At 38.3% G+C, this 72,089-nt stretch overlaps 1 protein-coding gene and 2 long non-coding RNA genes across 4 annotated transcripts; 2 read left to right on the top strand and 1 right to left on the bottom strand.

The window, feature by feature from the left end:
* Positions 1-15,779: 15,779 nt before the first annotated feature.
* Positions 15,780-48,253, bottom strand: RAB11FIP2 (RAB11 family interacting protein 2). The gene is made up of 5 exons (XM_085064732.1): positions 47,645-48,253; positions 36,185-36,627; positions 35,047-35,506; positions 24,000-24,045; positions 15,780-20,387 (listed from the first exon to the last, which is right to left on the bottom strand). Exons 1-5 carry the CDS (start codon positions 47,995-47,997, stop codon positions 20,160-20,162), a joined length of 1,530 nt encoding a protein of 509 aa, XP_084920858.1. The 5' UTR covers positions 47,998-48,253; the 3' UTR covers positions 15,780-20,159.
* Positions 48,254-51,708: 3,455 nt separating this feature from the next.
* On the top strand, positions 51,709-57,891 carry LOC146435116 (uncharacterized). Its single transcript, XR_014853149.1, has 3 exons — positions 51,709-51,878; positions 53,843-53,974; positions 57,154-57,891. It is a non-coding gene; the product is annotated as an uncharacterized LOC146435116 (long non-coding RNA).
* A 2,326-nt stretch (positions 57,892-60,217) lies between these two features.
* Positions 60,218-70,130, top strand: LOC146435115 (uncharacterized). 2 transcript variants are annotated; one of them, XR_014853146.1, is made up of 3 exons: positions 60,218-61,082; positions 61,187-61,236; positions 70,025-70,130. It is a non-coding gene; the product is annotated as an uncharacterized LOC146435115 (long non-coding RNA). The 2 variants fall into 2 exon arrangements; XR_014853148.1 differs by lacking the exon at positions 70,025-70,130 and adding an exon at positions 62,412-62,983.
* Positions 70,131-72,089: the final 1,959 nt, after the last annotated feature.

The raw sequence follows: 72,089 nt of genomic DNA, 5'->3' as shown, positions 1-72,089 counted from the left end.
GTGCTGCCAACCAAAAATTACTCAACTCAGTCTCTATGCACAAAGATCTCCATCTAAAAATAAAGTTAGAAGCAAAGCATAGGCGAAAGAATCACATTTCATGTTATACCAGTGCATGGCATATTTATCATCCATGGCAGGTGTTAAAGCATGGCTGAAACAATAGTGTTGAAAATATATCCCAATAAATTATCTCTACTGCATCACCGAGACGGAAATGAAAACAATAAAAAAAAAGAGATACAAAATTAAAAAATTTGTCAGAAGCACATTAAAAATAAAATAAAAACGGTGCTCTGTTTAATGTTCTTGCCCTGAGAAAATCTCCCAGTGGAGTCAATGAGAGATTATCTTGGGCAGGGAGTACTGAGCTGGCCTTAACACATTAAAAGATAAATCATATATAGTTGATGCAAGTCGGGGGGGAAAAGAATGTTACGGGAAATGTTTATCTTTTCCAAATCTTTCTGGAGGGCAGTGTTAAAAAAACCTTGATGTGATTGAAGCATAATGTCATTACTTGCCAGGGGAAATACAGGATGTTAAGAGGATGATTAACCTGCCTTCACAGTGCAAGCATGTGGCCCTAAATTTGGATCACATTAACTTTTTTTTCTTCTGAAGTTCTCCCACTGCAAATTCTCAGGGAAACCCAAAAGGTGCAGGCAGAGGGTGAGATGGGAGCTTTGGACAGTGCAAAGGCAGAGCTCAGCTGAACTTTTTACAAATACAAGGAGGGTCAGCTGCAAGAATTTCATTCAGATCCATGTTTAGCTAAAGGAAACTGAGGGTAAATTCTGGCCCCTTCCATCAGAGGAACTTGAGAGCAATACTGCTTTTGTCAGAGTTGCTTGGGCTTGCACTGAACTTCTTGATGTGAGGAACAGAAGCTGACCTAAAACGTGCACATTTATAATCTGCACATTTATAATCTGTGTGTATAATTTTTTTATGCTCCAGGATACACCTACTGCTAAATAACCCTTCTTCTGCAGCCTCCCCCAGCTTTGTAACCGACACTTTTATTCAATTTACAGAACAAAGTTCTCACCCCTGGTTGTCAGGGCTTTCTATTTTGGGCTGGGGCAGCACTCCTGGAATGCAGCAGAGCACGACTGGGTGCTGCAGCTTCTCTCCAAGCAGGGAAGAGTTTCCCAGGAGCAGCACCAAAGGTTTGAGGAGAGCCTGACTGCTCCAGCATGAGCACTGGAGGCAAATATGTGCTTGCCAGCTCATGCCTCTTAAAACTGTAAGAACAGGCTGTTCCAGAGCACACATCGTGAGATTTTCAACCTTCTGACACCTCAGCGCCTGTTGGAACACCAGTGAACAGCATCATTACTCTTAAATTGGTTAATAAGGTCACTTACTCTCAAGTGAGTAAACGTTATAAGTTCTGCAAAGGTGTAAGCTTACCCACCTGCATCAAAGTGAGCTCATAACTTTTCCCAGTGCCACTAGAAAATAGCATTACGGCAAAATTATATCAAATTATTGATTAAGAAATGTTAAGAATAAAAGGCTATAAAGTCAAATGCTGCAAAGCTAAGAAATAACAGAATTAGCATTGTCTTATTCACATCTGATTGTTTCCACAGGATGCACTGTGAAATTAAGATCTGAAGTTACACCTCTTGTTCTTGCCCCTCCCCTCTCGGCTGGCAGGAGGAGATGAGCGTTAAAGACTCATTTCTCAGAGACATTTACAGGCTCTCAGCTGTCTCAGTGCTTCATCCTTGTAAACTAACTGTGTTACAACATCCACACGAGTGGAAAAGGTGCCTTTGCCTCAGCAGTTGATGTGGAAGCTCAGAGCCAGTTTGGAGCAATGGATGAAGGGAGAAGAGACTTTGCAGGGAAAGGAAAAATGTGTGACACATATTTGAAGACTTTCACACAGGGAGAGCATGGCTGTTGAGGCAGGTGACTCAGGCTGAGGAGGACATTAAAATTTTATTTTACTTCTCCCAGTCCACATGGCCATAAGCACTCCAAGGCAGCTGCCAGTGTCCCTAGAGGCTTTTCTGCCCTGTTGGATTTGCAGATTCTTACCACTCCTATTTGTAAACAGCGGCTTGGGATCACCAGTGGGTCCTAATTAAGCCTTTTAAATTTCTCCATTGCAGAGTCCCTGAGATCTGTCATGGAGAGGATATCTCACAAACAAAACTGATCCTCTTCTTGGGGATATCCAAAACAGAACAGCAGAGCCAGAGGATGATTGGCTAATTATGTCCCCAGCCTGAAAGATGGTGGCTTTGATTCAGTTTTCCTTCTTCATTACAGTTTTCTGCATGATGTGTGGCAAATCCCCAAAGCCATCACCTGCCAAAGGACACAAGTGCAAAAAGCAACAGAAGAACAGAATGTGGGCCCTGGGGTACAGAGGTGTGACAAAACTGGAGTGTCCTTGTGGCCAGGACTGGCAGCCACTGGCAGAAGCATATTCCTGGGAAGCAGATGGTTTGGACCCCAAAACAGTCGTGCAGAACAGGGCAGAGAACCTGAATTCCTTACAGCTTGGCCAAGGCCTCTAATCACTAATGTGCTTTTTATCCTCCTGGCATTTCCCCTTTCCCTTCATTAAAATTAAATTTTAGAAAGGCCAGTATAGCTTCTATTTTTAAAAGGAAATACAGAATTGTCTTAATTAGAGAAGTGTCTAGCTCCATTTTTATATGTTGTATTTGTGTAATCCTACACAAAACAGTAATACACACACACATTATTTTGGCCAAAGCAATCACAATAAAAATTTCAATATTTCCTACTGTCCTTAGATTAGTTTGCATCAATGAATAGTCTGCAGTGCATTGCAAAACTACTTTTTCACATGTGCCAGTGAAGGTAAGAAAAGTCAATAACCACAACCAAAGTGTGTGGCGCCAATCAACTATTTTTAAAGTGGATCTAGAGAAACAGAAGTGGTGTAATTTTCGTGCTACAGGGTGCATTTATGCCACTTGATTATCAAGCCCTTTATTCCATTTGCTGCAACAAAGGCTCCAGAATTGGAGTGCACCCATGGGAGCAGCATTTACAAGATTCATTTGGAGATGTATCAACAGTTCAGGTCCACGAGGTACAGGAGAACATTGTAGAACATTCACAGTTCATAAACCCTAATATAACAACTGCCAAGCCCTATAATATCTTACTTTCAGAAGAACAATTCACTCCTTTGTACATCAAACAGCAATTTTCCTAACTGTGGTAATTTTATATGTGATGATAAATTCAGGTAGAAATTAGCCCAATAGTTTCATAGGAAATGTAATGCAAAGAAACTCCCTCAACTTACTGCACCTTTTTCAATATTCATGTATTATTTAAATACTTAACTATAATTGCATTTCTTTGGAAAAACTGAGTACCTGTGCTCTTGACACTGGCACAGGTCTTTCTCTCCCAGGATTAGTCTCAGTGTGGTTTGCAGGATTTACCATGACTACTTATAATCACAGGTTGAAAAATTGACAGGCAGGGTATTTTTCCCAAGAAAAGTGCTTTGTAGGGCTTAAGAAATAGATATCTTGCTAATCGAATTCAGAAAGGGAATGCTCATACATGGAAAGAAAGGTCATTGTTGGCTGAAGTGTGACAGATCTAGCCTGTATTAATTTATGCTGGCTTCATGAAAATCCATGACTTCCCCAAATTTTGGACTGACTCCTGACAATTGCAGATCCCAGCCAAATATAACAAGCTTTTTACCACGGTGACTTTCAGCTCGACCCATTTGGGATAATAAGCTTCACAAAAACCTGAAGGGTAAAACTGAGGAGTTCTTCCTGAATCCAACAGCTCCAAGGAACAGGACTGGTTGCAATTTGAACTCTGGTTTGCATAAACCTTTGTGATATTTTGCAGTATCAAAATAAATCCTCAGTTTTTTAATTACTGTACCTTAAATGCCCCAAATCTTCCTTAGGGGAAAAAAAAAATATTAGTCCATCAACCCAAATTTAGATTAAGTCCATTTCAGAAGGAGCTGAATTTGCACTGGACTCTCATGATTAAGGAAGCCCCCAGGACCTGGGTTAGGTATCTTAAATTTCATATTCTTTGGGGTTTTTTTCCCCACTTATCCATTGGGATGAATAACAAAAATAATTTTAAAAGGCTAGACTTTAAAAAAATGTTTTTAAAATAGTTACATTTACTAGACACATAATTATTTAAATTTAAGAAATGTTCATACAAGTTTTCTTTAAACTTTGAAGAAAGTTGAGCTAGCAAATTATTTGAAGTCCTGGTTAAATATCTGTATCAGTTTGTCAAAGTCTAATCCACATTTTGACCACACTATTCTTTTTTATTGTATAAAAATACCTTCTTTTTGCCTCAGCTTATTCTAGTTCTGATTGGTAATTAGCTCATCCATAGCTGAGTAAAAAGTCAAACAAGAATTGAAAAATGGAAGAGATATTATTTTCTTCTTTCTGTGTATAACAATACAGTGTAAGAGGGAGAGATTTATCAACTTTACAATTATGACAGATAAGGATGAATGTAAGTAAATTGTTTCAATTTTCTAATTAAATACAATATTCCCTTTGTTTAATAATTGAATTTATATGAATTTATACTGTTTTCTTATATATCTAGCCTACTCAGGATAATTTATTTCAGTAGCATCAGGACTAATTCCTAGATTTTGTATCCACTGGAATTATAATTTATACACAAATGAGGATATAAACATAATCCAGCCCATAATAAATGTAAATAGAAACAAATCCATACAAGAGTCTACATAATAAATACAAGATAAAGTGTGCCCTATATGTAAAGACATTCTAGCAGCCCTAAAGGTGTTCTACTTGTTTATTGGTATTATTGAAATGACTTTTTTTACTATTTTGGTTTAAATCAACTCAGCATTGCTTGGTTTACCCTTGGTGCTCCCAGTGTGCTAAACTCACCATTTTGCTTCTCTTCCTGCTGCAGGATTTCCCATTTTTCCCTCCTTAACCTCACTATCTGTCATACCTTAACTCTGCCATTCACACTTAGCTAATGAGCATTTGTACATCAGATTTGGGGTTTGGTTCACAAGAGCACAAAAATAATATTTTCACATAAATTTTATATGACTATGATTTTTGCCAGTCCAAGGAATGCATTGCTTATCTTATACCACATCCAGAGTTCTATAGGAAGCCAGAATATGATTGTCCAACTTGCCTCTTGAATTCACTCATTCATTTGTGTTCAAACAGAATTTAGCTCTGACAGCCCAGCTGCCTCTATCTCCTCAGACTCCTCAGTAAACACCAATTTATTGGTAACCTCACAATATTTGAAATTATTTCCCAAAGTCTAGATTATTATAATTTTTAACTCTCTAATATCAATAGGTAAATGAATAAATTGAATTATTTCATGTTGTATTCTACTGCTGAATCTATTTATAGGCCCTAGGTGAGTTTTAATTTTTTTCTCCCTTATTGTCATTGAGAACTTTATTTGACAGTGTATTTAGATAAAGTTTTATCCTTTTTACAAGCCTTCCCTTTCTAATATGAACCTTGGAGAAGACAGAATCATACCATATATTATTTTTTATAAAGCTTTTTGTTGTCCTTATTGCCACAGTAATAATTTTGCTACTAATTTTGATTATTTTTGTCAGAATTAAAACATAAAACTCTAATATATTACCTGGTTTAGCGTCCCTATTAGCTTTTATTAAAGTTTTCTCTTAGATTTCTCAAAGTAGTAATCACTTTTAACCTCAGCATAGAGACAATACTTGCTTTTACACATCTCTGGGAAGTTCTGCAAAGTCAGTTTGAGTTGAGTTCATGATTGAGTTCATTGTTATCAGCTGACTAGGAGATGACCTAGCTCCATTCCCACTACTGACAAACATATTGCTGTTAACATAAATAGGTCATTGTAAAAGTATAATGGATTGCAAGGGTTTTTAGTGGCGTGGTTTCTTGGTTGGTTTTTGTTTTTTGGAGATTTTTGGTGGTTTTTTTTTTTTTTTGGTTGGTTGGTTGGGTTTTTTGGTTGGTTATTTGTTTTGGGGTTTTTTGTTTGTTTTGTTATTTTGGGGTTTTTTTTGGGGGGGTAGTTTTGGTTGGGTTTTTTTGTTTGTTTGTTTTTTGGCGTTTTGGGGGGTTTTTTTGTTGGTTTATTCATTTTTACATCTCAAAAGATATTACCCAGTGCAGTTCTGCATTCTGAGATACAAAAACATGAGAACTGGTTATGTTCCTGTGAAGAAACTGCTTAATTACCACAGATTTCCTGGAAAGGTGATTTTGCCTGAAGACATAGGAAGCTGGACCAGATGATCCAATCTAAAGTCCCTTCCAACCTGAATTATTCTACGATAGACATCCCATCCCAGTGACTCATTAGATATTTTTAAAACTGCCTGGGAATTTCTTTCCCCCAAGTGCTTTGGCAATGAAGAAATAATTCAGCTCCCTTGGTTGGAATTGCCTTATTGCACAAACTGTTTCTTCTAGAGTGGGCATGAAGAAGAGAGATGATTAAATTCAGCTTTTTCTCCTCTCCAGGGTGGGACATTATCTCCTCAGTGGCAGCTTTTCCCAGTGCCTCACCAGACAGTGACTCCACATGGAGACATGGAGAAGAGGAAAGGCTTTGACTTGGCAGATCCTGCAGGGGAAGGAAAAGCTGCAGGTGCAGGAATAGCTTCAACCAGCAGTCCACCTGCAAGGCAGAGGAGATGTCTTGGGGGCTAAACAACCTGCAAAGATGAGAGAAGATCCTGGAGGGTGACAGAAAGAGTCAGGGTTTGGATTTACTTCGTCAATGATTCAAAGGAATTTCAGTCATATTTACAAATGTGCTTTCCTTGCGTAAAAAAAAGGCATTTAGCTCAGTAGGACTCCTGCAGAATTAACTGGACAGCAAATTCTCATGCACTCAGCTGGTTACTCAGATGCACAGGGCTTTTCTTCCAGGTGCCTCAGCCCTGCTTAGTAGGAAGCATCACTGTCAAAACCACTTGAACAATTCCTGTAGCAAATTTGTCAGTTTTGAAACTCAGTTTCTGGGCTGTTTGAAAGAGAAATGCTCTGAAAAAGCAACATGTGGGGGTTTTTGCCTCATATTTAAGATATTTACAATAACTTACTATTTGTTTAAATGGCAAAAATCCCTTTTAATTACATATATTTTCCGAAAAACTTCAGAGCTACGCTAGTTTTTATGAGTCATTTGTTAGAAAAGATTGAGGTTTTTAAGAGGATCCAGCTGTAACTTGCCCTGAGCACTGTAGAAATTCTTCAGTAAGTACTTGTGTCTGAGTGATTGAAAAAAATACCCATTAGCTTTGTTTATCAATGCAAAAACTTGTTTAAACATATTCAGAACTGTGTTTCTGCTTTTATGGAACATAATCTCTCTGTTTCTCTTATTAAGGATGCTTTCATACAAATGATCAAAATGATGAAACCTTACACCTCAGATTCACAGAGAATTGAAAATGTAATGGTGGTAAATTTTGATGTTTTCTGAAGTAGGAAGACTACAACATCTCTAGAGTGTTTTGGCTTGGGGATAGGTACTTTAAAAGCATAGCACACTATGTTCTTTCACCCAGAAAAAAAAAGAAGTAAAATAGACTTTTTTTGGCAAAACAATAACTATCCTAACTTCCACACAAATCATCCAAGTAAACCGAGTCTGATCTCTTCATTCCCAGCCTTTCTGGGAATCACCACTTGGCACCACTCTGTGCTTGTGCTTTCCAATTATTTGAAGGAAAAGATAAATTAAAAATGAGGGAAAGCTAAGATCTTTTAAGATCTTCTAAACAAACACCTAGCTGTGATGGTGCTTGGTTTAAATATTAAGAACACGAACAGCAAAACCTGCTCTACTTTTGTGGGTCACTTGATGATTTATTTCTGGATCCAGAGGTGTTGTCTGAATGTTCTGCCTATGCAAAAAAAATAAAATAAAATGCAACAAGGTGCCAAATGCCTCCCCCAGCCTGGTGCTGGGTTTGCTGCCCTCACCGAAATGCACTTAATAAACATTTCTGGGATAACAGTTCTCCTTTGGAGTTACTCACCTCAAAAGGAAAATTCTTATTCCAGGTTGGATTGTTCTCTCTCGAGATAAAAGGGAGAAACAAAAGAGAACTTCTCCTGAAATTCCTCTGATATTTTCACCCAGGCAGCCTCCCAGGTCCCATTGGAGACTCGAGGCTGTAACTCAACACAGGATTTTGCATGACTGGACCCATCTTAAATTGCTGTCTCCTGGTGCTGCTAACCCTGGAGTCTGACCTTGGCTTTAATTTTTAAAAGTTTACTTTGCTGAGGCTTCTCCTTCTCAGCTTCAGGGATACTCAAAACAACGACAGAGCAGCTCATAACTACAAAGTGGGCAAACAACAGAGCAATCATCAAACTTTTTGTACTCAGATAGCATTTTAGACACACAGATATTAGGAACAGAGCAGGATTTAAATGTGCTTTGACATGGGAGATGATACCGGCGAAGATAAATGTTTTAAATCAAACTCTGTTTAAGATAAGCACAGCATACAAAGTAGCTACTTGACTCTTGATTTAAAAGTGCAGTTATTCAGATACATACTTAAATATACAGAACTGTATCTGGAAAATAATTCCAATGAGCTATTATATGAGTAATGAAAACACAACACGCTTGGGCTGAATGCTGTTTTATTTATTATTTTTCTTCAACTAGTTTTTACAACTTGCCCAAGTCATGCTCTGGACTTATCTGCAGCCAAATACAGGTACAGGTGCACCAACATGTAGAAGTATTATCAAATAGCTGAAGGAAAAGCTTATATTCACAACTGAAGCTATGGCAAATCAACATCTTTGACTGCTTAGCTCTGTGCCAGAAGACGAAAAAGACTCAGAGAGCAACAGACTGATGCTATTGCCAACTCACAAAAATCCTGGGCTGCAAACATGCTGTGTTTTTTGCAACTTTAATATCAGACAAGCCAAAATATTTCATTCCCAAGGAACAGGATTTATATTTGGCCCTAAATTTTCCTCTTCGTCAGCAAAGCTAATTGCTGCTTTGAAAATAGGTGGGATAAGGGTTCACTCCCCTGCATCTAATGTGATCATTAAAACAGGGACAAAGTGGGAATAACTGTTAATATTGGGATTTAGTAGCTTTTTAAGATCTTTTTGACCTGGTATAATGCCAAATTTGTGCACTAACGCCAAAGTTTGAAAAAAATAATTACTCTTATTAAGAATTCAACAACTTTATACTTAGTAAGGGTCTGGAGACAAAAAAAAAATCCCAAACCAGAAGTTTTGCACAGAACTGAGCCTCCTGAGTTTTGCTGCTCATGAGCAGTGGTCTGATAAAAAGAGATTCATGTTTTTTAGCAGATTTGCTGCCAGCTTTCCTCACAACAGCAACAGGCAGTGTAAACTCCAGGGTCACATCAAAACAAACAGATTTTATACCTATGGGAAGCAGGGAGGTTCAGTGTTCCAATAGCCTAAGTAATTAATATCCAGTAGTTGAGAGGGCTGACAGATTGGGTATTAGGAAGGAATTGTTCCCTGGGAGGGTGGGGAGAGCTTGGCACAGGTTGTCCAGAGAAGCTTGGAAGTGTCCAAGCTTGGAAGGGCTTGGAGCAGCCTGGGATAGTGGAAGGCTGGAAGCAGATGACCTTTGAGGTCTCCTCCAACCCAACCCATTCTGTGTTTCTGTACCACAAGCTGATTTAATGCACAGTGGTGCCATTGGGTCCTGTGGGAGGAGGAGAACAATAATCCAAGTGTCCTGCTGAGATCCTCTCCTGTGCAAACTGCAAGGGCTACAAACTAATTGCTCAAAGGTTTTCAGACACTGACTCTGCTGTCCAAGCACCAGACCTAGGTTAGCAACGAGAAAAAGATGAAATCCTGCATATTTTAGAATGTGATGATCTTATCCCCTCAGTAATTTTCAAAGTGGTCTAATGAGAAAGCATTGCCTTCTAAAATACTTCACAGGAAGCATCACTTTGTACCTGGGGCTGCAGTGAGTGGTTATTGCAGCTGCCCAGTATCATGCCAGAAACTTCCCAAGCTAGAATGTCAGCTGCTGTGTATGGAGATTTCTTGAGGGAAGGAGAATCCCAGGATATCACAAAGCACTCCTGCCAGAAGACCAATATTGAACTGAAGGATTTTAATTGTAATAATAACTCTGCTAACCTGAAATCTCCATTATAACTGCATCACTCTTTGCTTATATGTCAGTCTTTAAATAAAGCATAGATTCCATCACCCTTAAGTCAGACTAAAATCCACAATTTTTCTTTCCAAGACAAGCAAAAAGTGGAATCAAATATAGGAGATTTAAAGAACAGCTTTAATATTTTTTATATGTGCTATTGTCCTTTGGGTAACAAATAAATAAAATCAAGGGCTTGTACTTGAAACAATTTACTTTGGAGTACAGTATTTTTTTTTTCCTGGGCACTAGGAAAATCTGAGAAACCTGCAACTGTTTGTGTTCACAGCATCCATCGCTCTCCTGAAGAGTGATGTTACTGCAGCCAGCCAGTTATTGCCTCCTGGAAGGAAGCATTATTGCTTCTCATCCCTACCCTGGAAAACTCAACAAGCTCATTCTCCACCTGTTATATTCTGAGAGAGCTGCTGTTCCCTTCTACAGAGACCTTATATAATAGCATTTGATCAATCTTCAACACAGCAAATGTCCAAACCCCTCCTCTCCCTCTAAAATTAACATTTTTTTCAGCTCCCCATTGCTACACACCATCATTGCTGGATGGTTTCTTCCAGCTATTTCTAAACATCTTAAAGTCTTGTGACTTTTGAGAGAAGCCATGACTGTGAGGGAGGCTTAGGTTTCTCACAGAGCTCTCTCTTTTTTCCAATGCCAGCTCTTTTTAAGACACACACAACCACAAAGCACAGCCTTCCACTCAGTCACAGCAGCTGTTTTTCAAGTCTACATGTCTCTCTGAAGGATTCAGGGAAATCCTCTTTATTCAGGTCTCCTTTTTATTCAGATGAACTGCCTAAAACCAATGAATCAGAGCTGAATGTTCTCACAGTTCTAAGTGAGATGAGGAAGACACTGAGTGTATTTAACAGAACACGTCCTCAGTACTTGGCAACTTTTCAAACAAGTTAATGATGTCCCACATGACATGATCAGCAAATGTTACCTTTCATTCTGAATGCTCTCTGGCTAACACACTTCTGTGCAGTAAACCCAGACAGGAACTGCAAAGGTTTGTGGGCTTGCAAAGAACATCCTGAGCAACCCATCCTGACTGATATCTGAAATTCATCTAATTGGCTTCCTTTCCCCTAAGACTAAAGCAGCTTTCTGGTCTTAGGGGAACACACACCTTATTCAAGAAATCTGTTCTCACCTTGCCATTTCTTTCGCTGTGGTTTGCTCTATTTAGAATGTGGCTTTGAGTCATCCTTCCAAAGTTCAGGATAGTTTTCCAGTGAGCTCCTCAGAAAACGGCTTTGATCCGGGTTTTGGCAGTCAGCTCTCGTCACATATTTCATTTGTTACTTTAGACTAAGTCCCCATCCAAACCAGCCCAAGAGCAAAGGAGAGGAACAGCTCTCCTCCAAATATGGTCAGAGCTAAGCCAGTTTCTGGAGTAGTTTAACACATGGGCGTGCGTAAGAATGAAGAGAACTGGAACAAGTTTTAAATAATGCTCTAAATAGACTGTGGTGAAATGTTCAGCACTTAAAACTAAACAGAAAATCCTGAAACAGATAAAAGAATGACTATGAGCCTGTTAGCAAATATAACTGTGGTGATCAACTCCAGCAATAAAATGCTGCTTAAACCCTCTGAAATCATGTCCAATGAAACAAAGGTTAAACCCAAGTTCCTTATTGAGCATTTGGTTTATAAAGACCTAATAAAGTTTATACCATGAAACACAAAGGAGGAGGTTTTTTCCAAAGCAATTATACTGGACAGTTATAATAAAAATACTTACCAGAAAAAATACTCTTCAGTATTCACCAACTGAATCTTAATTCAGATCACATAACTCTTTTGCTTTTAATTAGGATTGTTTTATTTCTCCCCACTATTGATGGATGTTCCTTTCATCAGTCTCTCAACTTCAAATTCACACTATTTCACAGTACTCTGTGTGTGGATTATGAGGCCAATTACAAGAGGGTCTCAAACAGCAGTCACATTCATCAAATGTTCATGCATTGTAGCCAAATATAATCTGGCCACTAAGAATAAAAATTATAGAAGTTTTTAAATGTGAAAATATCAGCAAATGGGAAGTTTTCTATCTGATCCTGGAAACACACAAGCCTGGTATTCACATGCAATCTATTTCACAGAAACACCAGAAAGCCAAGACCACATCTCACAAAGCACTGACATTTTGTAACTTGCTCCTTACAAGAAGTACCCAGCACCTGCTGCAAACTGATTCCTATTCTCTTGTCATTGATTTATAAAGAAATAAAGCAAATTTGATGTTATCCTGTTGGATAAAGGAGCGCCTGAGGCTACATACCCAAATCGAGCTGCACTGTGGTTCAACACAAAGGCTTGTACAAATTTTTAGGAACACCTCACTTCTCCCAGAGCTCACTTTTGACTTTTACAAAACACAAAAGAGTCTATCAGATACTTTGGCTTTGTGTACTTTGGAAAAGAATAATTTGAAGTCTCACAATATATCCTTACAATTTAAAATATGTAACTGTGGCAGCTTTTGAATCGTAACTATAAAATACTGGAGCACATATCTATAAAGGAATAAAAACTATAAATTGCATGAACACTTCAAATTGTTTCTTGTTATAGAAGTTTAATTATTTAGTTTAAAATAGTATGTAAAAACTCCTTAAAAATAGCATATTTAAAATGCTTATCCAAATGCAATTGCTATGCAAAAGGCAAGACTTTTCTTAAAAAAAAAACCCTGACATTTTGTATTTTGTGCTTCAGTGTTCCTTAAAAATAAGCACTAAGTAATCTACAATTAGCAAAATATAAGCATATTTAAGCTATGAATTATAAGTTAATGAAATAAGCTGCTTCAATGGGAAAACATTTTATTAGGAAATGGAAAATACTCATAGCTGGAGAGTCAGCAGTTGCTTTTAAAGGATGTCATTAAGCTGCCATTATTTTGGCAAAGCTCTGGTCTCAGAGAGGCAGATTTTCCTACACCATTGTAGAAGTCCTTGGCAAATTACACAATATTCATTAAATTTAAATGGGAACCCTTGATGTCTCCTGTAAAGATGTCCCAGGGAGTCAATTTTCAAGGAATTCATAATGTGGGCAGCAAGTTACCGGAGAAGGAGACATTCAGCACCTGAGAATGAATGATTTAGAGAAGGAGGTGATCTGACACATTCTGGCTACTCCACAAGACCCTGAGCCAGACTCCCACCTCAAGTCACAGCACAGGCAGCCCAGCCAGCCACGTGCCACATACCCCAAATTTCCTCAGACACTTCCTAACCTCCCCAGGAATGTGGCTTGCTTAATTCCTGAAGTTAATATCATCAGGACTGAAAAAGCAGAAGTGACAGCTGTGCTTCAGCCCCACACCTGCGACTTTGGGAACTCATCCCCCTGTTAAACTCACACTTTCTGGGGGATTTTCACCCTGTCACTGATCTTGCTAGTAAGGGATGCTGTGTTACATCTTCCTGTTGCAAACAGAACCTGGCACATGCTGGGAGAAGAGATTCTTTAAAAATCAAGACTCCTAACCCTATCAAACTTCTTATTCTTGGGTTTTTTTGGATCCCAACAATGGAATCTCCCCAATGTTGCTTCTACTCATTCCCTGCATGTCACACAGCAGACACTGTTTAGGCTGAAACAAAAAAAAAAACCAAAAACATCCCACAAAGTTTCTCCCCTTTTTAGTATTCTGCTTCATTTAAATGTTGCATGGCCCTAAAACCTTTTTAAGCTGCTTAGTTTTAAAGTATAAACATGTCAATGTTTAGCCATGGAGGGTACTTTTCTGTCCTAAATCATCATCCATTTATCAAAGACCAATCTACATTACTAAATGCTGTAAAAACACATTATAAATACATTGCAATAATCCCCATGTAATAGCCACTGGCTTCCAGCACTGAATATACTTATATTTATATAAACATTACACAACCAGTGCCACACTATTTCCAGGTTGGGCTGCACTCAGTGTGGTAGCCTTCTATCATAATTATTCAATAAGTACAGAGAAGAGAAAACAGCTTCCTTTAGCAGACAGTCTTATTCCCATCTCTCATAAAATGGCACTATTACAAAACACTCCAACAAAATAATCCAACATTTAATTCATTAATCCAAAAAAAGAGATGGGATTTGTTTTTTATCGTCATTATTTATAACTTTACAAACACGCCCAGTGTTACACAAAAGGGCAATGTATCCCAAGTGAGCTGCAGCCAGAACTTGCACAACACTCCCATAAAAAAAATTAAAATGTGGAAATGAAATCCTGGTTTTTACTCTCCATGGCTCCATCAGAAAATAACTTTAATATGTACAACTGGGCTGTCCTCAATGATACTTCTAGTTTACATCTAATTTCAATAGTTAACTGCTAAACTACATTTAAAATGGGCTTGAAAACCTTTATTAAGGGGTTGAGATGGTTAATAATGAAAGCTCAAAAGGCAACTAAATGCTGGGGAAACAGGAAGCTGTTTAATCGAGTTGGGCTCTCATATCATCCATGGATTGCAGTTGGTATCAGCTAACAAACATTATGCCTCTGAGGGAGGGAAATTGTGTGGCTCCCTTTTCAGATGGGCACAGGGGCTGAGATTAGTTACCAGATGTGAATTACAGATGGAAACTGCTATTTAATAGGCAGCGTGGTGCTTTCTGAAACCTGCCTTCCTCCTGTCTTTATTCCTCACCTACTCACACACAGGGTAACTGCAAAATCCGTGAGCCACGGGGTGAAACTGATGGAAATCTGCAAAACAACACGAGGGGAAGTGCATGGAGAGCTCAGGAACTGGCTGTGATTCCCTGTAAGCACCACAGCTCATGGATACCTCTCAGAGGAGAGCTAAGCTGAGTCCATAGATGTACTGACAGAGGAGCTGCCCACAGAGCAGGTTAACTGTGAGGGAAGGAATCACATCCCTGTGGAATTGAAGGTTCCAAGAAATCTGAATGATTCACAAAATTCTTCTCCCAAGCCACGACAGTTCTGCACACCTTCTTACCATCCAGAAAACTTGCTGTTGTCAGAGGACAGACTTTGCTGCTTTGCTGCTTCATGGAAGAGGAGAAAAACTTGTGGGAGCATTATAAAAAATACTTATGGGCAATGCAGGGAGGATGCTCCAGTTTTCTGCCATTCTGGCTGGTTTTTACTCTGTCAAGTATTAAGAGAAATGTGTGTTGTGTTTTGCATATCCAAATTTGCATGTTTGTTCTCATGCTAAATGCTGTTCTGGCCTGCAGTGCCAAAGATCTCCTGGTGATATTTACACAGCAATGGCATCAGAGGAACAGTGCATTTAAAAGGGTTGCAGATACCACAGAAAAAAAGACATACAGATCAGTACATTTATGACAATGCCTTTTTTTTTTTTACTAATTCTAAGCTTTGGACACTATTGAAGTGATTTCCCTTAATGGCCATCCTGCAAACATCTGGGAGGTTCATTTAGAGCTGTCCCTAAGGAAATACCCCTCTCTGTGGTCTGAAAGAATTAACACCATGGAGTTTAGGAGTCACATGCTTTGCATAACACAGATTAATGTCACAATTCAAGAAATACTGCGGTAGTGCATTGTGGTGCTTTATTAGTGTTAGACATGCAATATTTATTTAATGAACAGAAATCAAAATATTAAGATAACATTTTAATCAAATTAAAGGGTCTGAAGTTGCAATAATGGAACAAAAATAAAGTTTTTCCATGCATTCTAAGTTTATAGTTCTCACAAGTGCATATAGTCATGATTCTGTACCATTATTAAATGTAGACAAACTACTATTGATTGCACGAGACAAAATAAAACCCCTAAGTTATAAGTAATGTTCCTATCTTTTACAGACTTCCTATATAACCTGGATCTTCAGCTTTTTATAATACATTGTAATACAAGACATCTGGAAGCTTCTAAGATGAATAGGAATGGCTCTACCACTTCTAACATACAGTGGCTTCTGCAACATAGTAATTATAAATGATAAAACAAATGCCCACCATGCTTTAGGAGACTCTGACCTTTTCAACAGAAACAAATCTCAAACGCCTTCATAAACAGATTAAAGTGCTACCTATTGCATATTAAATACTTCCAGTGACTGTATCAAAAATTTTAAGTTATAATAAATCCCTGAAAATAGGGTTTCATACTGAAAGTGCTGACAGACCCTTAAATCTAGCATCAGGAACACAGCAGTGCTACAATCCTTCAGCAAGTACTTCAAAGAAGGGGAAGTTAGTCAACATGCTCTAAATTCACCATTGTAAAAGCCCAGCTAACACCTCTATGGTATCTACAACAGCAATGGTACATAAAGAGCAGAAAAGCAAGAGCTTACTTTACATACTTGATGTGGGACAAGAATCTTCCTTTAAAGCTGGAAGTGTAAATAAACCCCCAGTGCAGCAGTAAACACATTAAGACAGCAGTTCTGTTTGTTTGAAGATGCATCCAAGAAAGGGCATCCTGTACAGAAAGAGATGCAGGCTAGTATCTAATGAGCATGATTTTCATCAGGTCCCCAAATCATGAAACCTTTCTAGATACAAGGCAACATTTCCACAGCTGGAAAATTACAAATAGTTCTTGACACAGAGCCAACAGCAATAAATGTAGTTATGTATAATCTAGGGAGAATGCTACATTCATTAGGAGGTGGAAAACCAAGCTAAATGTAAAATACAGCAGCAAGAGGTAATATATATAAATATTAAACATCCTTCTTGAATGGCAGAAAGTTTACATTTCTTACTTACAACATTAAAGTATGGCCTTCATATTTGTCCTTTTAAGTAAGCAAAACACATGGCTATGAGCAGAGCTGTTTCAAAGGATAATTTCAAAGTACAGTGCATGCATGGATGAACTCTTTTGCTAATTTATGAGACAAAATATCAAAATAATAGGGAGATGTTCAGAATTTTCATCCCTACATTTTAAAGGGCAAGAAAGACTGACTACAAGTGGTAAGTTTTTATGGGTTTAAAATGATCTGCAAGAAAGTCTACAATTTTATCCTTCAGGAAAAACAGAACTTTCTTTGTTTTCAACATACAAATTACTCTGTATAAAAAGTTTTTGTTTAAAAGCATGGTCCAAAAAATGCATGTGAGGGGAAGATGCTTTTCAAAAATAACCTCAAAATACAGGAAAATGCTAAAATTTTATTTCTAAGCAGGAAAAGGATGTGTATGTAATGTTTCAAGAATGCCTCCAAAAGCAGCCTGAATCTTTACCTATATACTCTCTAAAAATATCCTCATAGTTGTTAATGTCCCATTCTGCCTCTCTTAGTAACTTTACCTTTTCCTAAATTGCATTTGTTGCTCTCCTTTCTTGACAAACTGTTAGAAACAAAAGGTGCTTTTATTCACTTATAGATCAGATAAAGACTAGATAGCACATTCAAAGCTTCACTAAATTTCTTCCCTAATGCACAAAAATTGATCTTTTCGCTACCTTTAATCTGCTTATCGTTCTCGGTATGCAAATATGTCAAATGATCTGCTTTTAGTCAATTATGCAGTTTGATATTCTACATTTACATTCTAAAAGAAGTGATTTCAGAGGTGCTAAATATAGTAGAGTTGCATTTTAATAATTATAAGTTGGCTTGCATGTGAGAAGTCATCGGAGCACATTCTCTGGTTAGTGCAGTTGTTAATCCTCACTGGTGTGTATGATTTAAGCACTGTGGATACTAGAGATGGTCTCATACCAGTCAGTTGAAAATCAGTGTGGAATTCAAAACAATTGCAGAACATTTCCCCATCAACGACATGAGAAAACCGCTGGCTTCGGCCAAACATTTGAAAATGTTTAAGAGCTTTTATGGAAATACTGAGTAACTGAAATACATCTTGGTGTAATTAAAAAATGAAAATCTAATTGAGTGCAAAACCCAACTTCCAACAGCAAACGCACCATAACCCAATACATGACCTTTGGCACTTGGAATATATTACAACAAATTTACAGTCATTGAGATCTTAAGTGGGTCAAAAGGACATTCATGTGGTTTGTGAGGTACCAAACTTGATACATCCTTAGGCTGACAGAAGAGAGACTGCCTGGTGTGGGATGGATTTCTGCACTGCAAAGTACAAATGCAGAGCTCTACAGCTGGGCAGGGCTGGGATCACTCAGGATCCATCCAGGCACAGGGATCTACACCAAGGGTTGGGAACACTGGCTGCACACATTTTAGGGACAGTGCTAAATGGGGATGGGAGGTAGCTGCTAAATAAAAGGAGAAAATAAAAGAGCAAAAGCCAACAATAAGTAAATGAAATCTGAGAATATTTGTGCAAAGAAGTTTTTTTGTAACAATAATAATTCTGTGCTGTCCTACAACACTAATGATGTCAAAAGCAGTCAGATAGAACTTTTTCAACCTTTCCACATATTATTCTTCAATATAATAACAATTTCTGTGGTTTTAAAAGTTAAAATATATTTAAATCTTTTACAACAGGAAGAAAAAACTGGAATTTAATTTCAACCTTTTTTTGCCACCTCAGCAACAGCCATTTCACATTTAATTTCATTTCATTTTCTATTAAAAAACCCAACAGATCAGGTGCAGAAAGAGAGGAAAAGAAAGTTTTCTTAAATCCAAATCTAAAACATTCTTTGTATGTTTTTAAAATAACATTTTACTGTTTCACAGCAACAGAAAATCTAAGATTCTCATTAAGGATATTAAAATTAAAATATATTCATGTTAATATTCTGAGGGTTCTCCTACAGTATTATCCCATTATATGTTCATCACGATACTTTTCCAATTCACTGAGTAACAGATACCTTTTTAATACAGCATTTTACAAATAATTATTAAATTATCCAGAAGATATTTACTACATTCTTCTTTCATTTACCTCGATCAAAACTGACTTTTAGAACTATATACATGGAATACAGACATTTTTAATGAAAAGCCTAAGTACTCTATATATGTTTAAGCAACATGGCCTATTTCTAAAGGCATATACTTCGTTGTCATAAGACTTAAAAAGTTAAGACACATATATCATGTGAAACTCAACCTTAAATTGATTTTTCGTGTCTATTTAATTCAGCCTCTCCATTTCTGCTACATTTTCATCGCAGTAGACTTTGACTGAACAGAAGTATTCATTTCTTTATTCCATTCTGGAGTTCTCCAGCTGTACCTCTGACTCTGTGAACACTGTTCCAAGTACTTTAACACATAAAAAGGCATGCAGTAACTTCATACAAAAAGATCCTCAAAACAACCTTATGTCATGAGCTCACTACCAAAGTTACTCATTATACACAAAATTCAGCATTTAAGTGTAAAATAACTGGTTCCAGCATGTGCCATGACAGAAATGGCACTTTTTTTGTTACATTGTTATATAAAAAGCACATGGTATAGAATACAGCATTTACTCTGCAAGGATTGTGCATCACTGCTTTCCTCTAATGTGTGCAGAACTACATTCCATTGCAACAAACCACACTAAGGTTGAGTAGAGCACTACACTGGCTTGAAAACAGTGGTCTTGATGGCATGCTGTAAGAAAAGAATCAATATATTTGCCTAATATCAATAATCATTCAAGGAAACATTCATAACAGCACAGGCTTCCCAGCTGCCACGTGGTGAACACTAAGCTATGATATGAACTGCATGGACATATTTAATATGTATCATTAACTCTATTTTAAGTATTCTGTACCTAAAGGTGTTAAAAAAAAAAAAAAAAGTTACTTAGGCAATCTAACAGAATACTACTTTTGGCAGCCCCTGCTAGTGTCTGGAATTTAAAAAAAAAATGAAAAAAACCCACGCCATTGTCTCTCCTCCCCATTTTCCTGGAATTTCTTAGGAGAAAAGGAATGAAGAGAAGTCAAAACATGAAAGTGTGATTTCCTTCCACTAACGTATTCAGCAGAAAGTGCCCTCAAGTACTGCTATCTCAGCTCTTGGAAAATTTGCCAGCTTTCCGAGAAGGTTCATATGGCACTCTGAGAATACTGGGGGTTTCCTCCATCACTCGTACCAGAAGATTGTCAATGTAATCCTCGAGCTCACGAATGTGGGTGTCTTTCTTCTTGAGCTGCTCTTTGTGTTTCACCAGCTCCTGCAGAACCTCCTCATACGTGAGGTTTCGGTATCCTGCAGTGGCGTCGAAAGGATTTCCTTCCTGGTAATTTAGAAAAAAAAAAAAGGTAAATTTAGAAAAAACACCAGATTTTATTTCAGTTCATTGCTCTCAGCAAATTGATTGGTTATTGCTTTTAATGTTTCTCATGTGCATCTCTTGATAGAAGCGTTTTTTTTCAGGAAAATCTCTGTTTGCTGTAGCGCTTTTCCCTTCAATACCCCACTGGAGCAGAGAACTGGAAATGGCTACCCAGCTGGATGAATATTTCCCACACTGTCAGCTCAGAATAAAATCTCAGTGAGGTGGACACACAGTCAGTATGTCACAGGTAGTGACCACACGAGCAATAACCACAACAACAGCTGGCAGGTCCATTTTGGGAAACCAACCACCTTAACTGTAGAACAAGAGAAGAGCCCTGAGAATTCAACTCCTACTGTAACTTCTCCGAGTCTTCACCTTTGTAGAGAATCACAGCAAAGCATTTTCTCAGCTCTAAATGACATCAGCCCTCATCTGTCTTTCACATTCTATTTTTAGTCACCAGTGGTTCTCCAGGCCTTGGCTTCTGAATTACATTATAAAACTCTCAATTTTAAATCTCAGGTGAAGGTGAAAGGCTGCATCTTACTTGCACCAGAGCACTTAAGGGAGAAATGTGTGCTTATAGAAGACCTTGCTTGCTTTAAAGCAGGAGAGGCTCAGAATTAAGCAGTAGGGAAAACAGAATTGTTTCTGTCATGATTTCTGATGACTCAGTAAGTGCAGGTATTAGCAGGGATGGACCAATTAGTCACCTTAAAAAGGGCAACATCTGATCCAAAACACTATAAACTCAAATGTCTTATTTTGTGCTGGTTTATAAAAGTAACAGCACCATTAGACATGCTAAGCAGTATGTTTTATCCCATTCAGAAATGGAGACATTCAGAAAATATGGAACCTAAAAAATGCTGCACTTCTAACAGAGCTCACGAAACAGCTTTTCTTTACAGCAGAAACATGTCATTAAAAATTATAAAGCTTGCACAGCTACAAAGCACACCACATAATAGTCATACTCATTCCTTTTCCATGCCCCATTCCTCTTCTTTCCATGCAGCTCCATATTTGCACATTGGCACATGTCGACCCATTAAAACACGCAGCTGGCTAAAGTTTTCAAATGAACCTAATTAAAAGTGATGCTGCCCTGCAAACAGGCTGAAGTGTGACAGATCAGCCTCTCTCCATCAATTAAATTCTAATAGTAGCTCTCAAAAATAGGTGCTTTTAAGGGTTTCTCTCTCCATTTGAGACATTTAATGTCATATTTATGCAAGTATATTCAGTATTTATGACTTACCAAGGTAAGGGATTGTAAGTAATCAGTAACTCCCACTTTATTATAATAGCTAATCTGATGAAATTTATCAATTGATTAGCAACTTATTTTCAACAAGTACAGAAGAGAAAATAAGTTCACTTTGTGGTCATATTTTTAGCACATTTTCTTCTGCAAGAAGGAAGTAAATTTTTCTCTGTATGGTACTAAATTTTTGTACACACTGGAAAAGATATCATTAACATTTATATGTCTCAAATATAGTATGTGCCTAATTCTCTGATTTGGCTAAGGAGCATTGCATAAGATGCAATGATGACCTTAATCATGCTATCAAGTTTACTGGAAAATTGTGTGCAATATATATGCCTTAAAGATGTTTTATCATCCACATCCTCCATTTACATCTTTGGGGGGGAATAACCTATCACATTAATGATACAAGAAAATTCTTGTTACAGTATGCTAGTACTTAGAAATTAATATTAAAATTAAGAAGATTTTATATGTTCAGTTTGGACCAATAAGGTGGTATTTAAAAGCATAAGGAACACCTATATCTTTACAAAAATAGATACCACAATTCTAACGCATAACAATAATCTTTAAATGAATTATTAAGGAAAAAAATTATTCTAAACTACAAGGCATGCAAAGAATGGTTGTCTCAGCTACAAAACCCTACTGGGGTACACACTGCCAGCCAGAGGAAACAACATTAGCTAAAACGAAGGCCTGGCAATCCCTGATCATCTCTTCATTGTTCTAATGAGGAATTCTGCTCTGGGAATATCATCTAAGCTACTTTCACATCTTTTGTCCTACTTACTTCATCTTCCTTTCAGTTCTTAATTAGGCCTTAAAGAGCTCACGCTGCCCTTTCAACTGGCTACTGCTCCCATTTAAACACTGCTTTCAGAGACAGGTGTTGGCATCAGAGAAGGCATACAAACATAATTACTAAATAATATGCACAAGGAAGAAATATAATAACTTGGTGAGGGCTATTATTACGGAATCTAATAATAAATTACTTCGAACACCTTAGAAAGCAATCCTGAATATTTTAAAAAAAAGATTCGAATGGTTTCATTCAAAACTATGGTTGAGATACAGTTTCTTCCCCACCTAATTTGTATTTTGCATTAAATGAGCACCACCTCATAATCCTACAACTGACATTTAGGATAGTTGGTATTCCAAAAGAAAAAAATCATCAAGGATTTCTTTTATCACCTCTAAATCCTTTAAATAAAATAATTCACATCTTATTTCTTAAAAGAATTAAACCGATGCTTTTACCAGCAATAAATTACATGATTTGCAGTAGTACATATGCAAGCACATAGAAACTGTAATTATGGTTACTTTACAGACAATGGCTGCTAAGTTAAATCAATTTTTTGATGTCTCTTTTTGTCAGAGATTAAGTAACTGCCTGGTAGAATTCAGTTTACTATCTGATCAAAGGCAGCCTTCAAATACTCTGACATCTCCCACCAGCTACTTACATTATAAAAACTTGGGCATTTACAATAACATCAAATGCTATTACAAATCATTTGCATAAACCAGCAGAAAACAAACAGTACAAAGTCATATTTGCTTGTGAAACTTGTTTTCTATATATTTTCAAGACTGAAAACAAACCCACTTTTAAAGATGTCATCTATTCACAGAAGAGATTCTACTAAGACCACATTTTCCTTCAAACAAAGACACTGCCTAGGAAATCTCTGGATTCTTTTTTGTCTTTTCATAGTACACAATTTATTCTCAGTACTTTTAGAAACAAGAGCATTTTGAATAAAACCTTCTAGTATTTCTAATTTTTAGTGTTTTCAGCTGTTCATTTATTATGTGTATTATTAATCTTATATCAGTTCATAATTTCAATTCTGATCTGCCTTCTAAAGACTGTCCTCAAGTCTGGTTATAGTGATGGTAAACTCCTGTTTGGCCAATTAATACATCACTGCCTAACAGAGCTCCTCACCTGAACATTACTTCTCTAGAGTCATTTAAACCACTCCAAAAATCCAGGTTTCTGGGTTTGTCACTTTTTGTGCAAAGAACTATATAGCTCCTTCATCATCGTATGACAGGTGAACTCCACATTGAGTGCAAAACTGTTATTTATTTCTTAATTTATATTAAGCCTGTGCTTTTATATTCAGATTTTCTGGGTATGCAAAAAAAAAAAAAAAAAGAAGAAAACCCCAACATTTCCATACAATAGGTTAAAAAAGAACAAAATCTTATAAGCTTGTCCAAGTACCAATTAGTTGGCATTTACTTATGGTTTTCCATAATGTTTCATAACTCACCGTTTTTTTCCTGAGATCCTCAATGCCAGAAGGATTCACATTAAAACTGCAGAGAAAAAAACAGACCAAACAAATATTAGCAGTGCATGTTCACTTGACCAAAACATCTACTAGAAGAAAATACTGAATTAGGCATACAGCTACGAAGTATTTAATATGGTTTATTTTCTTGATTTTTTGAACTTAGGAAAAGAAAATATTAGAAATTAAAGGAAATTTTAATATATGCTGTGTTCCAAATTCTTTGTATTTTTCATATTCTTTTTGTCATAAAATTTGAATAACTAATTAAGAAATGCAAGAAAAGCTATTATGGATTGGGCTTCCTATCTCTTCTCTTATCTCTAGACTTAGCTTGAGCTTCTAAGCATGAAGTGATACTTTAAATGAAATATCCTAGAAAGAGGTCCCTGGGATGAGACTGATAAAAACCAACAACCAAACCCTACAGACTAACATGTATTCCCAGCTATCATGGCAGCTCCTAGAGGACAACGGTCCTGTAGGAATTCCAGTGAGATTCCAGTGAAATTGCCTTCAGTTAGGGCTAAAAAGCCATCTTCCATCAGCTACACTTATTTTGTACTTAAAATTGAGTAAATAATATATTATTTAATAAATCTAGTGGTTATTGTACACATCCAGAAAGCAAAGCTCTTTCATGGTGTTGTTGATACTGATAAAAACAGGCATTGTGTGAATGCCAGGCTTGAGAAACTGCCCACTGGTGTCTCAGTTTGGTGTAATTATTAGCAAGTATTTTCAAAAATCAGTGTTGCTGTGTTCTTATGTACTTGTTGCAGCAAACTTGGAGAGAAAACATTCTCTGAAAATGTGTTCAGAATCTGGATATGGCTCACAAATATTATTTACTTGGTAGCACCACAGCAGACACATTCTCTCACATCACAGAATCTACTGTTTTGTTAGACTGCATGTACTGGCTTTGGGGGTGATATTTGACTGAGAGGTACAGAAATATAGCTACACTTTTTTTTAATTGTAAGGACTTTTTAAAGTAGGGAACATGTATTTTGTGACTGTTCACCACTCTGTTATCTGAATTTATCAGCTGTATATTTCATGGTGCAAAAGTGGTCGGGGAAAAAAATTTGAACTTAAAATATGTAAAATAGAAACAATTATTTTTTTCCTGTAAAGAATTCTTTGTTTATGTTAAAATTTCTTTCTAATTTTTTTAAAATTTAATTTTTACTTAATTTTTTTATTCTGTACATGATTTTTAATTTCCAAACCAGGCCACCATTTGCTCACACAAAAGTCCTGCAAACCATTGGCGGGCTGAAGGAATCAGACAGAGACTGAATGACATAAACAGTCACAAGCAGCAATCCAGAGGTGTCTGAGGAATGGAGTTTGGCTAATTCCCATTCTACCTGTGTGTAACAGCGATCCCCAGCAGTGTGCCTCGTTTGCTGGAGCTCACTTTTGAATGAGGGGCCTCTTTCATGGGCTATTGTCTGCCAGGGCAAAGCAGAATCCCTCCCTCCCAGCCCTCCTTTCAGCCTCACACGGATGTGTCAAACACATGATGAACTCGCTCCATTCATGGCTGCCTTCCGTGATCCGAGGACAAAAAAAATGAGTTAACTGAACTGGATCGAATTAGCTTGGTGAAAACCAAGAATGTCTCTATTTAACGAAGTGTGGCGTTAATTTGGGATATCTTTCTTTTGGGACTGTTTCCTCATGTTAGACAAGATATAGAATAATACGGCCTGACTGCTCAACTGGGCGACTTTCTGAAAGGTTAAAAAAGCACGATCTTTAGCTGCCTTGAATGACTTTATAGTTTCTGTGAAATAAGTTCTGGGACTCTTTTCCACGGCAGCAGCTTAAAATGAAAGCTGCAGTTCTGACTGTGAGTCGCTGCGTTTGAAAATTAGAAGTATAAATCACTGGCAATATGGACTAGTTGTTTGGGGGGTTTTTAAGCAGTAAAAAACCTGCAGTCATTTCTGTAAAATTGTGGACATCATAACTGCAATTACAAAAGAGAACATCTGCGTATTCCACATGAAGAAATTTGAATACACTTGCAAAAAAAAATGAAAAGCTATTAAAATATTCCCCAATAAAAATCCAAACCCCATGAAGACGTAGTCATATTTTAAGGAGATATGTAGAAACTGTACTGCTTCTCGAGGAAGAAACAGGTGCTGAGATTGCACAGAATAACATTTTTCTAAATCAAAGTGTCTGCTAAGTAAGGTGGGAGCTTGTCAGCCTCGCTGAGCCCTGCAGGTTTTCCTGTCAGTGCTCCCAGCCCAAGGTGAGTGTGAGCAGATCCAGACTTCCACCACTGCAACCCTATTTCACTGTCTGAGGACCAGGCAACACCTCAAATGAAAATACTGTAAAATTATGAATGCATACAGTTGGTGGAGTTGTCTGTTTGGTGGATTGAAATTCATGAGAGCATTTGTTTTTTTGGTTTAAATTTCATCACAATCATACATCCCTAAAGTTATAATCTCACTTGATTACTGGCAATAATTACAAAAAACCTGAATCCAGGACTGCAGCCCACATGCTGTACAAGTATCACAAGCTTCCTTCGAGCAGCCATTCTCTTGACTGCCTAAAAGCATTCTGAAATCATTGATCTAAGCAATTGTTAAAAAAAAAAATTGTTTTTTCCTGTGTTACAGTCACAGTGATAGTATTAGTAATAATCCAGTCTCTAGGCTGGATAAACTGGCAGGGAACATCTACAGAAGAAGTTCACATGTTCACAACTTTGGAAAAAAGTATCTTTTTGGATTTTTGGGGTTTTTTGAGTGCAGCTTACAGCGAACAGCAATTTTGAAACACTGGCATTGTGGGATTCTATAATTATTTTTTGTCAATTATGCCCAAACTAAATGTGCTCAGTTTACAAGTAAAAAGATATTTCTTTTCTAACAAATGGACATTTTATGTGTTTCACGTGCCTTAAGGTGATGTCTCAGGACCCATACTGATTTTTAACAGTTTGTCCCTCACGAATAATAAACTTTCACTCACTCAGATCACCTTCAAGACTAAAAGGAGCTACTAAAAGGGAGGCAAACCACACCAGCACAGATTAAAAATCAGCTGCAGTAGGATCATGGAAGTGACACTGAGCCACCCAACTTGTACATCACCCCTACCCCTTTCTAGGTAGAACAGACTTCTCCAATCCAGCACAGCAATTAGTCCTGTCCACCATTTCACTCATCTGGGAATTCAGTTAGTGTCCTTGACACTTACTTTATTTATAGAACAGACATTTTTACCAGATGAAATCATATCCATTATTTTATAATTCCGTATTATTTCACTGCTTTGGATATAACTTTCTCTTTGCATTTTTCTTGAATAGTAAAGTTTGTTTGAATTTCTGGGGTTTTATTAGCTTGGATTTCAATTTTAGCTCATCTGAGACGAGAACCCTTTCTTATTGTCCTTTTCCTGAGGGGAGAAAGTGATGAAAAATAAAAATAGTATAAACTAATAAAGGAGACAGATATACTGCAATGCTGATTCTGTGGAGTGGTTTGGGTTACTGTTTCATAATCATAGCAAGCATATTATTTTGTACTTTACTGTTATTTTCTCTATTTAAAAACATTTCATTAGAACCACATGAAACTTTTTTTTCTAAATAACACCTATTTTTTATGGTAGTTAAATACTTCCATTGCATGTTGAGAATTTACAGTTTGTTTAGAAAGAATACAGTGGAGTTGAGTTCAGGATGTGTCACAAGCTCAAGCTTATGACTGCAACTTATAATTTTGTCTCTTGAAGTTTAATGGTAGTTAAAAATTCAAACATTAGGTCTAGTGGCTGCTTAAATATTTAGCTTCTGAATGCCTAGAGATTAAAACAATCTTTATCAAATCTTTCCTATAACTGATTTAAACATTTTAGTGCCATTTACTCTGACAACATAATGAATGGGAATCAGACTCCTAAATTATGCTCCATGGAAAGAGTATTTTTTTAAGGAGCAAAAGCTTTTTTTACTTATCTTTTGCTATTCATATTAGTTGCATGATAGTAGTGTATACTATTAGAAATTAAAATTAGGATATTTACATTAATCATTACTATTCAAAGTATTAAAATTTATGTTAACATTCTGTAAAATATCCATTATACCAATGAGCTAAGCGTGAGCTTTCAGTTTCTTTCCTTTAATATGAAATGTCTCCACACAGGTAATTAGCAAAGCTCTACCATATTTATTTTCCATTAGAGTTGAAATTCCTATTTCTATTCCTTCTTCTCTGGCTTTGGACTGATTGTTGCTACAGTGTTTATGCATTTTTCTTTGGATTCTTACAACACATATCCAAATCTTGAAATATTAAGAAGCTATTTAGGTTATTACCAATGCGCTAGAAAAAACCAAAAGTAATGAATAAAATCAGATACAGTTAATGAAATTCAGAAACTTCGCCTTCCATAGAATATTGTCAGCCTGCTGTGCCTGGCAATGCAGAGCTCACTCAATATTCTGAGAAGGAATGACTGTCTTGTCTGGCAGCTAAACAAGTACAGAATAAGCATACTACCATTTATTTTGCAATTAGATTCTGGGGAACATCATTTAAGACACTTCACTGTATAAATTGCTCTGCTGTCAAGCCATGTTCCATGGCCTCTGGAGCTTGGGTAACCCCAGAAGGACACAAAAAGAGTATCAGGTTTTGTGGCTATCACTCCCTTTTCTTGGTTAGTTAGTATTTTTCAGTATATAAATATTCTTCTTTTTACTAGTTGTGCTATAGCAAAAGAGTTTTGTTCTCAAGAGACCACTAAAGAACTGTTAGACTAAAAGTTGTTCCAGCATCTCTGCTAGAAGACCCTATTAGTAGAAATCTCTACGTCAACAGAACAAACAAAAAAAAAACCAAACAACCCTAAAGTAAAATTTTACACGGAGACTTCCAAATCCATTTTTGAATGATTAAAAAACCAGAACTAATTCTTAGTTCTTATAATGAAACAGAAAAAAACTCCCACTGTTCATTGCTTTTACATAGTTTCTGCATTTATTAATAAAGAAACAATATAACTAATTATTCTTTTTAAAAATAAAATAGAACAGGCAGTGTATTTTCCCTTGGGAAAGATAATATGCCTCATGCATCCTCTCAAAAAAGATTTCACATGCCCTAATGGGCACCAAGAGACAGTGAAAGCTTGAAAATACATTGTCATGCAGCCAGCAGGATGAACTTTCCTAACAGTATTCCTAAAACAGTTAATTAATTAGGCATGACTGATTGCTGGTGAGGAGTCTGCAAAAATCAAGATTAATATTAAGTATTTCTACACTATCCCTCTAAGAACTGATTGCTCCAGCCCATCTTTGTCACATCCCAAATGCTGTGACCACTGCTTTGTAGGAGCTTTGCAAAAGATTTCATTATTCTCTTATCACATCCAGTGATCTTTCTAAATCAGATGGTAACAGTCCTGGCAGGACAGACTAAGAATCTCTGCACGACTTCCATTTGGTTTGTAATTTCTCTTTACCTCTCATGTGCCTCAGCAGTGTAGTTCTTTTGTTGAAATAATGCTCCACTGACAGCTTTACCAAACTGAATTAATAAATACTAACAGTCCAGAGTACAATTAAAGTACTGTCATAGTCCATCAATATTCTACCTAGACTGTAGATCACAGTTGACTAAAGTCTAGTCAAATTTCAGTAGAGAACTGAAAAAAAACTATTAATTTCAAGAACAGCAATGCAGAAGTACTTTGCTCTTAAAATAAGACATGCTAACACTGACAGAGGAAACAAAGCTCTGAAAATAGCATAGTTCACCTGATGTCATTTTTTGACTAACAGAGAAATAAATATGTTAAAATGTCATAACCGATTTCTTACTTCAGCAAGCACAGTAACATATAGAGATTTCTGATAAAGGCTTGTGAAAATTAGAAATAATGAATTGATTTCTACACTGGATGTCCTATTTGGCAAAGAAACACACAGCCACGACAGCCCTTTGGTCTCATCAGGCAACTTTTGGGGTTCATTCCAATGGAGCTGCTGCCAGTAGCTCTGCAAGACTGAAACCATTTAACAGTGACTTTGATTATGTTGAAGTTATTACACTAATAACTCACCCTCAGTGCGGTTTGGGATAACAGGGTTTACTTTAGAACTGCAGCTGACTCGAGACAGGCACCTGCAATACTGTCACAGCTGAAGTGACAAGCAGTAACTCAGACAGAGGAACACCAGGATGTTGCAAAAGCTTCTTTAGCTACCTGCCCATCACACATTCAAAACATTCATGTTTGCTGAAATGCAGCAGATATCAGCAGTTCTTTACATTTAACAATTTAGTATGATCCAAACCCATCGCTGTTATCAAGAGCCTCCTGTTTTCATGGCACCTCACTCATTTTTTAACAAATCTAATAATGACCATATCAAAAATGCAGACATTGCTTCTTTCAATCTTGCCTCCATTGGGAAAAATCAAACTGCAGTCACTGATTTATTTGGAACATGTGACATTGGAGAGACAGGCAGCTCTAAAAGCCTCATGTGATGAAGGGGGGAGAGAGGCTGAAGAAAACAACCACATTCAGAAACTACAAAGCAGAAAGATGTAAAAGTTTAAGGATTGGGTTGGTGTTTTTTTCTTTTTGAGTTGCAAACTTGAAAAACTGCTGAAGCAGTCAGAGAAATACAGAAAAAAAGTTAAGTAATATCTTCATAGTTTATGCCCAAGTTATCAGTGAATAATATTATAAATATGAGCATTATTCTTAATTGTTACAGTGAATCCTAGCAAAACACAAGTTTCTTTCTCTTGCACTATTCCATCCTCCACATTGCTTAAAATGTAACATACTTACTGCTACAACTTCAGATCAAGTGTAATCAGCATGGAGGCACAAGCTTTATCTTCTTTTCTCTGAAGTACAACAACAGTTAGGTCAAGGAAATGCTACTTTAGAAGGCTTTTTTAAATGCCTCTCTATCCATGTATGCATATATGCGTAAATACAGACACACACACTTTTTATGTGTGTGTATTTTATATATATATAATGTTTAATAGAAAGCTCCCAAACAGCTATCAATCCAGTCTCCCAGATCTGGAATTTGATCCGACTAGTAACAACCTGTCAGCTTTAAATATTGGACTATTTGTCTCCCTGTGTCCAGTGCCTAAGATCTTGTTAATTACCTAAACTCCCTTTCTGTAGGTCTTGTTAATTACCCGTCTCCTGTCTCAGAGGACCTTGTTAATAACTTGTACAATCTCTCTAAAAAGGTCCTAATAACACATTAAAATTAAAGATGCTTTTCTTTTAGCACTTGTCAAGTGGTGTAAATTGAGAAATTTTCACATCAGTTTATTAGCCTGTAGTGTGGTGTCATGTATTTTCCTAAACAAAAACAATTTCAGAAAAACGATGCACAAGCTTTGGTTGTGGCACAAAACAATCTTTGTTTTCCAGGAGCACCCTCAGTTTCTTTAACTGTGTTCAACACAAAAGCCACGTGGCTTCTGACTGCAAATTAACCTCCTGAGAGCCATGACAATAGCAGTAATTGTAAGAACGACTGCAATTTAAGGCAATATTAGGTAAAAGTTTCCTAACAGTGCATTAATAAGCACAAAGACAAAATTATTATTGGTAAATGCTGGCTAAGAGCATTAGACATTGTTTGCTTAAAAATTCCTCATTGGCTGTATGATACAAAACCTCTGAAACGAATAGATTTTGTAGTATTTGCAAAACCAGCATTTTTTGTTTCACTATGAGACTTCTGCATTTTTAAATTGTCAAGGAACCAGCTCACAAATGTCTCTGTTATGCCTACAACAGACAATAGAACCCCCCCAATCTTAACACTTACATAACACTGCCATGTCGTATCTATAGGAACATTTAAAAATACACATTTATCCACTCAGCATTTGCAGGGGGTAACAAAGTATCATCCCCATTTTACAGATTCAGCCAAACCCAAGAAACAAGCCTTTGCCACACCAGAGATTAACAGAAATTAGGGTCCATATTTTGTGATTTCCTGTCAATAAGTACTGTACACAAACCAAGCCGGTTTTATTTGGCTTTTCCAAAATATCTCTAAAATCTTCTTGAAACGGCAATAATAAATAATAGCAAAAAAAAAAAATAATTTTCAAATAATCCTGGGATACTTGCTTTTAGAAAAAAATCCTACAGCTCATCCAGACAGCAGTCGATGTTATGAGCTGCTGTTCCCATCATTGTTACTGGTCAGTCAACATTACCAACCACAATTAATTAGGATGGACTTAAGTCTGACCCAAAGTTCACCAAAGTCACTGAAAAGGGTCCCACTAAGGTTACAGATGTGGTTTCACCAGCGCTGAGAACTTGACATTCACTCTATAAATATCAAGGAGTTGTGTTTGGTCAATTTTTTTTGAGCGTTGTGTAACAGGGTTGCTATGAGTTGAGTTTTTTGCCTTCCACTTTGCTCTGTCTGCAGCCTGGCCCCACAGAATGATGTTTTGTGGCTACAATGTGCTCCTGGAACACATCCTCCAGTTGAATTTCATCAGACAGGAATCCAGGTCAGGATGTTCCACCATCCAAACCAAGGCTTAGCTAAGTGGGTTTAATCGGGAGATCCACTTGCAAAGCAAACACCTGATCCACAGCAGAACACTGATTTTGGGAAGCCCTCAATAAAAAATATACTATACAATTAAAAAATATGCAGAAATGGTATCCATCCAAAAGAGCTTAATGGCAAATTGAGTAAATAAGAAACAACTCAAAGTTTAAATTCCCCGTCTGTGCTTTCTGCATACTGAATTTGTTACCCAACTTCATTTATCTTGTGTCCACATATTCATACAATTCTTTCCTCAGTATCACTAGCTCAAAAAACTAAAAATGGAATTCCATTCGAGAAATCCTCCACAGATAAAAGGTAAACTGAAACTGTAAACTTATCAAATATGCACATTTTGTATTAGTTTCTCCTTCAAAGAAAGTAACTGTGCAACATACATTTGAAAGAAAATAAACTAAGTCTAAAAGGTTCACACAGAACATCATAATGGAACATATAAAAATCAAGAGCTTCTAACTTAACTTATTGGATGCTAGATATTATGCCATAATAGCTGTCTCATAAAAAAGGTCAGAATGTTTATTATTTTTGGCTTTTTGAAAATAAAATAATATCTATTTGTCTTATCAAAAGTTTATGTTTACATAAAAGTCAAGAACTAGTAAAAGAGACTCTCACACAAAGAGGGAAACAAATGACTAGAGTCTTTCTGAATGGGCACTGTGATGAGCTTTTTAATTACAAAACAAAGAAAAAAAAGTCCATCATGATTACCATTAAAGATTTATATTTATCAAGATCTGTTGCATTCAAGAACTTCAAAAGATTTCACTACTTATATCTAGCATCTGCCTGAATACAGTGTTTAATTAAAAAAAAACAAATGCTATGTAATTTTAATTAAATTATTTAAATTATTTCTCTTTAAAGGAGCACATTTAGATGGAAGTTTAGCTTCTGACAAACCAAGCTGCAACCTAACCTTAGGCTGTTCTAGAGAAATCCTTCATTGAATAAAAAATATTCTCAGGTTGTCTGTAAACATGTTGTTTAAGACACTAGGAACTGACTTGACTCACAGAAGGCACTAAAAAGACAATTTACTGAGGTCTGGATGAGCTTCTAGCAATAAAATCTTTTCTTCAGCAGTTTCATTTCATTTCATTTATCTACTTCACATCCATGATTAGTGCTGTTAAGAAAATGATTCTAAGTTTAAATCAGGAGTGCATGCATTCTAATGTATGAAAAAAACTTAGCTGGGACACAGTAAGATCCCTCTGTTCTAAAAGAACAAGATAGTAAGAAACATTTTTTCCTAAAAGAAATTACTCCTGTGTCATTAATTAAGGAATTAATATACAGGAAAGGGTGAATTTGTTAGAACCATGTTTTCCATTTAAAATGGTGATTGATTTTACAACCTTTCGATTCCAGTCTGAAGCATTTTAATTTTAAATGCATTTTCTACCAAATTTAAGTCATTAAACAGAAATGAATCATTACCTTGAAAAAACAAGGACTGTTAATTTCTGGCATTTATACACAAAAAAAAGTAAAAAAGAGAATGCAAACTAATGAAAGTTAATTACCTTCTTGAACATTTATCTATTGTGAACAGTAATGTAGGTGGGAGTGTACATAAATATACATATATATATTTATATATATAAAGAGAGACAGTGCATCTTTCTCACTAGCAAACAAAACCCAGAAAGGAAACTAACTGTGGGTTACACTTTCTTTTCTTAAGGAGAACAAGTAAAGCATTGATAGACAAACAAAGATTAAATTGGTTTATTTAAATCAAAGTTTCTTATCAGCCCTTGTAACTTAATTCATTCTGCTCAGCACATAAACTGCTGCCTCGTGCAACGATTTCAATACTCAGAACTCAGCAAAGCTGCAGTGAGCCAAATGAATTCAAGAGAGGTAAGTGCTCATGTGGGTCCTCCCATTTAGAAACTGAATCTTCTTTAATTCTTGTACTTTAACATATAGAACATAAATACTCTTTTTTTCCCCAAACAGTGACATCCACAGGACTTCTTTCTACTACTCACATTATCACCACTCTTTTAAATTTATTCCATTTCCCCTTTCCCTCAAACTTGAAACCTTTCCCTCTCAAAACCTGACTTGGGACAAGGTAACAATTAGCAAGGAATGCTCAGTTAAAGCAGAGACTTGCAGGGAGAGTCCCTCCTGAAGCACAAAGAAGGTCTTCCACAAACACAGCAACATTCACAGCACATATTAGCAATAAAAAAGTAGCTTCAAAACAAAGCAGGAAACGATCACATCATATAAAAACTTCCTAACTTTTACTTAGAAACAGACAAGCACCGATATAAGCGTATATAAAGCACAAAGATTGCGTTCCTCAACACTTCACATTTTCATTTATATAACATGTTCAAGATATCAGATTGAAATACAGCAAAAACCTACCTTGAAGATGGCAACATGCTCGTAGGCTTGAAGTTTGCCATAAACGGATTAGTCGACTCATAATCAAAACTCTCCTGATGAGCTTCCCCAAACGCACTCGGTGATTTCAAGTCAGTGGAACTCTCTGATCCCCCATTGCTAAGTTTATCTGACCTCTTGCTATCTTTTTTTCCAGTCACTCTTTCAAAAAGACTAACTTTCTCTTTTTTCTCTTTTTTAATTTCTTTTCTGATCTCGACAGGTTTGGAAAACAGACTTATGTTTTGATCCCATGTTGCTGGGCTTTCTTCAAATGGATTCTTCTGTCTTGGCAGTGTAGCAAATTTTTGGGGTAACGAAGCACTCACATTAAATGGGTCATTTTGTGCTTCAAGTGCAGTTTCATCAACTGTGCTGTCAAGTTGGTTCATTTTAGAAGTATCAACACTTAATGTCCTTCTGTGTGGAGATTTTAGACTCCCTGCAAACAATCTGTCATTAGTATATTATCCATGAGACACTATATCACAGTTTATGACATGCAGAAAACCCATTTTAGCTTAGATCTAGAAGCTTTGCAATTGAGTCTCAGTTCAAAACACTGATGAGTAACGAAGCTATTAAAAAAATAACAGCTGTGGCCTTGATTCATGTTTCAGAAATGTTTGTGGATAGGCAGCACAGGAAATTTTTGTTTCCTGCATGAAAACTAAATTCTACAGGGAAGACAGCAATGACTGGTGTGCCATTCCAGAATGAGACAATAGTATGTTGCTGCATAATAACTCTGAAGAAGGCAAAATATTTTCAGTTCTTTGAATAACTCAGGTTTAAAATTTGGCGATAGTTTTTAACTTCTTAACTAGACATTTCTCACAAGATGTTATTTTGCCTAGTCCCCTCTAGAATGCAATGTACTCTCGAATGAGGACGTAATAAGAGAAAATGTTAAATTATCATACATTATGAGCAATATAAGTTATTTCTTGAGCTCAGCAACAGCAATTACGAGTTACCAGCAACAAAAGCAGTGTAAAAAATAGGCCAGCAGTATCTCTTAACGTTTTGGCCTTTTAAGTGCTTCACAAACTGCAGTTACAGATTCTGAATGCTCTAAGAGCAGTGAGCTGAAATTGCAGTGGTCACAAGTTTTACTTACCACCTTCATCAACTGAACCAAAGGACTCCAGCTGACGCCTGAAGAGATGAGAGTAGCCAACAGTGCTGGATTTCATTTTCTCTGAGGAGACATGTGGTCCTGTTAGATCTGACATGGAGTGAGCTGAGGACAGCCGCTGAGGTCCCAAGAGGAAAGGTTTTTTTGGTTTTGATTTCATTTGCACTTCACCACTACACACCTCTAGATTTGCACCAGGTATGTGAGTACTTGGGATGATTGCAGAGGATGTATCTGAAAACGTCCCATCGTTTTTCCGACCCTTCATTTTGTCTTTTAGTTTAGCAAATGGGGATTTGGTTTTGTCCTTCATTGACAAATCAAACATACTTGCTGTCATGTTATTCCTCATAAACTGAATATTGACGTTTATTTCTCCTCTGTCTTTTGTTCTCTTCCCTTGTCTGGATTCTAGAGGAAACCACCTTAAAGGACAAAGAGAGCAAATTCAGTTGTGTTTTCTGGAGGTTACTCATTACACTCTGGTTAGTTGGTTAAATGCATCTGGTTAGAACGATTTAAAATAGGAAACCCCAAATCCAGTATCAAAGATGCAACCATTCCTGTACTGAAAAACTCCTTTGTTTATGTTTGCTTTTGAAGAGAAAATTTAATAACTAAGCCATACAAAGCTCTTTACAGTGTCCACCCATTTAAAAAACCAAAATCAACTCTGGAAGCTGACTGAACTTCATCAAAGCTAATGAGCTTGCATGAATGAGAATTTGTATTTAATATTAATTATAAATACAGACACATTTTATTTTAATATTTAAAAGAACACTTGATAGTTTTCAAGCGTCCTTTATTTAGCAGTGATGATAGTATTCAAGTGTCCTATATTTAGTAGTGATGTACAATATTGTATTCTATGTGGCAACTGCTTCGTCTAGTAACACTTCCTCCTTTGATTTTGCTCAGGTTTATACACTAGCAAACATTTTCCCTTCATTCCTTCCTTCCAAGCACTGGTTAAGATTTATGTCAATTGCAGCAGCACTGGCTAAGAAATATCTGAGAGCCCTGAACATTCAACTACCATCTCAATTCTGCACTGCCTCCCCTCTGGATGCTGACAGCAACTCCACAAGTACAACTGTGAGCATGTAGGTGTATCCAAGAGCATCCTCTCTTTTGCAGGTCACCAGCAGGATTAACTTGAGAAATATTTCCTTTGGAACCATGATGTAAATCCCCACTCCTTGAAAAGAGATCAAAGGTGTGATCATCTGTTTCAAAAAGCCAAGTGTGTTTCTTTGCCAGGTCCAGCAAAAGCTTTATCATTATCCAAGTGTCTTATTCATTCCCTATTGTGCTCCATTGTCCCAGGGAAGGATCTGCAGAATTCTGGCTCAATCGTCCCTCCACAGCTTCACCTAAATGAATGACCAACACCCAATCCCTTCCCCACAGCCATCACCAACAGCCTGTCCCTACTTCAAAAGGGCACAAGGGCATATTTCAGATCCACCAGCTCCAAAGAAGTGCTCTAAACCCACTGTCAGGAGAAACCCATGCACACAAACTAACATAACAGCACTTTACCATGAGTAATTTTTACCTTGGAGATTGAGAAATTAAATTGCTTATTGGCACAGATGCGAAAATGATTATACAGTTATGCATACATTATTCAATTCTGCCAAATATAGAAAAAAAGTCAGGAAAGGAGAAAAATAACCCTCCACTTACTTTCATGAATATATTTTAAAGGTGACAACTGAAATAAAATTTTTAGGCAGAGACTATGTTTTTTGAGTTGAGAAAATACTTCCAAAAGTGACACACTGAAGAAATAACAAAATAATAAAGAGTATTATACCTTCTCTTTTGTTGTTGCTTTGTGATGTTCACAAGATTTTGTGTTTAATACTAAAGCAGAATAACTAAGAAACATCAGTGCTCCTGTTTTCTGGCACTGAAAAACATGAGTCCAGACCAGTAGACCCAGAAGTTCAAATCAGTAGAAGCATAATTAAATCTTTAGGAAAAAAGCTTTTCTTCTGTTGGGAGGTAACTTCATTTATATATTTTAAATGAAACGCAAAACCTGAAATATGTGTCTGAAGAAGACGGATCGTTTTTCCTTTTAGTTAATAACGTTTCACTTCTCTGGTAACTGATTCCAGAAACACTTTAAGTCATCTATAGAGTTGTTAGAGAAAACACACAACAGAACCAAAAGTCAATTTCCTTTGTGCTACATAATATTGAAAAAACTGGAAGACAAGATAGCCTACTTTCTTTAAAACTCTTCTTTAAAAGAAAATATGTTCACATATTCCCTTAAAAAATACAAATACACAGCCATAATGAGCAAGCCTTACTCAGACAGATCCAGTCTGTGCAGATAAAAAACCCCAAACAAAAACCATCCTGAGGCTGAGAAAGTCTACCCATGGCTCCTCAGCCACACACTAAACATATACATAAGTAAAAATAAGGCTCATGAGTGTTTTAAGAGACGTAAATAGCCAGAAAGGACTTCACTTTTTGACATTCAAATTTAATGGCTCAGCCTACACTGTAACAAAACATCCCCCTTTTCCCTCTCCTCACAGATTTCAAACATTAATACTCTATCTCTGATAAAACTGGTGAATTTTTCTATGTTTCTGCCTAGGAATTACCAAAACTTTAAACTGATCCATGACACTTTGTATCTTGTTTTAGAACAACATCAAGACATAAATTCTTAAGCTTTTGTTTTGCTATGGGGAAGAACTTCACTTATTTTAAAAATTTATTTACCTCAGTTATTGGCATTCTTCTCACCAAGCAACAATGTTGTGTCATTACCATCACTCACCTGCAAATGGCAAACCCCCACATACTATCTGGACATTTACCTCTTCTTAAAGAGAAGCACACAACTACCTTGCCTTCACAGTTTCTACATTTCTTTTCAAAGTAGACCTCGAAGAACTTGACATTAGGAGAAAGTTCAGCTGGGAAAACAAAGAAACTCTCCTTTCCCCAGGAAGACAAAAGAAGGTCTTGCTGGAACCAGGTTTGACACTGCTACTGATTCCAACAGAATCATAATCATAAGAGAGTTTAATCATAAACTCTTTTACTCCAGCAAAATTCCACTGGACTTCAGTGGAATTTCTATTTGAATAATGACTGCTGGATCAAATCTTTGTATGAAAGACAGGTATTTAATTTTCATAGGCATTTCAAGAAGGTTTCTTTGTTACCTTGGAGAGTTTATCTTGTTTTAGTTATAATGAAGGTTCCATATGCTTCAGCTCATAACAAGACAATATGAGAAGCAGACTGAAATCATGATTTTCTTCAAATTCAAAGGCAACTAATTACTTTTTTAAACAGATGAGAGCAAACGCAGGCAATGCATTTATGTGGAGCTGCACGTGAACGAGCAACGAAGTCAGTAAATGTTTCTTATTAGAATCTGTTTCGACAACACATGGGCGTGAGCAGCAAATAGGAAAAACAGCACTACACAGGAGAGAAAAAAGAATCGGAAAATGAAGTCCGCTGTTTTCAGATAACAACATTTGGGTCCTAAAACACTAAATTCCACTATACCACTGCCAATTTAAAAAATTGAAATGTATTATAAAAGCTAATAAAACTTGCTATTTTGGTTTTGTTTACAGTACTTTTAGCCACATAAATGCTCCATTTGTCAGGCTGCCATGAGCTTATTCTATAGAAAGCCTGTACAAAGTAGGAAAATAGCCAATAACATACATGAACAAAACAGGGTGGCTTTTATGAGAGCAGATGCCCTTTTACTTAATAACCAAATATTACATCCAGTCTTGCAGACAGTCTTTATTTAAACAGACCTTGTACAAAGTCTGGCAAATTTTCCCAACTTCAAAGGAAGCCCTATTGCCTTCGGAATCACATTCATACTTCTTGCTCTCACCTTCAAATGTTCTGTAGGGCAATGTCCTCCATACACCCTCTAATTTCAACTTTTCCCCTACAGCTTCTATAAGAACAACCCTTGCTTCCTTCTCTCATCTGTTTTTCAGTGTGCTAATGGGCTTTGCCTGTCTTGCACAGGTTTCTGATAATTTTTGCTTTTAAGTATTCTATAAATTGCCACTCTGCATGCTGACAATTTTTTTGAACACGCAAAGAGAAGATCAACGTACAAGCCAAAATAGGAAAATCCTGCTGACCAGGCAGCCCTGAAAAACTAAACTGCTATCTGAAGCAGCACGGCTACTTTCTAACCATGACAAAATTACTTGATTACTTGGCCACACCTACAATTAGGGGTGGAAAAAGCAAACTCTACTAACTTGTGCAGTATTACCAGTAACGAAGCTTCACCTTAGGAAAGACTGAGAGGAAGGGTGAAGGAGAAAACTGAAATAAGCTACTATAAATGAGCAAGTTACAAAACCCAGGCCTGCCTATTCCACTAAAATAGCTAGTGATCTACAAACAGACTTTCAACTGTTTTTTCCTCCCCTCTTCTCATTTGTCCTCCCAATCTACCACGGAATTTGACATTTCCAACTCATCCCTCTCTCTCTCCTTTGAAGAAGCATCACTCCGCCTGTTCTGCTTACCGTGTAACAGCGGGCAGGATGGGCTGACAGCACGGGTAAGAAAAATCACTACCTCATTTCAATTACATTTTCATTACATACTTTAGCAGCCTCCAAAACCACTGGGTAACTTGTCTACCAATTTAAACAGCAATCAAGTGTTCCAGACAGCACATTCAACCTGTGGATGACAGATGATATCCCGACTCTGTCTTCCTGCCAGTGCCAAAGTAGGAAAGTATTGAAGGAATTTTCCCATTTTCCTGCTTCTCAAACACACCACTGCCTTCATTCTACCAGCAATCATCTGTTGAGCCAATCTAGTTTTGCTCTGCTGAAAGCATTAGATTGCACCCAAAGAATTTTGCAAAATCTTTATTTTAATTCACAAATTACGAAGAAATTCTGCAAAAAGAATTGTTGTGATCATCACAGCATCCACCAAAACTTCAGACTTTGATTTTACAGGCAAGAATCAGCATCCTTATCTACACAAGTAATGAGAATTTTCTTTACATGCAGATACTTCTACACTTACCCCTATAAGACCATCAGAATCTCAATGACAGAACATGTCCATGAGCTGTCACAGGAACAAAGCAGATGACTAATGCCAAACTAGATACACTGAAAAACTTGCTTCACAAAACCCCACTAACATAAGTGTCCACAGCTAATTGATAAAAGACAATATCCAAAGCCCAGAACTGTCTGACATTTTCATTTAGCAGCATATGTAATTTGAAAAATGCAGAAGTATGTTTTGTAATAAATCATTCTGATACCATACTGAGACATTGCCCCAAAAGTCAGCAAGAAGGAAAATTTAGACAAGAGGCTAAGCACAGACTACATTGTGTATGAGGGGAATTAAGAAGAAAACAGATTATTTATTAAAATAAGTGATGACACTCACAAAGATGAATACTCTTACTTTCTGGAAGCCAAGTGAAATGAGATATTCAAAGCAGTTTAAAATAAATACTACAGAGTGACATTGTAACACCACAAAACATATGGGAACTGACAGCTATCACAACACCCTCACTACAGGGTTTGCTAACATCAACTGGAATCAATGTCATTAAAGTGGTCTTAGTTTACTTATTATTTTGGCTAAAGACTATGTGTGAATACTTTTATTTTCGAAAAAAAATAACTGAAGGTATGAGAATTAAGCCAGTTCTTTGAGTTGAGTGTGTGTGCGAGCATGTGTGTGTGTGCACAGAAAATGCAGAACCATTTCAATCCAGATGGCACTTAGACTCTGACTCAGAATTATGACTTACTGAGAGGATGTGCATGGATTTGCTGTCAAAATGTAAATGCTGGGAATATTACTAAAGAATTCAAAATATCACTGTAATTCCACAGAGCTACAACTGGCTAAAACTTTGTTTTCTCCCATAACCATCCTTCTCTTCTGTTCCTCACTACTAATATCTCTTCATTTTTTTCTATTTAATGAGTGGTACCACAAAACAACCTGTGTGGAATCTCCAGGCTGCACTTTATTTCTGTGTCTTTAACCATTTTCTCAGTTACTTCTCTTCCTACTTTTGACTTTAGTGGAACTAGGTTTTTCTCTTGCTTTAACCACAATAAAGACATTTTCTGTTACACCCTGCCATTTCCACTACTATTGAAGTTCATCACTTAAAATGCATTTTGCTAGTTTAAACTAAATTTAAGACTAAAAATTAGTAAATGATAGTGTGTTATGTTTTGTAGAAATATTGTTAAAATGGTTCCCACTCATTAACAGGTATTGAGCCCATATATTATCTGTTTACTAGTTGTTTGCTTGTTCATAATTCCACATGCATTTGAAGCCACCTACTCAAGTGCCTCCCTCTTGCTTATGCTGCTACAGATGACAGGACAGAGCAGAGGCAGTTGAAGAGGATGTTCATATCCAAGACAGAGGCTGCCAAGAAGGAATTCACATTAATTTGGAAAAAGCCATACTATTTGCATCTCTTTCAGGAAACTCAGCAGCACTAAAGTGCCTACAACACAGGGATATGGGTCATGGTCAACCATTAGTTCTTTTTGTTTGCTTGCTGAGAAGCTGGTTTTGACTTTTTTATTATCAATATAAGTGGAGAAGTATCTTTAGAAAAGGCCAAGACTCCTTCACTGTATTATGCTCAAGCAAGCATTTTTTTTTAACAAGTGCTGCAATTTGTGTGTGTGTGGAGGGGAGTGTTGTTGAGGTATTATAGACTCCAGGGAGAAGAGGAACTAAATCACAAATAAAAGATGTCTCCTCCAACATTTCCATAAGAAATAATAACTCTACATCACCTGCCTCCTCAAATTTATAGCATTCCAAACAAGTGTTGCATCTTAAATCAGCTGAACATAAAATAAAATAGCCATCCAGGAAAGCTCGTAAAGGAATGGACAATAAATAGAGTGGAATTAGAGAGTAACCAGGATGAAGCAAAAGCTGAGGAAATAAGTAACATCGGGAAAGTTAACAGCAGTTTGTTATTCTAGTGCTGTGGTCATTTAGTCCACAGGTGGAAAAAAATCTAAACACAGTCATTGTGAAAAACAACTGAAAAATACTTCAGCAAACAGGGACATGTCAGCAAATGAGTATTTTTTTTTTATTCCATAGTAATTAAAAAATGTGTTTTGATGCTATGCAATCAGATTATCAGCAGCATTTAGGCAACTAACGATGAACTATAACTGAATTGAAATTATTATTAAAAAGCATATATGCTTTAAAACAGTACATTCATTGATCATAATTTACATTTCAAATGGAAGAGTAGAAGAGGTCTATTTATTTTGCAAGAGCAGACGGAAAAAACTGTCATGTATTTCTCAGTATGAATTTAAAAACCCACGCGATGTTACTACAAAAAGCAAAAGCCATGACAGAAATGTAACGTCTGAAAAATTATGCTAAATACATCTTCATTAAAGCAGTTTTTCCAAAGCTTTTTGAACTGGTAAAAAACCTCAGTAAAATCTTTCAGCATGTGGAGTCCCATTTTCAGTTCTGGAAAAAAGAGCAGAAGTAAAAAGGCCCTGTCCATTTACAGCAGAGATGTCAGACACACAAATTTATGAACTTTCACAGTACAATGGGCATTTTTGCACTAAAGCAGAAAGAAAATGAACTGGGATCCTGCAGATGCTTTGGATGAAGTCTCTGGAAGAGATCTAGTGAGGGACCATCTGAGCCACATCTGGATCTAACCGCTCCAGGAATTTTTACTTTTAAGAATTTGAAAAATCGTCAGTTTCAGAAAGGAAAAGGACATTGCATGATGGTGTGTACAAAATTTTCACTATCAAGTTATAGTTAATAGGCTACTTTGTTTCAGTAAGTCTTGAGCCAGAGCAAGTTTCTTAGAACACAAGACAAATTCTATCATGAGGCCTCTGCCTAAAAACTTTACTGCAGGGAGTATTTGTCTTAAGATGTGACAAGTAACAAAAAAGCTACACAGAAAAAAAAGGATTATTTTTCCCTAGCATAATGTTCCTGAGTCTGCAATGACTTTTGAAATTTATTTCTTCCAAATTACAAAATATTAAATTAAAAAAATATATAAAAAGCCAAATGTCACACATCCCACGGTCTTCCTAGGAATTCAGAATCAGCTGGTAGCCTTCACTTCTCATACCTCCTTACTAAAAAAGCACTAGGGAATTGCTGACAGGGTTCAGCATTGTGCAGAATATTAAATATCTTTTTTGCAATACCCTGGTGACTCTTGAGTCTGTCTCTTACAGCACCATATGTACAGCTGTGTTGGAAAGAGGAAGCTATTAAATATATTAAAAAGTAGAAATATTACCAATAGACACTTCATCAAATAACTGGATCTCATTCATCCCCAAACAAAGCAAGAAATGTTAAGGTTACATCAACATAAGAAAATAACTCTGGATTTAATAACAGCACAAGCCTGTTGAACATATTTGAAAGTAAAAACATTGCTTAATAAAACAGATTAGTGTTTCTGAAACAATGAATGTAGCTTTCAACCATCAGAATGCTTTGGTAACAAAGACATTGGACTTGGTTTTGAAAGGTGCTGGGTGCCTCAGTTCCCACACCACAGTCACGGTTAGAAGGTCTTCGGGTCCAAATATATTACCCTTAGTTTACTGCCAACACAGGACTAGGAATATTTTGTATCAAAAAGGATTTAATAAAGGGAAAAAAAAAGAAAAAGAAGGGCATTTTGTTTGAGATCGAATTCATAAATCTATTCTTGAAAGTTTGCCCTCCTGCACACACGTACAAATATTGCATCTCCAACTAATACTTAAAGGAGACAGCAACAACACACCTGCGTGGAACAAGCGCACACAACCACACAACCACGAAAACTTCTCAAAAACATCTCAACTTAAGAACTCAGAGCTACTTTTTTTTGAAAATGAGTTTTAGGGCGTTTTCGAGGCCTCTAAGCATCTAAAGCCACCAACAGGAAAAGTGGACTTTCAGTGGCTCCTTCACCGTAAGAATTTAAATCGACATTAAGCGAAAACTCACTGCCAAAAATCCCACTTCCCGCCCCGCCGCACTTTTACACTTACATAAGACTTTTACAAGTACGGCTGTTCGGCTCTAGAAGCCTAACACCCATCAACTTTTAATAAGATTTGCAATCTTAAATGCTCAAGTAACTTCTGAAGAAAGGACTTAGGCTGTTGGTAAAAATTTCCCCAAAGGCCCCCATCTTGTGCAGCAGAGCTCGCAGGCAGCGCGCGGCGTTCCCGGGGAGCCGCGGTGATTTCAGCGGTGGTCTGGGAGGAACTGCTTCACGTCTACATAGCAGGAGTTCCTCTCTCACACTTCAGAGGAAGAAATGAGAAAATAAAGAACACTTATGGAGCCCTGCTAAGCATAACTTCCTATAAAAGTACTGCAGATCGGAATGTTTATTTAACTATCACAAGGACGGTGTTACTTAGCCCACTTAAAAATTTCTGGAATAATTTTTGCAAGACTCCAGAACTGCTTTTGCTATAACTGGGGTAAGAGCTTATTTTTTTATCTTCTAGGGAAAAGAGGTTTTGTTACTTACAGTAATACAGGAATAATTTACATATTTTCCTCCGGTTTCTAAATATATATTTCTACAGAGATTTACAGCGTTTACATATGGTAGCATTCCTCCCTCATTCATTCACCTTGTTTTTCACCTTGTTGCTAGGTGTTGCAACTAAGGCAGTTGCCTACTGACTTGCAAGATAATTACAATTAATGATTCAAGAATTTTTAACATGCATGTCTAAAGAGCAGTGGAACTTCTTGAATCAAGTGTTAACAGAAATTAAGACCCTAAGGCTACAGGCAGTACTATGTATTGCATCAAGATAACTGGTTTGTCCCTAAAAAGATAAGCAATTAAAAAGCGTAATACTCCAGACAGATGTGAACCCACAAGAGATTCTGTACAGACTTCTTTCCTATTATATGGCTTGTGAACATAGTGTTTTGCAAAAAATTTAGTTTACAAAAACAAACAAACATCATGGCAAAGAGAGCTTTGACTTGTCTTTGATGCTCTTCAACCTCAGCCACTGCACTTAAGCAGGACCAGGTTTTGAGGTGGTTTCTGCAGAAACCACTGTCTGACCAAGAAGCCCTGCCTGGCACTGCCATATGGATTTCCACCTCCAATTGCCAACGCTGCTGGAGGTTCAGCCCTGCCACAGTCAGAGACAGACAAGCAATGCCAGTCTTTTAGTGGCTTGGATGCCAAGTCCAGCACTTTACCACAGACCCACCATCACTATGGATACCAGACTGTAATTTTAAGAGCTGGGATTTGGGCACTGTAGCCTTTGTACTCTACTGAAGAGACTCTAGAGGAGGAAAGGCACCTGGAGCAGGAACTTCTTAACTGCTGAAGAAAGATCAGTCAGCATTCATAGGCCAACACAGAGCTCGCTTGGAGGTTTCCATGCTGTTCTTAACTCCTGTGGGACAAGCATACCTAAACCAAACGCAAAGCATGGAGTCTTAGGCATGTCTGCAGTACTCCCATACCTACAGTTTAAGTTATACATACACTTTGAGGATAAATTACACTGGTACAAAACACAACACCTTTGTGCAACCATGTCCTGTCTAGGAATTAGAACAACTTTACTAATTTAGTTGAAAAACCCAGAGAATTAGGTAAGTTCAACTTAATAAACTGCTATGATGCCTTTTTTTTTTAATTCCTTTTTTTGCATTCTGGTGCCTGAACTTGCTGGCAAACAGCAATTTTATTTGACAAAGGCTTATGTAGGTACTGATGGAAGCTACCACAAGAGCTGAAATTTCTCTTCAGTCTTCTCAGTCGAGGCCTGCTGTATAGTGCAGCCTGCAGGATCATGACCTAAGATTAATCAGGACCGGCAAAGCACTGTGCTGTTGTGGTAAGCCTTCATTTAGTCACAGTTCATTGACCACTAAAACATAAATATAAAATATTTAAAGACACGTGGTTGCAGCAACTGAAGGAAAACAATTTTAAAGAGAACCACACCAGGTTTCTGGGTATCTGAGTGTCACACATGGTTCAAACTGAGGTAGGGGTTGAATGGGGTATGGCCCTGTGCAGAACAAAGCAAAATGCTTAGAATAACAGACTGTAATGAGTTCATGTTACACACAAGAGTTTGTCCAAAAAGTTAATGTTATTGACAGTCCTTCCCTTTGCAAGGTGACCACTTTGATTACAGTAAACTTCTCTGGAAGAGGTCAGGCTGCAATGACATAACTGTATGGGTTAAGAGATTTGAACACAGAAACTACAAGAGAAACACACCAATGTCATTTCAAAGTATGCACGTTCATAATACAGCTATTATTTCCCACCCTCCCCAAGCACAACTGTCCAAGGATTACAAATTACAACGAAAAAACCCAACCATCACTTACTCTGTTTTCCGCCTTTGCTTGTCTTCAAATATATCGTTCAGACTGATGGCCACCTGTCCCAAAAACCTGTCCAGCCCCACCAGCGACCTGTGCATGACAATCAGGTACAGGATGTATTTCTCTGGATTCTCCTGCATGAGTAACCCAGGCAGCTCGAAGGAGGCCTCTTCTTTCCAGATGGGATCCAGGGTCTTCTCAGCCACCGAGGTGGAGTACTTCTCCTTGCCCAGCTGGATGATGGTGTAGGCATCGTTGCTGCCATTTTTACCTTTTGGCTTCAGACCTTTGGCTTGAAGGACCGTAACTTGCACGTGAGTTGGGAACCACTTCTGGGCTTGCTCTGCCAGCATCATCTTTGAAGACCGCAGCAGCAGCAGCAGCAGCAATAACAAACGCAAAGTCTGTCAGTCCTCGAGTGACTGCGTAAGGGCACTTACGGCGGAGACACCTGTCAGGGGCTCGGCTGGTCCTTCCTCTAGCTCTCCCGGCCGCGGGTGGCCCTCAGGGGCCCGCGGATCCCCCCCTGCAAGGGCAGCCCCACCTGCGGCTCCATGGCCGGGGGCTGCAGCTCCCGCCGCAGGTCCCGCCGCAGCCCCGGCCCCGCCGCCCTCCCGCGCCCGGCCTGGCCCTGCCCGCCGCTGCCGCTGCCGCCGGCCCGGCCCCGCGCCGCCCCCAGGGCATCCCCCGGGCAGGGCCGCTCCGCCGCGGGGCCCCGCAGGCCGGCGGCGGCCTCCCCCTGCTCGTCCCGGCTCGCTGCCGGCGGGGGGCTCGCTGCCGGGCTGCCCTCCCTGCCTCCGTCAGCCCGCCCGTCCCTGCCGCGGCCGCCTCAGCCTCTCGCCGCGCTGCCCCCCCGCCGCCGCCCGGCCTGACGGGCCGGCTCCGCCGCTTCCGCCTTCCCCATGCTGCGGGCGGCGGCGGCGGTCAGAGGGCAGAGGGCAGGGTTCGCCCCCTCCCTCTCGGCGCTCCGCCGCCGTTCCCCGGCCGGCCGGACCGGCGCTGCCCAGCGCACCGAGCGCTCGGCTGCCCGCGGGCAGGGCCGGAGAGGCCGCGGCTCCCCGGGCGTGACGGAGCGCAGGGCTCCCGGGGCCCCCTCCCGGCTGAGATCCCCGGCCCGTTAATTAATGCAGCGCTATTTTTATTTCTAGAGCGGGCAGGGAGCTCTGCGGGAGCTGCGGAGAGGAGGGAGCTGGGATAAATGCGCCTGTTGTTATTATTGTTCAATATGAGGGGCTCGGGGAGCCAGCCGGGATGGTGCTGCTCTGAACCCATCCTGCTGCGAGCCGCCCAGGGAACTTCTTCATTCTCTGTCCCTTCCACCCGACCTGCCAAATCTGCTGGCTTTAAATGGGAGAGTGAAAATTACAAAATGCAAAAACATTAGTGAAAATTAAATTATAAAAGATGCTTTGAGGACACATAATTTTGTTGATGGTGCACTTGGAGACATGCACACCTGTTAAGCAGAGTCACAGGTATTAACGTCGTTTCTACAAAATAAAATAAAGAATTAGGGTTGCAAGGCTGCATATCCATCCTCTGCAAACCATAAAAAGTAGGGAAAGTGGCAGCCAGGTGAGATAATACTTCACCCACCATCATCCCTCACTCATAAGCTCCCAGTCCATCGCTCACAAGTTAGCAACAAACACCTTGGGAGACATTCTTATGCAGCTGAGACCCACAGGAAATTAAAAATTTCATGCTGAAGGCTGTTAGGGAGACTAAAGTATGATGCTGCCCACAATAACTAAGCGAGTTACTGTCGAGAGTCAGAACAAGTTGGGGATCACCAGTCTACACACAGTCATTAGCCTGAGTCCCAGCTCAGGTTATCTCTGTGAACAATTTTAATAAATGCTTCATTGATCAACAGTTTTTGGCTGGCAATGTTAGCTGTCTGCACACTGTGATAGTTAACACAGAGCTGGTGCTTTACTCTTCCACATTGTATCTGATTTTTGTTGATATTGGAAAATAGATGGTCCAGTTGGAAATGGTAATTTTAATAGATGTCCTGGGATAATACTTAGGCAAAAACATGTAAATGGATTATCTAGAGTAGTAATTTTTGAAAGAATTACAAATGGTATGGTTGTCTGCCTTGGTTTGTGATGCTGAGATACTAATGGTCAGTTAAGGCTGCAGGTAAACTCTGGGATAAATCACCATCCCTCTCACCTGAAAACCCCTTCCCCTTCTCTGCAGCTGTCATTCTTCCACATCCTCAGGTGTCTTCCCAAATGTTTCACAGTGAAGCTCCCAGGATGAGCTGCTATGCTTGGGGAAAGAGTAGCAGTATTTTGGGCTGGAAGAGCCCAAAGAATTTGTCAAAGATAGAGAAGGGATTAGGGTGCCACTGTTCTGCAGGAGACTTAGGGCATGGGGGAAAGCCACGGGGTTCTTGTTGGAAAGCAGAAAGACTTCTGTACATCAGAATATTCTGAAATTTATTTTACCGCATATAAATTCTGTTTTAGTAGAATAGTCTTCATTGCACTAAATAGAAACCAAAGCATGATGAATGCATCAAATCAAAACAAGAAATTAATTTTAGGTAGGCAGAATGCATTTATTTAAGAGAAATGTAAGTCCAACATCATGTCTTGCATGCTGTGTCTTAAGAAAAGTTTTGCAGCTTTTTACAACGGGCAGGTTTTGTCCTTTTTCCTTGCATTTTATTGGTATTCTCTAATTTCTTATTTTTGTCACTTTGTAAACAGGAGCTGACTGGAATACATGTGCACACAGCCGAGCAGGAGAAGGTGGAAGAACTTTTATATTGCTGCAGACCATATATCAAGGCAATACCCAATCTGCCTTTCCTGCTTTCAAAATTAAACAGATTATTAGTCCTCTACTCCTTATGTGCAATCTGGCATGTGAGGAGTGTGGAACCTTTCTCCTTTCTCATGTTTCTCCTCTCTGCTCAGCTGGTGGAGCAGGCACTGGGGAGGTGCTCTCTCCACTCCTTCACCCCTGTGCTTGAAGAGAATTCTGCTCAAAGGTGCACCAGATATATTTTATTCCTTCTTATACCCCTCTAGGGTCAAGCTGAAAGCTGGCCTTTTGATTTTGTCCTCTTTGGAGTAGGGTAATTGTCATCTTCTGGAATGTAACGTGGGATGTAAATGACAAAATATCTCAGAGAAATAATGATATCTCCAGCAACACAGTGTCCCCTGGCACTGTGTTAGAGCATTAATCCAGAAATGACTCAGATTTTCATTCACTAAGCCACCGCCACTGCTCAGTGCCTGTATGCACTGTAGGTTTTGCTCATTGCTGTCCATGATTCAGTGATTATTACATTAAAAAATCCATTTTATTTCCTATGCACCATTTTGGTTACAGGACTGTACCATTCCTACAGTACACCATAGATATCCACTGTTGGTATGTAATAAAAATCTTTTAAACTCACTCTTACTGCTGTATTGTGTTTTCTGTTCAAGTCCACTCACTCTGAGGCTGTCCTATCACAAATTTTCTAGCCCTTGGTTTCTTTTAGAGGATTTTGAACTCAAAACATTACATTTGGAGTTTGCATTTAAATGTTACTCCCTTAAATTGTGGTAAAGAGGATTTCTCCCTGTGGATGGTTGGTAGCTGCTGTAGTGTTCTCTACCTTGTCCCTTTTCCCTGTTCTGCCACTGCCTATGTAGCAGTGGAGAAAGCTGAACAAAGCAAGTCCAGAACTCTTGCTGATGAAAAAAAAGCCATCAAAGCTGCAATATCCAGCCTCAGAAAATGGTTTCCATATTTCTGACTTGCAATAGCTGTCTTGTGTTCCTGATGGCTACTCTAACACCCTATCTTCTTGTAGACAGTGATGAGAGTGAGTTTAATAAACAGTTGTTTATCACATAACAACAGTGGATATCTATGGTATATTTAATACAGAACCTTAAAGGTCATGTGTGCCAACTGTTACATGTTCTTCCAGTCATTTCTGACTCAGGAGATTGAGGCTGTTTTTTTTTAAAGAGGGATTTCCAAGAATTATGGTGGATTTTTTTTTCAATTTCAGTAATTTGTAATTCCCTCTCAATTCTCCCTCCTGAGCCTACATTACATCTGATTAAACATGAGCCTTGATATTCTGGCTGCCCTTTCAAATGAAAATGCAAGAAAACCTTTTTGCTGAGACAGTTCCACATTCTGCCTCTCATTTCCAGTTGTGTACTTGCTAAAGAGGATCAGAGCACTTGTGTGTACACTGGTGAAACTGTAGCAGGTAATTTGGTGATTTAATTCCTCTCTGGTTTCTGTTTATAAAGTAGGAAACATTTTGTTGTTTTTTTAGTCAAATGCTATCTCCTCGTTGAAATTATTTGCTGAATAATTCTTAGTTGGCAGATCACAGGCAATGTGTTTGCTCTGAATGTTTCATTGCTGTGAGGAGCAGGCTGGTTTTGTCTAGACATGTGACAAGCTTCTGCCTTCTGCCTTCTGCCTTCCTGACTTTCAGTAGCTGTTGCAATGTCCAGACTGTTTTCTGGAAATACTGTGCAATTCTTAAGACTGAACATCATTGCCTGTTAGCTTTATCTTAGCTGTCAGTGTTTTTTCAATTAGTGACTTCTTCAGGAATTCACTAGAATTAATTGGCTGCAGAAATCAAATAGCTGGGCTCAAACCCACCCTGTGAATTGGAAGGTTTTTCTCAAGCTACTGTTTTTGTCTGCTTTCTTGGTTTGAGAAGAACTCATTATGCTGGAAATATATTGCTGTAATTATTAAAAGCTAGAAGAATATTAATCAAATTTCTTTCCTGACCCCAAGTTTTGCAACCCAAAATGCTCAGAGTTAAGTCACTGTCCCCCTCTGTATGCTTTCTTTTCCCTTTCACATTCACTCCTGCGGAACATCTCCTCAGAAGGAGACCTTTGGCCTCAACACTGGGGCTGAATTTTCTCTGGTAGGTTTTGAAAGCCTTACACACACCTCAGAGGTTCTGAGCTCTCAGGTACTGCCACTGTCATTTCTTCTGTGCTGCTCTCTCCAGTCAGCTCTGGGTTGATCTGCTTGGGATGCAGTTTGTGTCTGCCCTGCCTCACTCTTCACCTGTCTTTCTACCACTGCTGCAATGAACAAGATCATACAAGAAACAGGAAAGGAAATGTGTCTGTGAAGAGGAGAGTGGGGGCTTGAAATAAGTCAAACTCCATAGAATTGTCCATTGTTCTGATAGAAATCCAGTACTTTTCAACAGGAAACCTGGAGTCATGGATGTGGAAGTGCTATGTGCTATCAGACTTCAAATAAATGCCAGGTACCACTAAGAGTGTTGGAAGCATCATCTTTTTTGTTCATTTTTAGCTGAACATGTTTCACAGCCTTTCAACACTTTCATCCATTGTGAAGTTCAAAGAGGCTTAAATGCTGTAAAACAGTCATCAAATACTATAATTAAACTTGCCAGTCACCCAGATTTGACCCAAACTGCCTGTGTCTCAAGATGTTACTCAGCTGTCTGGGTTAGATTTCTTTCCAGCCTTTTAAAAACATGAAAACACCTAGTTCTCAGCAGCTTTTGCACAAAGCATTGTGCTCTTCTGTCAAAGCCTCCCCATCACAAAAACTCCTTGAACACTTCCAACCTGACAGAGCCATGGGACTCACCCTGCCCTACACCAGGTAGAATTCCCACTGCTGTCACTGGGGACAGCACCAGTGACAGGAAACTCTTTTAAAACTAACCTGTAAGGGCTAAATTCACATTTGCCCTTGGCTCTCCTAAAACTTCATGGGAACCTCCAAGTTGACCATTGGAGAAGTATCTGTTCAAAAATCAGAGAAACACAAACTGAGGCTAAAATTGAAGAGTTACATTAGAAATGGAAATTGGCTATATGGCATTTATTTTTAGAGTAAAATATAAACATTCTTTTCTTGTTTCCAGTACATGTCCAATGACTGAAGATCTTCAAGAACTTTTATGCATTGGAAATGAACTTAAGTAATGCAGGGAGAGTCAAGGATAATTTTGTCATCTTTGCAGAGAATAATATTTTTTGTGCTTGACAGAACCTAAGAAACATTAACAACAGAAATAAACATCTTCAAAATTATGACCTCTCTGGTTTCTTAATGAACCAGGAAGAGGAAAAAAAGGAAGATTTTTCTTGTTGTTTGAGTATGAGGTTCCTTCAGAGGTATTTTTCCTGTGTTTAAATAACTCCTGCATTTATTTTCTAGGACATTTATTCTTTATAGGCCTCCAAGGATCTCAAAGGCCATTACCTCACAAATTCTCCAAGTTATCAACTCCCTTAAGGAGAATCTCAGCAAATAGCAGAAAATTATGTCCTAAAAAGAGTTCTTTGTAAGGTAAGTTCTGAACTTCTCTAATTGTTTTCCCTCTCTAGGACTTCAAAGGGCTTTACAGGACCTACATATTCAACATCATTAGGCTGCATTATGAGGACCGACTAAAGGGAATTATTTGCAAGAAGATTAAATTGTTATATTTATATCATTTGTTTGTGCACCATGTTAGCAGTCACAGCCAGCAGGTAAAATACCTACCTACCTCCAAGCATGGTGTACTCCTTTAAATGAGTGACTAAATGAGTCCTCACTGAAGTTTGTTCTGAACTAAAACAACACACTTAAACTTCCTGCTCATTCCCAAGACTTTTTCCCAGGCTTAGCTACCCCCAAAGTCTCTTCCCAGGGATTTTCTTCTACCAGAGGACTGTCCTGTGTCTCTTCTAATGGAATCCACCTGCAGCCCTGAGCCAGCCGTGATTAATCTGCAGTTAACTGCAGGGTCTCAACACTTCCTGCACGTTCATAACAGGAGAATTCTTCCCTGATGACACAAGAAACCCCCAGCCCAACCAACCAACCAACCAACTTAAATAACTTTATATTTTATGTTAAATTATGCTGAGGGAGGGAGGGAGGGAGAGAAAAGGGAGGGAGGGAGGGAGGGAGGGAGGGAGGGGAGGAAGGAAGGAAGGAAGGAAGGAAGGAAGGAAGGAAGGAAGGAAGGAAGGAAGGAAGGAAGGAAGGAAGGAAGGAAGGAAGGAAGGAAGGAAGAAAGATGTGTTTGTTACACTTAGACCTACATATCTCCTTTCAAGCCCTGGCAAACCAAGACATGGATTTTCTAACTCCTCACACCACACATTGAAGCACTCGTATAAAACCCAGAACAATATTTGGTATTTTGGCAGAAGTTTTTTCTCTTGCCAAGCTAGTGAATAATTCAGTTTTTATATCATCTTTCCTCCTAGCAATATCAATTTCAATTTGGCTTCAGCAAGGTCTTAACATAAATATGTGATTAGAGAAGGAATCTAAATTAAATTGCTGTAGTTAAGTTTTATGTGTGTTAAATATATGTACTCCAAGCACTCTTCTCCAGTGTTACTTAAAACCCTTCTTTCTTTCAAGTGTGGTTTATTCTTAGAAAACTCAAGCTGCTACTAGAATTCTGCTCCCAGTAAGACACAAATTAGATAAAAACAACTTCTAGAGAGGAGAGAGCTTGCAGAGCTCTTGCAAGAAGACATGGAGTGCTGCTTAACAGCCTTCTATGCCCTTTTGGTAAGAATTATCCAATAACTAGCATGTAGCAGATAGAATTTCACTTTTCCAAAATATGTGTAGTGCATCTTCTTCCCAACCCCAGAAGTTGGAAGGATTGTGAGGGCTATGGGAATACTGCAGATTTATTTTGGCACTGCCTAGTGCTTCAAGCATCCTGGAAATCAGCACTGGATATGTTCTCATAGTCTGGATGTAAATTAGCCATATGTGCATTAGAGGCATTATTTACAGATTGAATTGTGCAACTAACTATACTTAGGGCCTTAGATAAATTATTTCTATATTGGGTCCAATTTTTGCTGTCATTTACAGTAATATAAATCTGGGATCACTACACTGAAGTCAGTGGGGTAATTACTTTGAATTTTCTCCAGTGTGACAGAGAGCAGAATTTAGTCTCTGATTATTATTTGCAGCTCTGAAGGCCTTTCCTAGGAAATCTACTGAGGCTCTTCTGTCACTTTGTCCACTCTCACTTCAGAATTGTGCTCAGAAAGTGCACCTGCACATGAAAACAAAGCAATACAGGCAGAGTTAGTTGGTTTTGGAGTCTGAGGAAGTAAAGATGAGAACAGTTACCTGGTGTTAAAATCCCCTGTTGCTTTGCTCTTCATATTCCTTTGTCTTTGCTTCCAAAAGTCTGCAACCAGAGCTCTTTCTGGTTCAGCCTCACTAAAAAAATTACCACTAACAGGGTTAAGATATAGACATCACCCTCTGAGCTTCTTCACCACCAGTTTAAATGGTGCTTTCACAAAAGCGAGTTGTCATTACCGCAGAGCTTTCACTGTATCTTCATGGTTTAAATCAAAGGTGCATCCTCGTTTTCTGTTGATGTTTGACAGCATTGCCTGTCTAACTGTGAAAAAGCAGTGAGTGACAGTAAAATCTCTCTACAGAAGTTTTTTTGAAATTCCCATCAGCTAGAAAATTATGAAATCAAAGATGGAGCATGCTAGTCTTAATAGAAAGATAGAGATGCTAACACATCAGCAGTTGTTCTCTAGGAACACTCTTGCTGATGTTGGGCTAAATTTGATTGTCCATTTAAGAACACAGATGTCTCATCATCCAGCAACATAGGATATTGAGGCATACCAATGCTGGATGCAACTTCGTAGCTGTGGTTCAAAAGCTCATGTTAGGGGAGCACACTGGGATACTGGTTATATCTTTTTCAACTCAGTGTTTCTAATGAGAAGAAGATGTCTGAATGTATTTTCTGTAAGTCATAATCATTTGAAAAAATGCATTAGCAGGCACAGGTCTCATAAGTGATTTTAAATCATCTCCATATTTTGTTTTCCTTCAGCTTCTCCTTTGTTTCTTTGCTGCTGCTCAGTCTCATTTTTTTCTCTCCCCATATTACTGTAACAGCATGTCTGCCTTCATTTCCAGTGATAGAAACGCCTATGTGATTAAATGCTTCACTTTGGCAATCAGATATTCTTGCTGTTTAGTTTCTTTATCTAAAGATCTTTTGTGCAGCGTCCTGCCACTACCTGGGTCCTTCCATTGCTAGTGACAATATCAAGAGGTCACAGAAGCTGATAATTGCACCACTGCTGAGTTTGGGCAGCATGGTAATGACTGGAGAGTGCTGACTAAAGAGGCATAAGACTAATATTGCTGTACAAATAACCTTTGCTCAGCAAAACTCACAGGCAGTTGTAAATACTAACTTAAATATCATCCCAGCCAAGATACAACTTCTCAGCGTCGTCCCTGGAATTACGTAAATTGCAGAAACAGAGATTCAGTTCAACATTTAAGTATCCAAGTATCCAGCATATGTTCCTGAAGACTTTTCTATCCAGGGGCAAGCCTGAAATTTTAAGTGTGAGAAAAAAAGGTAAAGAGGCAAAATAAAGATTGGAGCAGTTGGTTTGTGCATGGCACCAGTGGGATTGGATGGAGGAGATTACCTGAGTCCATTTTAATGTGTTCTACAGGAAAGCATGGACGTGGAGGGAATCAGGAAGGAAGGAGGAGGCTGTTCACCAGCCATGCACAGGTGACAGGGCATCCCAGAGCATCATTGCTGTGAAGAGAGAGCTCTTCAGGTAGGTGTTACTGTGGTTCATATGCTGATGTTGGCTTTGCCAGTTCAGCTGAAGAAGACTCACCAGCTCATCTTTGGTCATAGAGGTCAGCATGATTAACACATTTGGCTCACCTTGGAAATCTGCACCCAGCCCACTTCCCAGCTCTGCTTGGTCAAAGAGCCATCCAGTCCTGACTGAAAAGCTTCTGTGGTGAATAAACCACAATCCTTTTGTAGAAGTTTTTCTGATGACTAATTGACCTCACTATTAATTATCCTGTCTGTTTTATCTATAGTCAGAATTTGACCATTTCCAGCTTCTAGGTTTTGATTCATTTTTAAATGTTAAATTATGGAGCCATTACAAATTTTCTCCACATATAAGTATTAATATATTGATCAAGTCTTTTAACCTTTCTTTTGATAAAGTAAACAGATTAGGCTGCAAACATCTCTCCCTACAAGGCAGATATTCCAGATCTTGAAATCATTCTTTTCTGATCTATTTTCAATTTTCCATGGCTTCTTTGAAGTGTGAACACCAAGACTAGTCATGATATTCCAGTAGTTTTCCCACCAGCTCACACACAGCTGTACTTCTTGTGCCAGAATCCCTGGCCCAGTAATTCTGCTGCTAGCTTAGGTTAAGGAAATTCAATCTAGGGTATTAAAACACTTACTATATATTTTCCCTGCATAATTGGAAAGCAGTGAGAGATCAAGCAATGGATCAAATCTGTGGGGGGAAAAAAAAAAATCCAATTCTCAAGTTAATTGTCCTGAAAAGTTTGGAGAAATTTACTGCAGAGATACTCTCCCATAGAGCAATCAAGTGCTGGCTGTAAGTCTGTTTATGCTTTGGACACATCTGTATGGCAGCAGCATAAAGAGTGTGGCATGCTGTTTAATATCTGTCAGGCTTCTTTTTTAAACCACTTAATAAGCATGTATGTAAATTCTACGCAATAAAAAAGTTCTAACAACTAGAACAAGAATAACCTTTTATGTGGTGGCTCCCACCCTTAATCCCAGCTTCTACATGCCAGTTCCTCCCCCCACTTTCACATCCCCATTTCTTGACAGGTGCCAGAATGTTTCAGAATTTTCCTGCGGCTTCACCATGGGAACTGCCATTTCACCAGGAATGAATTTGACCCGCTGAGCAATAAAGCTGAGGCAAAACACTTACACTCCAGCCAGGATGGGGGAATTGCTTGTTTTTCTGTTGGCATGTTCTCCTCTGGCAATTTTTTTTTTACCAAGCAGAGTTCCATGTTCATTCAACCTTCCTCTAACTTCACCTTGAGAAAGAAACGAGGCTTTGAAAGTGTCATTTTCCCAGCAACAGCTGCTGCTTTTAGCATCCAACAGTCTTTAAATCCATAGAAAGCTAGTTTATATGGACAGGGAAGCATTAAATGCTAGGAAATGAGGGTCTTTAGGTAACTATTCCAGATCTGCTATATCTGCAGTTACAGCAATTGGTGGTGTAGGTGGTGTTCTTTTACTGGCTTTTAATGAGACACATTTATTACTGCCTTGCGATAAACCAAAGTAAAACCATAAAAGTGACTTTCATTGAACATTTGTTTGAGTTCTGCAGGGTCTTATAAAGCTTCATTTGTTCAAGACTTCAGTTTTTGTTTTACATGCCTGCCACCTTTTTGGTAACAGCTGTTATCTCCTTCCATAGCTGCATACAATAGGCTTCCCTTCCACGACACAAGAGGAACTTGTTTCTTGACTTGTGTGAGACAGGATCTGGGATTTGATCCTTCATAATCTGCTAAATCAGCAGAGTGTCCCAACCACTCCGCACAACCAGGCAGAAAGTGGGTTTGAAACTGCTCATGTTCATTTGTTAAAATTTCACAGCAGTTGCAAACAGTCACTGTGCAGGTTGGTAACAGAAGTGAAATTTTAGAACAGCAGCTAATCCAGCTGTCTTTGTTCAGAGGACTGAAGACCCATTGACTTGAGAGATCCTTGACAGAACCAAACCTTCAGCCACAGCATGGTGATAAAAATAAATATGCTTTTTTTAGGTCCGGCAGTGAATTTAAAGCTTATGCATTTTCTTCATCTACTGGGCTAGTTCACATTTCACTAAATACGAGTTCCAATATTGCAGCTAAACTCTCTGGAAATATTCTGAAAAAAAATGTTCTTAACAATTCACCTCCATAAGTTAATACCTATTAAAACGTAAAAATGAGTTAGATTTGGAATTTCCTGGATTCTTGTGTTTGTCATGCAAATTTTCAGTGCTGTTCTTTTTATGATAATATGAAATAAAGTAGTTTCTTATAGTAACATTGTAAATCATTTGCTTTCTATTACTCGCAGCTGGTTTTGTTACAGTAATGATTTTGTATGGGTGCACACTGCAGTGCATATTAAAGGCAATGAAACATTCTTTTTTCAGGACTCACATGCAATTGATGTTTGTGCAAATATAACCAGATAATGACAAAACAGTAATTTATTATAATATATTAACGAGGTTGTTTTTTTCTCTCTTCTCCCAAAATGCACCTTCTTCTAAGCTGCCCTTCCCCCCGCAGCAAATCCTTTTTTTTTCTTGTTTACAAAAACGACTCCCCACCCTTGCAGATGCAGATTAGAGTTTTTCAGCTCACTAGAGATCCAGAATCAAAATCGAAACCAGCTGGTGTTTTACGCGGATGTCTTACTTTAGCTTACTCAAAAGAACACAAGATGAACGGTTAGAATTAAATAAACCACAAATTATTTTGGGGACTGTCTGGTTTATATTAGAAGTAAACTTTTCACTGCTGGCTGTTGTTTCAAAATGATTGCCTCTATTTTTGATATTCATCCTTGGGATCTAACACAAACTATGTCTTACGAGTTTAATCCATTGTTAGGCCATGTTTAAATATCTTTTATTATTGTCATGTGCTATAAAATAGTTCTCACTGGAGATTGCTGGCTCAAAGCCAAAGGGTAATACAGCTTCAAGTGGCACAGCGCAGTGTTAAAAGAATTTTTTTCCTTTGGTGTTGGTGCTTACCGATTTCACACCTTGAAAAGAGCCTAACTACATCAAAATGTGATGTATCTCCTTTGAGTGCAGGGACTAGAAAAATATTATAGCACGAAACGAGAGCAAAGAAAACATTTCAACTGTATCAACAGTATATTCATTTTGGTGCCTGATTAGCAATTTGTGTAATTCCTTGCTGTGGAGCCTAGAAATTATATACATAGGTTTTTCAAGCTTCTGTTTTTGAAAGTAACTTTGTTTTTAACTTCCTGCAGCAGGACCACTTACAGGACTACAATGACCATTTAGCTCATAGTTAACATTAAATTAAGTCATTGGTATTTAAAAAGATTTTTTTTTCCTCCTCTGAAATGATAATTGAATGAAGGGTGTAATATCTCTAGTTCAGCCTCTGACAGCATTTTTTTTTCTCGTGGAGAGTCACAATCATGCAAACACTACTAATGAAGTGAATAAAGAATAATAATAAAGCTTAATAATGTGGACCTTCAATCCTGCAAGCATTTTGGCAAAAGCAGATTCCTTCCCTGATACATTTCAAAATATTTCCAGGTATGGACTAGGTTCCATTGGGATGACCATGGACTAGGACAAAAAAATTGCTAGCATTATTTCATCACTGTGGTCTGTACCAGCACCTTCATTCTAGGGTAATATGACATTTAGTTCTGTTGTTTCTATTATTCATGGAGAAAACATGCTCAGAAAGGAAGGAAAGAGATTGTTAGGAGCAGTTAACCTCTGCAGCTTCCAGGGAGAGCTCTAACATTCAATATATGCCAAACCCAGCCCATTAGGTTGAATAATGAGTGAGTATATCTGAAACTTTGTACCAGACAAGATGAAAACAGATTGGGCAGGCTATTGTACCACACTTTATTACCTAGTGAAATGTAATTTGATCCATTTGCAGGAGGAAGAACCAGAGATGCTTGTTTCAAAATTCAATTGTTCCAGAAAGATGTAAGTACCCCGGTGTTGTTATTTTTATATCGATTTTTATGAAACACGTGTAGTTACATTTTTACAAGGCAGGAGGTTCTCTTAACGATGGCAGCAGGACAGGCAGTGCAAATGTTAGGGGGCTGAGTACATTCCTCTGTCAGATGACAGAGGGCAAGAATATATCGTTTAACTTCAGCCTTACAGGAGTAAAACCAGAACCAGACATTCAACACCAGACTAGCTGCAGTCAGGTGGGTTCCTGGAGAGGTGACTTGCTGCTATCCCTTCATTCTCCCAGTCCCCAGGTGGGGATGTTTGGTAAAATGAACCTGGAGAAAAAAGCTTGGGCTAGATTTACCACATAGCATCTTTAGTGGTGGAATTTCAGCTTTATACATCAATTAGGCTGTTGGTTTCAAGGTGTGGCGTGCTCTGCTGTGATTTACGGATTTTTACATATTGATTTTATTTTTGAAAGTCAGAATTTTGAATTTTGATACTGCATGCCTGAATTTGAAATAAGAATGTTAGCAAAAGATAATGCTTGTGTCTTTAAAAGGAAAACAGGATTTCATTAGCAAAACTTCCTTTCCCTTTTTCTTCCCCCTAAAACCCTCTTGAGTTGAAATTAAGGAGAGAAAAAAAGAAGATACTGTTAGAGAAAGAAAAAAAAAAAACTCCCTGACCTTGGCTATTACATAAATCACAGTAGAAATGCTGAAATGCTGTTGAGCCAGGCACTATTGCATTTGGGGAAGTAGCCATTAAGTGAATATCAAATGAGATATATATATTTGGATATAAAACTGAGTTTGCTGCGTACCTTTAGGAAGAAAACCCCCCAAATGTCCCACTCCATTATTATTATGGAACTATTTAACATGAAGCAATAGACTATACATAAATTAACCCAGGAAGTCAGACAGGTACCCAGGTGTCTTAGGCTATTGCTTCATATTGAAGGTGTATGTGCAAATGCACCTTTACATTTTATGGAGATTCAGTCAAAGCTACTGGTGCTTTTCTTTTGTATTCCTCTTTCAACATCAGAAGACATTCTACTTTTTAGGGAGCCCCTTCTGATTGTGTGGAAAGTATCAGCAACTTCACGGATTGTAGTTGATTCATTCAATTTCTGTCCTGGTTTATTTTTCTTTATTTCAAAAACTTTTGTCTTCTTTTGTTCCATCCAGTTGTCACTCTCAGAGGTCACTGATACAATTTTAGTACTTGAAATGGTGCCTTCCAAGGCTTACAAGAATATTCAATCCTGGACATAACAGGGAGGGTCCTCAGCTGCAAAATTCAGGTTGGGATGGAGAGCCACAGACTAAAAGAGGAATATCCAGAGTAGGGCTTTGGTTCACACCCATTCCCAGTGCACAACATTTGTATGAAGGAAGATTCTTCAAAGCTCTTTGAAATGTGTCTGAATGCATGAAGAGATTCCAGTGGTTTAAATGTGTTTGAAAATCCCAGATGCAAAGCAATTGTGGTGCATTACACCTATCGCTTCCCCACTTTCTTGTTTCTTCAGTCTGCTTTAAACAAAGAAGCATCTGAAATCCATCCATTTTATTTCTTTATCCTCATTTGAACACTACTGTAGATGCCATTAAAATAGCCATACATTGGAAACCTATCAATAGGCAAGAAACATATCTGTATAATATGTTTAAAGATTTATCATGTTGCAATAGTAGATGGAAGCAGAAAAGCCTGAAAATCATTATTTAGAGGTTGTAGTTTTAATGAAGAATTTTACCTGTGGTGAAGTAGTTTTTTCTCTCATTTGCACAAATATGCCTGCTAAATACATAAATTAAATAAATTTTGTTTGAACCAGCATGTCTTCTGGGGTTTTTTGGTTACCTTTCTATTTAGAAGATATCGACTGTCTTTGTTCAAGAGTTGTTTTATCTGTCCTGTCCCCAAAAGAACTGATCTTCCCAGAGTATTTCTGTATATGGGCTCTTCATCACAGCTGCTGAAATCAGGCATAAAAATGCTGTTAACCTAAAAGGAATGGAAAGATCTAAGACTGCTAACTTCTGCTGTCCAAGGAGAGAAAAAAAAGGTATTAGAGGATGTCCTTTCCCTGTATTTCCTGAGTGGAAGTGGATGCAGAGACAATAGAGAGGTGATGTTACACCCTAGAGCCAGATGTGGGGATACTTACCAAGCTGAATTAATCCTTTGTTCACACAATCATCTCAGTTTGTTCTGCCCTGAGGAGAACAAAAAAACAAAAAAACAAAAAAAAACAAACAAAAACAAACCATGGGGATCTTTATTCGATAATCTGCCTTCTGCAGTGCTACAGAATTGTTAAGGCAAGTGAGGAATGGCAAATGAAAGCACAAGGAAACAGCAGCTATTTAGAGTTTACATAATATTTGGCTCTGAAGTAGCTTCACCCTGGGAAGCAATAACTGCTGGCCCTCTGGACAGAGCACAGCCAAAGGCTCCTGGAAACAGAGGCCATACCTGCAGATAGTATCTGAGTTTTATCTGAACAGCAGATAGCTTTACAACTCACCTGCAGCACTCATTGTTAAGGGTCAGATAAGCTCGTAGTTCATAGTGGGAAAAACCCCAAGCACCCTGCCCAGCCCAGCAGAAGATGAACACATCTGATAGACATATGGATGGGAGGGTGATCTGGAAGTGAGCTCTTCACAGCAAGGGGAGAAAAACAACTTCCAGATGAAATCACAGGTGTTCATCGAATTCTTTTTAAGAACACCCCCTAATCTAAAAAAAGCCCCAGAGAGAGATTCTTAGCCCTGTCAAAATAAGGAAAAGCATCTCGTGGTGTCATGACAGTAGAGCACGGAAGGGAAAGGAGCTGTGAAATGAGCAAGACTAATGGGTTAATTAACGATTATCCCTATCTGCAGTGGAGAGCTTCTCTCTTTACTGAGCCGTGCTGGAGATTACTTGAATGACAACAGGGCTTAATCTGGCACATCCTCCAAGACAGTGTTAGAGGCTGGCTGAAACACTGCCCTCCAGGCTCTGTTATGGCACAGTTATTTGGTGCCTGTTCTGGCTAGGGATAGATTTTCCCCTGACCACAAACTCTGCCTGGTCATACTGGCAACAGCCAGTCTGGGAATTTAGTTTACTGGGGGAGGACATCAAGGTGCCTTAGAGCAGAAAATTCCCCAGCTGGAGCAAATGGGACTGCTGAACCCCTGAGGTGGGGCAGAGCAGTGTTAGTGCTGAGAGGAGAGTGCAGCTCTGGGTTTGCTGCTTGAGCTGCTGTGGCACAGTCAGTGTGGTAGAACTTGAAGCTCAGACACCTCATTTTACAGCAGGTTTTGCTCTGCCATCTCTGAGGAGCAGATCAAGGCATGCTGACAGCAGTGAGCCATCTTCCTGCTTTCCTTTCAATTTAAATAGTTTCCTTGTGCAGTCGCCTCACCTGAATTTTATTTCTGAGGAGCTGCTGGTGGTTTTCAAGGTGATTTACCAATGGCCAGGTGATATGAGAGGAGATGGGGGTGTGAGCAGGCTGTGGTCACCCTAGGGTCCCTTTCTGAGCCCCAGTGACCTGATAGCTGGGTGTAATGGCTTTATCTGCTCTGCAGTTCCCTGTCCCATCAGGGAGCTCGTCCCCCTGCAAACGGCAGAGCTGCTCGCTGACCTTTGCTGCAGATCTTTGCAGTACATCAAGATTAATGGTGCGAGTTGGTAGTTTCAAGACCCAGCTCTCCAAATAAAAGATATTTTTTAATTACTGTCCAACCCTATTAGGCAGAGGATTGTGTAACATGTGTTTCCTTTTAGAGATGAACTGCCCCAATGGCAGTCGCAGAGCACTTTTGCATAACTCTTTCCCCCTCCCCCTGGCCCTATCTTTGTGCTGATGTGTTAACGTGCAGACATCCTGCTAATGGCTTGGATATGCTCAATCTTAAAAAGCAATTTTGAGGACGGGGTTGGCTCTCTGCTACATCCCTGGGGTGCTGTTTCCCGTGAGTGGGCAGCACTGCCAAGTCCTTTTGGGGTCTTAACTCCTTGCTGCCAGGTCTGATTTCCCTTCAAAGATAAATCTCTCTCCCTTTACCTCACCAAACACTAGCCCTGTTTTGACCCAAAGGCTTGGTTGATTTTCTGTTTGGATTCTCATCAGCTTTATCCATATTTTTATCTTTTGATGAAGGTTTAATCACTTAAAAGGTGTTCACAAGCATCTGCAGCAGCAGATTGGCATTTATGTTTTAGGGCTCTTTCCAGTATTACCTGAGGTCATAGTGTTAGGACAATGAAATCCATTTCTTTCCCACAGTGTGTTATTTCTTGAATTCAAGCAATAGTTTTCACATAGGCAGAAATATTTGAAAAGGTCTCTGCTGAGCAAAGCTTCATTCCCTGGCTTTTAGCCATTTGTTGAACTGGGATAAATCCTTCAGCCTTTACCTTTATGAGTGATTTGGAGCCCTTCAAGCAGATTTAGATTACCTGGATAATTACAAGTTTTTCAAATGTGAAATGGTTTAGGATCAGCCCCATCATTTTCAGTGCATAGGGTTTGCAGGGCAAAATCTTCAGTTGTATTTCAGAAATGATCTGGTCTTCTTCTACTTTCTTTGCTGTCCACCCCTGCTGCTGGTCAAACCAAAATGTTCCACTGTTCAAATACCTGGCAATGACTATTTAATTTGACAATTTGTAGATGGTATTCCTGTATTACCCTTTAGGACCTTAATAATAGCTTTTTCTTTAGTGAAGCATTAAAACATTAAAGGCCATAAATTCCACAGTCACCTGTATCCATTTATTGCTAATTTATTATGGAACATATCATAAAACTTTGCTTGACATATAGGCCTCTTCATAACAATAAATCTTTTTTCAACTGTTTAGATAACTTACGCTTAAGTTCAAGGAGAGACCTCTATGAACAAATATTTTAAACATCTATTTATTATGCAACACTAATACGTACAAACTATGTGGCAAATACTGAGAAATATTACTCTATAGTCAGATTTATCACTTCAAGCTTTTTGGGGATACATCTATTATAAAAATAAAATAAAAACTTTGTGTCAAGTATCTGCTTTATGAAAAGGTTTAAGGGCTCTAGCTGAATAGAGCTGTTATTGCAGTTAACATCAAATATATAAATGTTTCTCTTCAGATCAACTTTGTCATTTGTAACCTGCAGCTGCAGAAAGGATTGTGAGTGGGTTTCATAGAGGAGAGCAAAACCAAAAGTTATCAGGGTAATTCTGTATCTAAATAGTGATTGTAATATCATCATTGCTACAGAGCTTGACCTTGATCTCATGAAGCCATTTTTAAAATCCCAGTGGCTCTGCATCATATATATGTATATAGAAATAATTTAGGCAATTAACTTACTCTATCTCAAATAATTGCTTGGGGTTTGACATTGTTTATATTTGTTTCTTTTAAATTACCTGCTGTCGTTTCATATACAAAAAATAAAACATTTTCTTCCTTGTGGTGTATAAATGCAAGTTGCTTGGATAAATCAGACCAGCATTCTACAGAACACTGCTCTTTTTTTTTCCTTTAACATTTTTACCCTAGCTGAATAATTAGCATATGTATTTGCTAATAATACATATGTATTATTAGCATATGTAGTAAAGTAATTGGTTTTAGCAGCAATGCATGTGCATACACCCAGACAGCTTCTTTAGCAAGAAGTTGGTTTGTAAAAATATTGTTTGGATGCCTCATTAAAAGGCTCTGCTTTATTAGTCCTTTTCCTGAAAATCAGTTTGCTTGCACAGGGAAGGTCATTTTTATTTTTGAAACAAATTTCCCCTCTTAGTGCTCTCCCCATCAGTTCAGCTTGGTGTGTGTTTGCAAATGCTCTGTGGCCTCAGGATTTTCTTATAAATTGTTAAACTATATGACCAAAGTCACAGTGTGAGGCCAGAATAGTGCAGCAAGCACAACTCAATTGGTATATTAAAGTCCGAGAAAAGGGATGGAAATCTACAATCTTCACTAAACACTACTCTTGAAAGTGAGTTCATTTATGATAAACTAATTAAAACTGTACAGATTTTTTTTGCACTTGAGAAGACCCAAACCCAGCTTACTCTAACACAATCACAACATCATTAGCATCCAAATGAAAGCAAAGCAGCTGATTCATCCAAAATGTACACAAGTTATTCACCAGTTTTCTGCTTCCTTCATCACTGGATCCTTTTGAGAAGGTTTGTTTCTTGGGACAGGACAGAGAGGATTCATTCTCCATAACCATTATATCCAATATTGATTATATAACCAATATCCAATCACCAGCCAAGTAGGGAGGAGCATCAATTGCTGCTGCATTGGCCCTGTCTCAACCTCCCAACCACACCTGCTGATTTCTGCTTTCAGAACATTTCTACATTTCCCCCTTCTGAATTTTCTCCCTGCTCTCTCCTTAGTCTCTTATCCTTTTTGCCTATCCTTTCCCTCAGTGTCCTTCCACTGTGCCTTTGCTCCATATACAGCATATGGAGAGAGCTCTTACAGCAGATTCATGCTCTATCCTTAGTGCAAGAAAAGCAGTAGCTACTGATTTTGTTAAACTTTTTGTGCCCCAGACTCTTTTCCCGGGGTTTAAGTACATAAAAGTATTCGTTTTTTAGGACTTGCTGGGAAAATAACAAATTCATACAAAAACAGTGAACCGGTATAAAAACTTGGTCAAGAGAAGAATGCTAGCAATTTGTAAGCTGAGATCAATTAGCTTTTGATTAAATTAATTATAGCAGACATCATTTTAATGTTACTTGTGGACTCTGTGTGTCTTTGCAACAGGCTCCCAGCACATCTCTAAATTCTGCAGCCCCACAGTAAACAGCTTTTTCTATTACTTCCTGAAAGTTGACCCTGATGGATTCTAATTAATTACAGTGCTGATATCTCACAAAATAAGCAACTTTCCCAGTTATTTATGCTCTTAGATTTCACTCCACTACATAATACAATGTCTCTTTAAACGTTGTCAGGTGCTGTGAAAATTATCAGCCTCAAGCAGCAAAGCCTGGGGAACAAGACAAGGTTTAAAACTAATACTGGGAGTTTCAGCTACTGATACAATCTTACCACAATAAAAGAATTACCTTTAATAAATATATTCCAGGACAGTCTGTGATGGGACTCAAGGAGCCAATTAAGTGTTGTATTCAAATGTTTTGTTTTTCTCTGCAGAGAAACTCCTGGGCCAGGCTCCCTTCTGGCACAAGTCTGCTTAAGTCAACAAATGGAGTTACACCCGAGATGAATTTGCCATGCTATGTTTTTCTAAATAGATTAGGGGTCATTTGAAAAGCTGTAAATAAACCTTTCAAATTCTTTAAGGCAAAAAGAAACAAATCTCCAAGAGGAAGAGAAAGGAAAAAAATAGAAAAAAGGGGGAAAAAAGAGATTTATTCTGCTTTCCCAGAACTGCAAGTTTCCAGGTGTTCACCTTTTGATCTGGCTACAGGCAATGATTTTCTGAAGTGGTTTCTGATGGTGCCTGACATCATTTATGGCACTCCTGAACAATCTTGTAATGTGCTAAACTACACAAAATTAAGTGAGTTAGTGGCTAGCTAAGAGCAGCAAAAGGGCCATGGATATCACATGCACTTTGCTACTTGCAGCAACATGTGCAGCTTTGAAGCAGCATTATTTCTTTGATTTGATAATGAGAATAAAATAATTACTGTTCTTAATTCTTATTAGTACAGTGGGGTGACAGGCCCTTGGATTCTCCATGTTCAGTGCTGTACAAACACAGAGGAAAAAAACAAACATGTTTTCCCTAATAATTTACAGCCCAGCTTCAGGCAAAACACAGCAATGGAGGCAGCAAACCATAGGGAGGAGAAAGATGAGTGGTGTGAACTTACATTAAACCAGCACAGTCATGTGCATGGCTGGACAGCCTGTGATACTTCTGTTTGATTGAGTTTTATATTTATCTTATATATCTAGTCTGTAATTAAAAGGTAGAAGAATCCTTGCCATGAGCTAAAGGTACAGCAGAACTGGACTCAGCTGCACCACTGAGCCAGTGGGAATTTTGCCATTTATTTTCATGAGTGAGAACACAAATGATGCTGTTGAGTTCCAGGCAAGCAGGACAGCAGTTACCTCTGCAGGACTTGGGAATGAAATCATTCAAAATGGCTCAAGAGTCAAAACTGGCACAGCCAGATCACCTCTGGCAAGTCAAAGCCATGCACTCAGCTTCACCTTTTTTCCACACAAGCTGCAGTTTATTCCTTTTTCTCCAACAAAATGCTGTCAGAGAAGAGATTTTCTGTTGTGCCCAAGGAGGGAAATTTGGCAGTGGGTTTAACCTCTGCATCTCAAGGTTTTGTTAATTGTTTTAGCTCTGCTGGGCTCACCTTAGCGAGCTCTGTAGAGAAGAGAGTTGAACACCTGAGTGATGATGTGTGGTGGGAGCAGAAGGTGGATCAGATCTGGAAAACCTGAGGATATGATCTATAACTTCTTTTAGCTGGAATTTGCTCAGAGCTAAATGCCTCTTGTGCACATTTGTTGTTATCCAGGCAAAGGGTGGTAAAGAAATGTGATTATCTTCTTGTCTCCCAGTGTGGTTGTCAACACATGGGATGTGTTTTTGCTGAATGCTTCTGTGAGACCCAGAAATCTGTGCAGAAGTGAAACTGAAATGCTGCCGTTTTGCCTTTTAGAAGTATTTAATCTGTAAATAACTAATTAGCACTCTTGCAGAATTTGTCATTTCCAATGTTGATTCTAAGGGTTGAATTGTTAATGACATTTTAAATTCTTATTTTATGCCACAAAGACTGTGAACGTTTCGCCAAATTAATGGAATTTGCATTGACAATGAAATCTCTTCTCCCACTGAAGAAAATCTAAGAAGAGAAATATATCTTTGAGATCCTGCCGTGATTTTGGTAAGTCTTTTCCAAGTGCTTATTCTGCAAATCACTAGATTAATACCATTTAGAAAGATCAGGCAAATGAAGCTGCAATTAAGAGAATTAGTTAAATCCATTATAGGCTGCTGGCCTTGCTCTCCAACTCAGGAAGGATTAAGCACCACACCCAAAGTCTGTTTGATCCTATCTTCAGGGCACTATTTATTAATTACACTTAATTATTCATGGCAAACCCCAAAATGAAGCAGTTGAACATTAATCCAGCTGTTACCTTTCCCTCAATTCAGGGGCTCCTTTGGGATGCTTTTCTCCTCGTCTTGACTTTTCCACCCTTAATTTCACAGAGTGTTTCTCCAAGAGCCCCTTGCTGCAGGAGCAGGCTCATTTCTATAAGGTGATGGTCAGTTATCAGTGAAAAATCCAAAAGCACATAGTCAGGATTAATGGAAACAGAATATTTATGGTGTCTGGTGGGTTCTGTGAGCTGTGCCACTCCTGGTGTTTGCAGAGAGGTGGTTAATCCTGATGAGAGGACTCCCAGCAGCCAAGCTGGCTAACACAGCCCTTCAGAAACACAACTCAAATGTCAGCTCTCTAGGATTCATTGCTGACCCACATTTCTATTTCAGACTACTGAAATTTCTATTTCAGCAACTCTTCCATGAGTCCTCTCTCCTGTATTCCAGTGACTGGCTATTTAGCCTGAGCATGGCCAGCCCATGACTGAAATCCTGTCTTTTATTTGCAGCAGGGCTGTGAAATCACTGACACTTCCCAGAAGGAAAGCTGGAGTGCCCCAAAGGTGATCTCTGCTCTCCTTTTTCTCCACGAGGTTTGTGTTACTCAGGGGCAAAGCAAAGCACAGGGCAGGTGGCCAAAGGCAGCCTGGCCCTTCAGGAGACAGAACACCCCAGTGCAACCCTTCATTAATTACCAATATTATATTTACTGGGGTTATAGAGTAACTAGAGTTAAACTCTATAACTGGAGAAATATATTATGTAGATCATATGTTATTACTGAATTATGGCTTAGGTGCTGTTCAGTGCTTTAAGGATAAGGAGGTCATTTAATGGCTTTAATCACACAGGTATTTTAGCTTGTCAAGAACAAGGGCAGCTTTGTGGTTGCTGTTTTGCAGTGAGAGTTCTTCTGTATGACAAACTGAACTGAGATGATCAAAACATTATACAGAGAAAGTGTAAACAAAACAAAAAAAAATCAGCAAACAATGACTTTAAATTTCAAATGTCGTGGTCTGAGGGCAAAACAATGAAGGAAAACACAATACACTTATCTGCTTCCTGTTTCCACTCCATGATCAAAGCTCTTAACTTCAGTTTGTTCAATTCTTAATGATTTTCAGGCACTTTTTTTCCTTCAGAGTACCAACAGACAAGGAATAGAAAGTGAAATGTGGGCCCTTCCCATGTTCTTGCACACCAAAGCTCCTTTTTTGAAATCCAGCTCTTCTGCAATCAGATTAAAAGCTGATTTAAAAACAAGAATTAAAATGTACCTTCACCTAAAACCATAATAATCTCTACTCCTGCCTCTGGATTTGCTGATGTACCATGGCTTTTAAGTATTTACCTTCTAGATACGAAGCTCCTTAGGGCTGTGTAATGCCTTATTATTATTACCAGTCCCTCAAGTCATAATGAACTCAGGATTACAGCATATTCTATATTTAAGTTTCCAGGACCAATAATTATTATATGTTCTTTGTTCTGAAATTAAAAATAAAAAAGAAGTAATTTAATTAGTTTTTTTCTGCTCGCTACACAACAAGAATTGATTGGCAAGATCATCCCTGCAAATGCTTGGGAAAACCCTACAACTATTTTTTTTTTTTTTTCCTTTTCTTGATGGTAGGAAGATATTTCACAATTTCATTATTTTGATTTACTAATCCAAAGAGCTGGCACAATCTGCAAGCATTAAATGATGTGACTGTGAATTTTAGAA

This window comes from Lichenostomus cassidix, chromosome 6 (assembly GCF_008360975.1).
Source record: "Lichenostomus cassidix isolate B80296 chromosome 6, HeHo_3.0, whole genome shotgun sequence".
Lineage (NCBI taxonomy): Eukaryota > Metazoa > Chordata > Aves > Passeriformes > Meliphagidae > Lichenostomus > Lichenostomus cassidix.
The sequence above is the reverse complement of the archived record's forward strand: the minus strand, read 5'-3'. Positions and strand labels throughout refer to the sequence as shown.

Coding starts and splice junctions, on each gene's coding strand:
- RAB11FIP2 (XM_085064732.1), bottom strand. CDS start 47,997: ATGATGCTGGCAGAGCAAGCCCAGAAGTGGTTCCCAACTCACGTGCAA. Junction 35,507..36,184: donor TGGTTCAGTTGATGAAGGTG/GTAAGTAAAACT, acceptor GATTGTTTGCAG/GGAGTCTAAAATCTCCACAC. Junction 20,388..23,999: donor AGGATCTCAGGAAAAAAACG/GTGAGTTATGAA, acceptor CTAAATTACCAG/GAAGGAAATCCTTTCGACGC.